Source organism: Oryctolagus cuniculus, chromosome 7, assembly GCF_964237555.1.
Source record: "Oryctolagus cuniculus chromosome 7, mOryCun1.1, whole genome shotgun sequence".
NCBI classification, from domain to species: domain Eukaryota; kingdom Metazoa; phylum Chordata; class Mammalia; order Lagomorpha; family Leporidae; genus Oryctolagus; species Oryctolagus cuniculus.
The window spans coordinates 122,489,592-122,561,443 of NC_091438.1; the positions used below are offsets into that span (position 1 = coordinate 122,489,592).

Here is a 71,852-nt window from a genome sequence, read left to right on the forward strand (position 1 = left end):
GTTCCCGACATCCACGTGGGGGACCTGGATTGAATTCTGGGCCTTGGCCTCATCCAACACCAGCCGTATCTGGCATTTGGGGAGTAAGCCAGAGGATGGAGCTCCCTCTTTTTCTGTCTATTTGTATCTCTGTACTTTTTTTTTTTTTTTTTTTTTTTTGACAGGCAGAGTGGACAGTGAGAGACAGAGAGAAAGGTCTTCCTTTGCCGTTGGTTCACCCTCCAATGGCCGCCGCGGCCGGCGCGCCGCGCTGATCCGATGGCAGGAGCCAGGTACTTCTCCTGGTCTCCCATGGGGTGCAGGGCCCAAGCACCTGGGCCATCCTCCACTGCACTCCCTGGCCACAGCAGAGAGCTGGCCTGGAAGAGGGGCAACCGGGACAGAATCCGGCGCCCCAACCGGGACTAGAACCCGGTGTGCCAGCGCCGCTAGGCGGAGGATTAGCCTGGTGAGCCGCGGCGCCGGCTGTACTTCATTTTTTAAAAAGTTACTTGGCAGAAGCAGAGATGAAGGAGGGAGAGGATGTTTTTAAAAATCCAGTCTGCTCTCGCTAATATCTTTAGTGAACCAAGAGAAGCTTTTACTTCTGTTACAGAAGAGGATGCCTTAACAGGTCAAGAAGAAGAAACTCTAGGGTGTTACATATTTGAGAGCACAAATGAAAAATTCGATTGAGGAGTTAGGAGCTAAAGCTGAGGAACTAACCAGAAAAATGACGCAAAGAGGCAGAGATGGACGATGTGCAAGCAAAGACACCGGAGGTCTGGATTCTGGAAGGTGAGGGTTCCAGAAAAAGAGCAAGTGGAGGCCAGGTCCACAGATGGAGGGCCTGGCTGTCTGCAGACACAGGCAAGCCGGGCCTCTAAGGCTTGGGAGCTGCCCGCCTGTTCGCTGATCCTGAAGAACTGTCCGGCAAAGTTTTAACAACTGGCTCTCCAAAAAGGGAGACTTATGCACACACGCGTTTATTACAGATTTGAAACAACAATCCTAAGATAACAAGATATACATTACTCTTTTATTGTATATTCTATATATCCAATTGATTCACAAACTTTCACTGTTGTTGTTTTTTTAAAGATTTATTTATTTTATTTGAAACTCAGAGTTACAGAGAGGGAGAGGCAAAGGCAGAGGGGGGGGGTCTTTCATCCTCTGGTTCACCCCCCAAATAGCTGCAAGGCAGGGCCAAGATCTTCACCTGGGCGTCCATGTGGGTGCAGGGGCCCAAGAACTTGGGCAAAATTGCGCTGTTTTTCTAGGTGCATTAGCAAGGAGCTGGATCAGAAGTGGAGCAGCTGGGACTGGAACTGGTGCTCAGATGGGATGCCGGCGCTGTAGGTGGTGGCTTTATACACCTTGCCACAGCACTGGCCCCTGCTGTTGTTTTTTAAATAGTTAATTTATTTGAAAGAGAGAGAGACAGAGATCTTCTATGTGTTGGTTCACTCCCTAAAAACCTGCAATAGCTGGGGCTGGGCCAGGCCTCTGGGAGCGGGGAACTCAGTCCTGGCCTCCTACATGGGTGGCAGGGCAGGGACCCAACCACCTGAGCCGTCGCCTGCCGCCTCCCTGGGTGTGCATCAGCAGGAAGCTGGAACTGGGAGCAGAGCCAGGGCTGGAGTGCGGGCACTCTGCTGTGGCCTGCAAGTGTCCCAAGTGGCATCTTAACCGCTGTGCCAAATATTTGCCTTCCCACTTTCACTGTTTTTTTTTTTTAACCCCAAACTCGTATCTGTAGCTGATGGTTGTGATTTAACCATATTTTGACAAATAGAATTGTATCCTAATCTGCTCCTTTTCCCTAAATCTGCTGTCATTAAATCTGATATATGATTTACATTAGAACTGCTTCCCAAACATCAAATTATAGTCATTAATAAACCTCTTTCAGCGTCAGCCCCACATATTCTGCAATTTCACCTGTTTGTCAAAGACGTGAGTGATTTTTTTGTGCATTTGATCATAGTCTTCAAATGCTTGAAAAACATTCTCTCAAACGTGTGCGTGCTATGATGTGGCAGCTGAGGCCTGACGTGAGAGGACGTGCACCGTTGACATTTTCCCCATCTCTCTCTAATGTCCGGGCTGCGCGCTCTTTCTGTAAAGGGCCAGATGCTAACCACTTAGGCTTTGAGAGCTTCCTGGGGTCTCGCAGGTTCCCATTTGTTCTATTTTTGTAACATTTTTAAAAACCAAAAATCACTCTTGGGTCAACATTCAAAAGTCTCCTGTTGGCCACCGTGTGCTGAGTCCTGGTCTAGCAATCAACAGAGCACTGACCTGAGCCTGGAGTGCTTGTAACTCCCCTCCCTGCTGTGCAGCTCGGAGCTGCGGCGTGATGTGCGGCAGGGGGACGGGCGGCAGTGCGTAGCACCTGCCCCAGGAAGACCTGGTTGGCCTGCGTTGCCGCAGGAGCTTATGCATTGTATTATGAGTGTGTGTTGATTACCTTTGTTTTTCCATGTAGCTTATTTAATTGTAAGTTTATATATAATAATTCTTAGTAGTGGCAATGTTGAACAACTGGTTTGAAGAATTCTTCCAAATATTAACAAATGGCTCTTGTGATCTGGTGTGAGTTGGCGTCAGCTGTTGGGTGAAAAAGGGCATGGCTTTGTGCTAAGTGACTTCAGAGAGCATCATTTCCAATAGAGGAGATGAATGGGAGGCAGCTACAAGGAAGGACTCCTACAGGAGAGACCTCTGGTCCCCAGGGCTCAGAAACTCTTATTTTGCTGTTGTACATAGAGTTGCCCTGAGTCAACACCGTGCTCCCACTCTCCCTTGTAGCTCCAGGCAACCGTATGAGTACCTTCTGGTGAACGTGCAATAAATGAAAGTGATGCTTGCAACTTGGCTGAGATGCCGGTAGGGGATTGGTATGCCTTCTCCCCTTTGGCCAGAACATGGGCATAAAAGTTGCTACCAGTGGCCACCCTGCACCATGGTGGATCCTTGGAAGTGGAACCAAACATGTTGGAGAAATTGGATGGAAGAGGCCTGGCTCCCTCTCCCGGGGAGAGTCTACCAGTCATTCCCTGACTACTCCTGCACTTCTTGCACAGGAAGAAGGGAACAGAATTCTTACTGTGTTTAAGCTGCCGCCTTTGTAGGTCACATCCTGAAGACCGAGTCATTTATTTGCCTGAAGAATGTGAGGGTTTGGACCTGCTAAATCTCAGAGCTCCTCTCTAAACCCTGGAGATCGTCTTCCTAACTGGAGTTGACCAATAATGGATTTGACTTTCTTTTGATGTAATGAGTTCCCCATTCCTGGAAGTGTTCAAGCAGAAGCTGGAGGTGACATCATGGTGATCTGTCAACAGCCTGTATAGACCCCCTAACTGTGGTTCACAGCGGGAGGAACTTCAGAACTCAGCCCTCAGTCTGCTCCAGTAAGTGATGGATGAATACATTACAAACAAGCAGATATCATCTGTGAGGAACAGCATGTGGAAAGAGCCCTGGCATTGCATTTGGACAGATCCATTTTTAAATCCCACCTTTCCACTCCCTACCTATGTCACCAGCGCTCTGTCTGCCCAGTGTATCTGCCTTTCTGGACTTGTATGTCTCATCCTGTCTTTCTGCACCTGTGTGTCTCACCCTGACCCATCCCCTTGGTTGCCATAGAACTGACATCTTCTTCAGAAACCCCAGCTTCTGCCTGTTGTTGATTGGCTGAGGAGTAGGGAGGGTACTTGTTGGTTGGCCAATCAGGGTCTTTCTCTTTGAACTTGGAATTGAGACTCAAAGATTCTTGTTAAATTTGGCTAATATTATGAATTGAGGGGTAAATTTGGGAGTCATGAGGATTGGGAAATAAAGAGAAAAATGAAGTAGATACTCAGAGAAAAGCAGGAAGACCAACAGGCTCCCTGGTTCCAGTCACATCCTGAGATCATCTGCCTTGGGACTTTGTGATCCCCTACATCCTTATAATCTATTTTCAGCTGACTCCAGTAGAATTTGGTACTTATAACAAAGAATGCCAGCTGACATGCAAATAACCAAGATCTCCAAAGGAGAGTGAGTGGAGAGAGAAGAGCAGGGGCCTAGGATGGAGGCTGGGGCCACCAGCATGGTCACCCCCACACAGGTAGGGGAAGGGTGGCTTGAAAGCAGACAGAGGAGGAACAGCCTAAAGAGTAGGAGCAAAACCAGGAGCGGTGGCTGCAGGCACAGCTGGGCAGGGAGTGATGGATGCTTGGGGACCTTGGGGAGGGCAGTGCTGGGAGGGTGCAGGTGGAGCCTGGTGGCGGGGGCGGGCGATCGGCACAGTGACTAAGGTGCCACTTGGGATGCCTGCATCCTGTATCAGAGTGCCTGGGCCGGAGTTCTGGCTCTGCTCCTGATTCCAGCTTCCCTCGACCATGCACCCAGGGAGGCGGCAGGTGATGGCTCAAGTAGTTGGGCTCCCGCCAGCCAACCATGTGGGAGATCTGGATTGAGTCCCTTGCTCCTGGCTTCTCCTGGCCCAGCCCAGGCCATTGAAGGCTTTCGGGGGGAGTGAACCAGCAGATGAGAGCTTTCCTCTGTCTCTCTCTCTCCATTGTCTCCAAAAAACAAAACAAAAGAAGTTTGCGGAGTGAGAACATGCTTGGCTGTGAAGAGGTGACTGGTGCTAGTTCAAGGGGGACCCGGTTGAGGGAGGCTCATTGCCTTTAGGGCTGGAGAGACTTGAAGGCGTTGTAGACTGGGGGACCTGTTCCCCATGCCAAGGCCAGCGCACCGATGGTGGGATCCCTGGGAGGGCGCAGGTTGGACTTGGACAGAAGCTGGAGGAGAGGTTTGTGATGTGCGAGGGGGAGTGAGAGGCGAGCAGGAGGGACTGTGAGGCTGCCGGGCTCCTGTGGGGCACAGCTGCGGCCGGGATGGCCAGCCCGGAAGCCCAGAGCAGGAGCAGGTCCTTGGTGGGGTGGTGCCGGGACTCGGGCGTGGGTCACAGGGGGTGAGGGGGGTGGGGGACAAGGAGAAGCAGAGGCGCTCTGGAAACCTGGGGTGCCGGGTGCGGCAGAAGTGCTCCTGGGGAGCGGCCCAGGAGGGGAAGGGCAGAGCTCCAGCGGGGTCTGAGGATCGCCTTGGTCAAGACAGCCAGACAGCCAAAGTCAGAACTGTCTGTGGACAAGGCCAGGCTCAGACCCGGGCTCGGTCGGGGGTTAATGGAGGGGCACAGTTTTGGATCTGAGCGAAGCTGAGCATCTCCCCTGGTGAATCACATTGATGACGCCTGCTAGACTGGGACCTCCAATCCAGGCCGCTCCACCTGGCAGCCTGGGAAGCGGTGCGGATTCCCGGCTAGGGCGAGAGTGAGGCGAGGCGTGCGCCGCCTTCCATCCCTGGACGAGGCCCCGTGCCCGTCATCTCCATAGTGACCACGAGAGGGCAGCAGAGCCTTGACTAACACAGACAATGTCAGCCAAACGCCCCAGCCCAGAGTGGCAGAAGCCGGGCCACGCCGGCTCCCAGATCTGGGGGCTGAGGAAGGACGTCTCACCTCTAGTTACAGGACCACTCGGTTTAGAAGGAGCTTCAGCGTCAGGTCCCTGACGCCGCCGACCCTCGCCTCCGCCCCGGTCCTGTCTCCCGGGCCAGAGCCACCCTCCTGGGGTTGGGGGCGGGGCTTCACTGCATCTGTGCCTGGTGACTGGCACAGAGCCCAGCGTGGAGTGCGGAGTGCGGGCTTAGGAAATGTTTGTTAGTTCTTGGAGGGTGGGGCAGTGCAGTGCGTGCACTGGCTTTGGAATCAGATCTGATTTAAAGTCTGGATCTTGCTGTGTCCACTTAAGCAAGCCACTTAGCCTCTCTGAGCCTCTTGCTCATTATTTGTAAGGGAAAATACTGGTACCTGACTTGCAGGGCTGCTGTCGGGATTGAGAGAAATGATGCAGGACGCGCCTGTGACCAGAGGCTACAATCACTTATAAAGGGAGCAGTTGGTGTGAGGCGGTTTCGAGAGATGATGGTGGGAGATGAAGAGGCGGCTGTCAGAGGAGGAGGCTGGAGGTCAGGGAGGAGCCTGGATGCCAGTGATGGACATGGTGACATAGGGTTTCTCCTGTCTGCAGTGTGGATCCCTGGGGAGCTCTGCTCAGATGGTCAGACAGAAACAAGCACAGGAAAGACTTTCTCCCAGCTCTTGGCAGCCCCGTGTACTGAGACTCCACATGTGCGCACACACACTTGAGAAATTATCCCGGGCCGGCACTGTGGCGTAGCGGGTAAAGCCGGTGCAGGCCACAAACAGCATGCCATATGGGTACCGATTCAGGTCCTGGCTGTGCCACTTCCGATCCAGCTCTCTGCTAGGGCCTGGGAAAGAAGCAGGAGATGGCCCAAGTGCTTGGGCCTCTGCACCCACATGGAAGACCTGGAGGAAACTCCTGGCTTCAGACTGGCGCAGCTCCGGCCATTGTGGCTAATTAGGGAGTGAACCAGTGGATGGAAGACCTCTCTCTCTCTCTCTCTCTCTCTCTCTCTTTCTCTCCAACTCTGCCTTTCAAATAAATCTTTTTTAAAAGAAATTATTTCACATTTCCAGACTTGCCAGGTGTAGAGAGCTCCCTTCCACTGCAGTCGCCTGCTGGAAGTCACCACGTTCCCCCTCTGCGTACACAGCGTTGCTGTTCCTGAGCTGCTCTGAGACAAAGCTGCACGCATGCGGCCCTCTGCCCTGAGCGCGTCCGTGCAGGCATTCAGAGAAGGCCGTTTCCCGGCGTGAGCACGGGGCTGGCACCACCTGCAGGACATGTAGCGCTGAGACAACATTCTGTGGCAGACAGAAGGCTGGCCTCCCCAGTGTAGCCTCATCCCAGACAGAGGTGTGTGTTCTAAGGCACTATCTTTGTGGTCATTTGTTCTAGCAGCAATAGAAACGCTTTCATGAATTCTGACTCAATTTCAGTTTTGTCCATTGACCCAGTAATGCCCTGTAGTGCATTTTCTCCCTCCAATTGTCATCCAGCCCAGCATCACGTGCGAGTATTGTGTTTCGTAGTCCTGTCTTTTCCATCTCCTGTAGCTGAAGCCTCCCTCAGCAGTTCCTTGTCTACGATGCTGATGCTCCAATCTGCATCGTGATTGTCATTGCTCTGATGGAAACTGGGCACCAGGAGACAAGTGACACCTGTTCCCTGCCCTTGAGGCCTACACAGCCCCCGAGAAGCTCCTGGGCCATGGGCGGACAGACAGGTACCCTTGTGCCTTCATCCCATGGACACGTATTGGAGTCGATATGGGCCAGGCAAGGGTACCAAGGTGGACAAGATGCCTCCCTTATGCAGCCTACAGACTCCAGGGGGGGACAGGACAACCAAGGGAGTGCTGCATCCCCAGCACCCGGAACCCAGCTGTCACACACTAGCCGCGCAGTGACTCGAGGCTGGCTGATGAACGACTGCACACCACAGGACATCCGTGCTTCCCTGGGGCTTCTTTAACAGGTGAAGCCACTGGGGCTCAGTGACGGGATGCAGCTCCTGCTCCCAACCGGGTGGTCTGGGGACCACTCTCCGCAACACACAGAAGCAGGCAGGCAAGCTGGTTTCCTGCCCGTAGGCAGCTGGGGCTTGGGGAGGAGCTGCCTACTCTCTGCTTCCTGCTCTGGGGCCCAGGGCCCTCTGACTGCCCTGTGGTTGTTTAGTCAGCGATAATATCGGATTTACTTTCATCTCCGAATTGCATCAGATGTCGCCAGTGACATTTCACTGACACACAGGCGGAGGCTGGCATTTGGAGACTGTCAGCATGTTACAGATGTAGAAGGGGACTGTGCCGGGCGTTTGGTTGATTGTTCATTAGATGCAGCGAGCCCGGGAAGGGGGAAGCCCTGCCAGAGCTCCCCGCCCCGCCCCGAGACTGACTTTCCTCTTGTGGTGTCTGTGAAGTTTGGGGAGCAAACGACAAAGGGCGTTGTTCTCCATCTGTGCGTCTCTTCCCTGTTCCAGTCATGCCTGACAACTCACACTGTCTTTCTCTTGCAACTGAAGGATGAAGGAAAGGGAAAAGAGGCAGATGGGGATGGCAATTCATGTTCATTCAACACCTGACGCTCTGGAGGGTGCTTAACCTCTCTGCCTCAGTTTTCTCATCTGTTAACTGGGGATAATAGCATGGACTAGTAGCATGGGGCTCTTGAAGGAATTAAAATATTCACAGTGCTTAGAAGAGTGCCTGGTGCATGGTAGGCACCATGCCCCTTTCTACACCTACCACCGATGCTGCTGTCACTGCACGCGGTGTGTGTGTGGGGGGCAGAAGATGCACTCCCTGTCCTCAGGTAACTGGCGGCCTACAGGGGAAATGGGCGGGTCTGTGACTCGCTCTTCAGGGTCTGGCACTAGACTATTTTTGGACTCTATAACTTTGAGTTTTGGAAGTTCCAGATGATATATTTTTAAAGTTCTCTTAGTTCTAAAGTTCTGTGATTCCAAGTGTCAAGGGTGATCTGAAGTGTCAGGCACCGGCTGGTTGTCCGTCACACCCATTGCCCTCTCCCGCTGGGCACACAGACTCTTTCGCAGTCTCCTGGACAGGAAAGTGGGGCTGAGCTGTGGTCAACGCAGGTGGGTGGAAGTGAGTGCAGGCCACCATCAGACCTGGCGCTGAGACACCCGGGGAATCCTCCATGCTCTTTCTCCATCTCTGGACAGATGACGAGCACACCAAAGACCTGTTGGCTGGCGGAGCCACGATATGGAAAGAGCCTGGGTCCCTGAATGAGCACGTGGAAGGATGTCTGAGCAGGAACGGGAGCAGGAACTACATTTCCATTGCGTTAAGCCGTTACAATCCCAGGGTGTATCTATTTCTGCACTGGAAAAAATTCTCATGCCTTCAGATTCTCTTTAGGAGTTGCGAGGAATCAGAGGTCATGGAAGTTTGAACAGTAGCAAGGCAGATGGGAACCTTTGCCAGCAGACTCTCTCCCATCATCTCCCCACTATCTTCCACCCGCAATAGACCACTTCCATGGTCTCCCTCAGCCCCCAACTGGGCATGATGTCCCCAACGTGCAGGTCCAGCCTGCCCCTTCCTGAGTCGAACTCAGCTTTCAGTCGGTGGGGCATGAGCCGCCTGCCGCGGTCACGCGCCTGTGACCGGGGTCCCCGCCTCTCCTGGAGCCCCAGCTGCAGATGATACTGCCTGTGACTTTGGGGCTGGCTGCCCACACCGCCCCTCGCCCTGCTCCGCAGGAGTGAGCTGGGCCCGGCTGGCTCCCCTGGCCTCCCCCTCTCTCCCTCGTGGCCTGCTCCTGCACTACACTGCCCCTCTCCCCAAACCCCTCCCCCTGAGAATGCCTGCCAGGACAGTCTGCTCCTTGGCAGAGGAAACCTTCCCTGCTCCATGGCATTTATTAAGCACTTAGTGTGTGCCTGGCTCTGTAGACGCTTTGCACATCAATCTTTCTCTATTCCCGCTTTAGAGATGAGGAAGCTGATGACCTCAGAGGTCAAATGCCTTACTGAAGGTCACGCCCCCAAGCTCCCTTTGTTCTGGAAGAGGGGGTCCATTTCAGGGCACTCACTGATTTGGTGTCTCCCACTAGAGAAGTGGGCTGCCCACGGATTTACTGTATGATAAAGCCAGAATGGGCCACTAATTTGGAAATAATTGTTCAGCTGGGAACGGGGAAGAGGGAAAAGAGAAATTGCAAGCGACGACAAGGCAGAAAATCAGAGGTGGTTTGAATTAAGAGCCGTTACCCACCGCTGGCTGACCTGCTCCTCCACCTGCCCGTCTTCCAGTTCTCTCCGTTTGTGCCCCGCTCTGGTTTTCTGTAGCACTGGTCACAGGTCGCTGGTGATGAGAAGCTGAGAGAATCGCAGTGACTGGGGTCTCCCAGCTGGCACTGGTCTGGGAGGCGGTGCCCGCTGCCTGGTGCGGGAGTGACTTTGATGTCCACTGTTCTCCTTTGTCTTTTGGGGCTCGGCCTTAACTTTTACCCATTCACTTGTTGAAGGCACTGGGGACCAGGGAGCTTGCCAGTGGGAGGGGGGTGGGGGGAGGGAGAGGGACGGAGGGCATCAGAGACGACCGATTGTCTCTCGGTGCTCTAGAGACACTCTCTTCTCCCTGCCTCCCTGCCTCTGGAGTTCAGAGGTTGCTCATTTTCCTTCTGGTCTGTGAATCTCAGTGCCCTGGGAAAGGCCTTGTGCTGGACCGTAGGAATTACTGCTGTAGTTCTGTGCCACGCTAGGATGCTTGGTGACTGTGTTGGGTTAAAGTTGAATGGACATGAATTGGGTTAAAGCTGAATGCAAGGGGCTGAGTGGCCACTGTGAGTGTGAGAGAGACTCTGTCTCAGATTCAACAGGAGGGGTGGCCCAGGGGAGGGTGAGTGGTGCTGGATTCATATCCTGGTTTCTGCCACTTATCAGCTGTGCAATCTGGCTAAGTTGCTCAATCTCCCTGGACCTCAGCTTCCTTTTAGGGGTGCTGTGAGGTTTACATGACATACATCATGCTAAGCTCCCAACACAAGCAATTGCCTCCCTTTTTCTCCACTGGGGCACATCATATCATTTCTCCAAGCCTCAATTTCTTGATACATAAAATGGGGGAGAAAGTGAACTGCCTCTTGTGCCAACCTCACAAGGTCAGAGTGAAGGTGAAATGATACAAAGAGTATCACTGGGTGTTCAACCTAGCAGTTAAGATGCTGGTTAGGATGCCTGTATCTGAGAGCCGAGGGTTGACACCCAGCTCTGGTTCCCGATTCCAGCTTCCTGCTGATGTAAACCCTGGGCGGCAACTCATCAGGTGGTTGGGTCTCTGCCACCCATGTGGGAGACCTAGACTGAGTTCCTGGCTCCTAGCTTTTATGGGTATAACACTGGCTGTCGCAGGTGTTTGGGGATCACGGAGCTCCGGGATGGTTCTACTCTTGTTTGACTGTGTCCCCAAAAACCTCGGGTTTGTATTCTGAACATGGTGTAATTACTCTGGGGTAAAGTGGGCTTCTGGAATAATGTTATGTTTTGTGTTTTGGTCTGGATGGTAGGCGGTGGGCCTTGTGAAAACTCAGCAGAAAACACATGGAAGTTGAACAACGTGTTCCCGAATGAACAGTGGTCATTGAAGAAATCAAAAGAGAAATCAAAAAATTTCTGGAAATGAATGTCAATGATAATACAACATATTATAACTTATGGGATACAGCCAAAGCAGTGTTAAGAGAAAAGGCTATGGCTGGTTATAGCAGGATTTGGCTGTTGGTGCCTACACCAAGAAATTGTAAAGGCACCAAACAAATGAGCTAAGACCTAGAAAAACAATAGCAAATCAAACTCAAAACTTGTAGGAGAAAAAATAATTAAAATTAGAGATGAAATAAAATTGAAACCAAAAGAATAATACAAAAGATCAGTAAAATGAAGAGCTGGTTTTTAAAAAATAAACAAATTAGCCTAACTAATCAAAAAAAAAGAGGGAGAAGACCTAAATCAATAAAATTAGAGGTGAAAAATGAAATGTGACAACAGATACCACAGAAATAAAAAGGATCATCAGAAATTACTACAAAGAGCTGTATGGTAATAAATTGGGAAACTGAGAAGAAAGGTAGATTCCTGGACACATACAACCTACCTAAATTGAGCCATGAAGACATCGAAAACCTGAATAGACCAGTAACCAAGCCAGAAATTGAATTAGTAATAAAGACCATCCAACAAAGAAAAGCCTAGGACTGGATGGCTTCAGACATTTAAAGAAGAACTGAATTATACCAAACATTTAAAGAAGAACTAACTCCATTTTTCTCAAGATATTCAAAACAATTGAAAGAGAGGGAATCCTACCAAACTCCTTTTATAAAGCCAGCATCACCTTAATTCCTAAACCTGAAAAAAATACAACAGAGAAAGGGAACTACAGACCAATTTCCCTGATGAACACAGACACAAAAATCCTCAGCAAAATACCAGCCAGTTGAATCCAATAATACATCAGGAAGATCATTCACCCAGACCAAGTGGGATTTATCCCTATATGCAAGGATGGCTCAACATTCACAAATTAATCAATGTAATACAAAATATTAACAAACTAAAGAACACAAACTATATGATTATCTCAATAGATGCAGATGAATCATTTGACAAAATACAACATCCTTTCATGATGAAAACTTTGAGCAAATTGGGTATAGATGGAACATTCCTCAACACAATCAAGGCAATTTATGACAAACCCACAGCCAGCATCCTATTGAATGGGGAAAAGTTAGAAGCATTCCCACTGAGATCTGGTACCAGACAAGGCTGTCTACTCTCAATTCAATATAGTCCTGGAAATTTTAGCCAGAGCCATTAGGCAAGAAAAGGAAACCGAAGGGATACGAATTGGAAAGGAGGAAGTCAAATTATCCCTATTGCAGATGGCATGTTTCTATATATAGGGGATACAAAAGATTCCACTAAGGGACTATTGGAACTCATAGAAGAGTTTGGTAAATGGCAGGATATAAAATCAACACACAAAAATCAATAGCCTTTGTATACACAGACAATGCCATCGCTGAGGAAGAACTTCTAAGATCAATCCCACTCCACAATAGCTACAAAAAAATCAGATACCTTGGAATAAACTTAACCAAGGACATCAAAGATCTCTACAATGAGAATTATAAAACATTAAAGAAAGAAATGGAAGAAGACACAAAAAAAGGAAAAAATCTCCCATGTTCAGGTATTGGAAGAATCAATATCATCAAAATGTCCATACTACTAAAAGCAATTTACAGATTCAATGTGATACCAAATAAAATATCAAGGACATTCTTATCAGATGTAGAAAAAACAATGCTGAAATTCATATGGAAACACAAGAGACCCTGAATAGCTAAAGCAGTCTTATACACCAAAAACAAAGCCAGAGGCATCACAATACCAGATTTCAAGACATAATAGGGCAGTTATAATCAAAACAGACTGGTATTGGTAAAACAAAACAAAACAAAGCAAAAAAAACAGATGATTGACCAATGGAACAGAATAGGAACTCCAGAAATCAACTCACATGTCTACAACTTATCTTTGACAAAGGCACTTAAATCAATTTCTGGAGCAAGGACAGTCTCTTCAACAAATGGTGCTGGAAAAACTGGATCTCCACATGCGCAAGTATGAAGCAAGATCCCTACCTTACACCTTACACAAAAACCCACTCAAAATGGATCAAAGACCTAAATCTGTGACCTAATAATACCTAATAATAATCTGACACCATCAGATTATTGGAGAACATTGGGGGAAGCCTGTAAGACATTGACATAGGCAAAGAGTTCTTAGAAAAGACCCCACAGGCATGGGCAATCAAAGCCAAAATTAACAGATGGGATTACATCAAACTGAGAGGCTTCTGTACTGCAAAGGAAATATTCAGGAAAGTGAAGAGGCAACTGACAGAATGGAAGGCTTTATTTGCAAACTGATCAAGGATTAATAACCAGAATATATAAAGAGATCAAGAAGCTCAACAACAACAAAATAAACAACCCAGTTAAGAAATGGGCAAAGGGGGCCGGCGCTGTGGCACAGTGGGTTAAAGCCCTGGCCTGAAGTGCTGGCATCACATATGGGCGCTGGTTCAGACCCGGCTGCTCCACTTCCTGTCCAGCTCTCTGCTATGACCCAGGAAAGCAGTACAACATGAACCAAGTCCTTGGGCCCCTGCACCCATGTGGGAGACCAGGAAGAAGCTCCTGGCTCCTGGCTTCAGATCAGCACAGCTCTGGCCATTGTGGCCATCTGGGGAGTGAATCATCAGACGGAGGACCTCTCTCTTTCTCTCTCTCTGCCTCTCCTCTCTCTGTGTAACTCTGACTTTCAAATAAATAAATAAATCTTTAAAAAAAAAAAGAAATGGGCAAAGAACTTAAACAGATATTTTTCAAAAGAGGAAATCCAAATGGCCAACAAACACTTGAAAAAATGTTCAGGATAACTAGCCATCAGGGAAATGCAAATCAAAACTATGTGAAGTTTCACCTCATCCTCATTAAAATGACTCTCATACAGAAATCAACAAGCAACAAATGCTGGCGAGAATGTGGGGAAAAGCTAACCAAATCCACTGTTGGTGGGAATGTAAACTGGTGCAGCCACTGTGGAAGACAGTATTGAGTTACCTCAGAAATCTGAATATAGACCTACCATATGACCCAGCCATCCCACTCCTGGATATTTACCCAAGGGAAATGAAATCAGCATATGAAAGAGTTATCTGTACCCCATGTTTATTGCAGCTCAATTCGTAATAGCTAAGATATGGAATCAACCCAGATGTCCATCAGCTGAAGACTTGATAAAGAAATTATGGGATATGTATACCATGGAATACTACACAGTGGTTAAAAAATGAAATCCTGTCATTTGCAACAAAATGGATGAATCTGGAAAACATCATACTTACTGAAATAAGCCAGTCCCAAAAGGACAAAACGCATATGTTCTCCCTGACCTGTGACAACTAATGGAACACCTTACAAGGTAATCTATAGGGCCGGCGCCATGGCTCACTAGGCTAATCCTCCGCCTTGCGGCGCCGGCACACCGGGTTCTAGTCCCGGTCAGGGTGCCGGATTCTGTCCCAGTTGCCCCTCTTCCAGGCCAGCTCTCTGCTGTGGCCTGGGAGTGCAGTGGAGGATGGCCCAAGTCCTTGGGCCCTGCACTCCATGGGAGACCAGGATAAGTACCTGACTCCTGTCTTCAGATCAGTGCGGTGCACTGGGGCTGCGGCAGCCATTGGATGGTGAACCAACGGCAAAGGAAGACCTTTCTCTCTGTCTCTCTCTCTCACTGTCTACTCTGCCTGTAAAAAAAAAAAAAAAAAAAAAAAGGTAATCTATAGAAGTGAAATTGATACTTTTTTGTTGTTGTTGTTTTGATAGGCAGAGTTAGACAGTGAGAGAGAAAGAGACAGAGAGAGAAAGGTCTTTCTTTGGTTCACCCCCAAATGGCCACTATGGCTGGTGCGTTGTGCCGATCCGAAGCCAGAAGCCAGGTGCTTCCTCCTGGTCTCCCACGCAGGTGCAGGGTCCAAGCACTTGGGCCATCCTTCACTGCTTTCCTGGGGCCACAGCAGAGGCTGGGCTGGAAGAGGAGCAACTGGGACAGAATCCGGCACCCCAACTGGGACTAGAACCCAGGGTGCTGGCTCCACAGGCAGAGGATTAGCCAAGTGAGCCACGGCACCGGCTGAAATTGATACTTTGAGATGCGATGACTTTGAGCAGCCCTTGTCTCGACTGTTGAGGAACAGTTTTTTTTCCATATTATTTGATGAACTATTTACTTAGTATAGACTTAACAACATTAATTGAAAATAAATCTTAGTAAAAAATAAGAATGGGAATGGGAGAGGGAAGAGGAAGAAGGGTGAGAGTGCAGGTGGGAGGGTGGGTATGGTGGGAAGAATTACTGTGTTCCTAAAGTTGTATTTATGAAATGCATAAAGTTTGTATACCTTAAATAAAAGGTTTCTGGGAAAAAAAAGAAAATTCAGCAGACTGTACATGCGTAATTAGCACACTTTCTGTATGCACTTTGTATACCAACATTGAAAATACTGTTGGTGCTGGCTGCATTTTTAATAATATTAATAATCTTAAAATTTTAAGGTGGATTAAGGGTATTTGTTTAAAACTGAGAATGAGTCCTTACTTTTTAGAGATACATGTTGAAATATTTATGGATGAAATGAATAGAAGTTGATTTAAAAAACATACCAGGGGCTGGCATCATGGCACAGCAGGTTAAGCCACAGCAAGCAATGCTGGCATTCTATATAAGCACAGGTTTGAGTCATGGCTGCAGCACTTCTGATTAAGCTCCCTGCTAATGTATCTGGGAAATCAACAGAAGATGATCCAAGTGCTTGGGCCCCTGCACCCATGTAGGAGATCCAGAGGGAGTTCCAGGCTCCTGCCTTCAACCTGGCCCGCCCTGGTCATTTCAGCCATTTGGGGAGTGAACCAATTGATAGAAGATATCTCTCCCACCCTCCACTCCATCCTTCTCTCTCTGTAACATTCCTTTCAAATAAGTGAATGAACCTTAAAAAAGTAAAAGCCCCACAACATCTCAGGAGTTGGGTGGTGGGGTGGGTAGGAATGCAGATTAATCAAGATGGCACAGTAGTTAAGATGCTGGGATGCCTGCATTCCATACTGGAATGCCTGAGTTTGAGTCTCATCTCTGCTTCTGATCCAGTTTCTTGCTAATGGCTCAAGTACTTGGGTCCCTGCCATTCATGTGGGAGAACTAGATGGAGTTTCTGACTCCTGGCTTTGGCCTCGCCCAGCCCTTGCTGTTGTGGACATTTAGGAAGTGATATAGTGGATGGAATATCTGTCTGTCTCTCTGCCTTCTGAATAAATAATAGAAATAAATAATAAAAATTGAAAAGACTGGCTAGGGGTTGGTAGCCAATGAGGCTGGGAGATGGTTATGTGCAGGATCATCATTTGCTCTATTTTTGTATGTTTTTGAAAATGTCCATAAGAAAAACTTTAAAATATTGAGAAGTTTGTTTACATTGTGACTAAGTGGAATCCATCACAGGTACAGAATGCTGGCTCAATGTTAGGAAATCAACTGTGAGTCATCACATCAATAGGCTAAAGAAGAAAAATTATGATCTCATCTGTAGATATGGAAAAGCATTTGACAAAATCTAACACCCATTTATGATATTAAAGAAAACTCCCAGAAAACTAGGAATAGAATGCAGCTTTCTCAGCTTGTTAAAGAACATCTGCAAAGAGTTGTTGCCACATCTCTGCCTTGCCACCAATGGCCGGCTACAAGCTGACGCTGATATAGCGTGGCAAGAGCACCTGGAACCTGGAGAACTGCTTCAGTGGCTGGTACGACACCGACCTGAGCCGTGCTGGCCACAAGGAGGCCAGGCGCTGCAGGCAGGCCCTGCGAGACAGTGGCTATGAACTTGACATCTGCTTTGCCTCGGTGCAGAAAAGAACCATCCAGACCCTCTGGACGGTGATGGATGCCACTGCCACTGACCAGATGTGGCTGCGGTTGTGAGGACTTGTAGCCTCAGTGAGCAGCACTATGAGGGCCTGACTGGCCTCAATAAAGCAGAAACTGCCGGCTACCAAGGTGAGGCCCAGGGGAAGATCTGGGGGTGCTCCTTTGATGTCTCTCCACCCACCTCGGAGCCTGACCACCACTTCTGCAGGAACATCAGTGAGGATCACAGGTATGCAGACCTCACTGTGCATCAGCTGCCCTCCTGTGAGAGTCTGATGGACACTGTAGCCAGAGCCCTGCCTTTCTGGAATGAAAAATCCTGTCCCCAGATCAAGGAGGAGAAATGGGTACTGGTTGCAGCCATGGCAACAGCCTCTGGGGCATTGCCAAGCATCTAGAGGGTCTCTGAAGAGGCTACTGTGGAGCTGAACCTCCATTGGTATTCCCATTGCCCATGAATTGGATGAGAACTTGGAGCCCAACAAGCCCATGCAGTTCCTGGGGGATGAAGAGACCATGCATAAAGCCATGGAAGCTGTGCCTGCCCAGGTCAAGGTCAAGAAATGCAGGGGAGCAGGCAGAGCACTATCCCCAGGACCACCCTTCCCACCTGCTCATTCCTCTGCACCTGACCCCTGCGCATGTCACACTGATCACATCTGTAGGCACCTTAGGTTGTAGCTGCAGGTGGGCACTGGTGGCTCCTGCATTCTTTTTAGCCATTTTGCCTCCTGCACCACTCCCTTCACAGAATCTACTTAGGACAGCAACCCTGGGGTACTGGCTCTCAGTCCAAGCAGAGGGAAGGGTCCTCTTCCAATAGAGTTGAGAGATCTAAATGCCCATGTGTGATAGTGCCCTATATACTAACGGCCTGCTAAAATAGGGAAAGGGAGGAACCATGCTAAGTCCTGACCAATAAGGAGAGTCTGCTGTGTTCCCAGGAGCCTGTCCTGTGTGCTTCTGCAGTCAGTTCACTGTGGGCGGGAGGTGTGGGTGTGTGTGTGTGGGGGGGTGTCTAGTCATTCCGGTGGCAGGTGAATGTAACCTGCATGGTGGCTTACACAAACCACCACCATTTATATACATATAAATGAATCATATATATATAATATATAAATATGTATTTATATATATATATAAAAACTGATAGTAAACAATAGCCCTTCTGGGGTGCTTAGTGGCAGTTCAAAGTCCCTCCTGTGGTCACCAGAAAATTACCCATTTATCACATCAATAAGGGGTAAGCCTGGCCTCTAAGGGGGAGGAGTGCCTCTTGGTATGTGTCTTAAGAGCCTTTCCCTGCCTTGTTTTGTAGCAGTGAAATGCCTCTTTGATCCAAGTTTGTCTTTTGCTGTCTGATTCTGAATCATATTTTCCAGTTGCTTGGCCCTGCCACGGGGGCCCAGTATTCATTTTGAGCATAACTGAACCAAATCTTTTTTCCAGATCAGAGTAATAAAGGAGTGCAATAATAATAATAATAAAAAGATCATCTACAAAAAACTGCAAGTACATCATAGTTAAGGATGAGACACTAGAAGCTTTTCTGTTAAAATGAGCAACAAGGCAAGTGTGTCCCCCTCTCACCCTGTTTTCAGTGCTGTAGTGGAAATCCAAACAAGACAAGAAAAGGTATAAGATTCGGAAGGAAGAAATAAAATAGTATTCACAGATGACATGATTACCTATGCAATAAATCTGAAAGAACTGACAAAAGAAAAAAAAAACAAGCCTTCCTAGAACTAGTAAACAATTATGGAAAAGTTGCAGGATATAAAATTAATATAAAAAACAGTCACTTTCCCATATACCAGCAATTAACAACTAGGATTTGAAATAATGAAACACACTATCATTACATTAGCACCCACCAAGAAGCAATACTTAGGTATAGATGTAGCACATGTGTAGAAGATACATGTGTAGAAGATACATGTGAGAAAACTGCAGCATCTGATGAAAAAAATTAAAAAAATAAATGCAGAGATTTCCCATGTTCATGGACAAGAAGACTCTATATATTTGTCAGTTCTTCCTTATTTGATCTATAAATTCAATACAATCCAAACTGCTTATTTTGTAGACCCTGAGACTAAGATTTCTATAAATAGGCAAATGACCCAACATAGCTGGCACTAAGAGAATTATCACTACCTAAATTTATTATTTATTATAAAGCTATAAAAATTAATACAGTGTAGGGGCCGACACTGTGGTGCAGTGGGTTAATGCCCTGGCCTGAAGTGACAGCATCCCATATGGGTGCCAGTTCTAGTCCCAGCTGCTCCTCTTCTGATCCAGCTCTCCGTTATGGCCTGGGAAAGCAGTAGAAGATGGCCCAAGTGCTTGGGCCCCTGCACCCATGTGGGAGACTGGAAGAAGCTCTTGGCTCCTGGCTTCAGATAGGCGCAGCTCCGGCTGTTGCGGCCATTTGGGGAATGAACCAGCAGATGGAAGACTTCTCTCTCTCTCTCTGCCTCTCCTTCTCTCTGTGTAACTCTGACTTTCAAATAAATAAATAAATCTTTAAAAAAACACAGTGTGGCATGGTGAAAGAATAAAAAAGTAGATTAATGAGACAGAAATAATGAGGCCTATAAATAGATCCACATCAATGTAGTCAATTAATCTTTGACAATGGAGCAAGGGCAGTGCAATGGAGAAGAGTGTTTCTTCAAAAAATGATCGTGGAACAACTGGACATCCACATGCAAAAAAAAAAAAATGGATCTGATACAGACCTTGAAAATTCCACAAAAATTAACTTAAAATGGGTCATAAACCTAAATGCAAAATACAAAATGATAAAACACCTAAAAGATAGCATGGGGAGAAATTCTAGATGATCCTGAGTATGGCAATGACTTTTAAAAAACTTATTTATCTTTATTTCTTTGAACGACAGAACAATAGAAACACACACACACACACACACACACACATACATCATCCATCTGATGGTTCACTCACCAAATGCCCACAACAGCCACAGCTGGGCCAGACTGAAGTCAGAAGCCAGGAACTCAATCTAGAGCTCCACCAAGCAGCACTTGGTTATTTCTTGCTGCCTCTCAGGGTGCACATTAGTAGCAAGCTGGAATCAGGAGCAGAGCCTGGCCTCAAATTCAGGCATCTGCTGCTGGGATGTGTGTCCAAGAGGCACCCTAACTGCTGTGCCAAACACCCCACCCTGCCAGTAACTTTGTATATACAACACTAAAACCATGATTTACGAAAGAGATCACTGAGAAGTTGGACTTTATTAAAATTAAGAACTTCTGCTCTGCAAAGGCAATGTTGAAGTGCGAGAAGACAGACCAAAGACTGGGAGAAAATATTTGCAAAAGACATATTTGATAAAGAACTGCTATCTGAAATACACAAAGAACTCTTAAAGCTTAACAATAAAAAAAATTGAAAAATCCAACTTAAAAATGAGCAAAAGACCTGAACATCCACCTCTACAAAGAAGGGATATAAATGTCAAATAAATATGTGAAAAGATGCTCACCATCACCTGCCATTAGGGAATTGGAAATTAAAACAGACAACAACACTACTTCATTTCTAACAGCTCTTAGAATGGCTAATCCAGAATACTAACAATGTCCATTGCTGGTGAAGATGTGGAGTAATAGGAACTCTCATTCATTGCTGGCAAGAATGGAAAATGGTACAGCCACTTTGGAAGACGGTTTGGCAGTGTCTTACAAAATTAAACATAGTCTTTCCATATGATCCAGCATTCATGGTATTTATCCAAATGAGTTAAAAACTTATGTTTACACATAAAACGGCACAAGGATATATCAGTTTTGTCCATAATTGCCAAAACTTGGATGCAATCAAGATGTCTTTCAGTACGTGAACGAATAAATAAATTTTGTACATCCAGAATATTACTCAGCACTAGAAAGAAGTGAGCTCTCAAGCCCTGGAAAGGCATGGAGGATACTTAAATGCTTGTTGTTAAGTGAAAGAAGCCAATTTGAAAAGGCTACACTCTGCATGATTCTAGCTATATGACGTTACAAGAAAGGCAAAAGTATGGAGACAGCAAAAAGTTGTGGTTTCTAGGGGCTGGCAGAGGGGCATGTGGGGCACAGAGGGTTTTTAGGGTAGTGTAATTATTCTGTATGAAATATTATGAAACACTTTCTGTGTGAAAATACTCTAATGGTGGATTCATGTCATTATACATTTGTCCAAACACCAAGAGTGAACCCTAAAGTAGGTTATAGACTTTGAGCAACAATGATGTGGCATTGCAGGTTCCCTGATTATGAAAAAGTACTGCTCCGGTGTGGCATGTTGACATGGAGAAGGCTGTGCGTGCGTGCAGGGAGCAGGAATTATGTGGGAGCTCTGCACTTCCTGCTCAATTTTTCTGTGAACCTTAAACTGATCAAGAAATAAAATCTACTGAAAGACGCTGATGGGTTTGAAGTCAGGTCCACCTTGGTGCAAGGCTGGGTTTCACCACTGACTCGTAGATTACTTTGGGCAAGTTTTGTACACTTTCTGAGCCTCAGTTTCCCCCAGCTGTAAAATAGACAATAGCGCCCACCTCTGAGAATCACAATCACTTAGAAAGATAGTGCGTGGGAAGCACTGAGCTGTTTGGGGCTCAGGAGTGTTCAGACACTTAGGTTAGGAGAGGCCTGTGCTGCAGTGGTGGGAAGCTTGTGCTCTGCACCTGTGCTATCTGAGGTCACTTAGGACCTGTTTGGGCTTTGCCACCTATGACCTCTGAGCAAGATGCCAACTCGACGTCTCGGTGCAACCTGTGACCGCACAGGCTGGGAATGTCAGGTCTTAGAGACCTGCAAGTCTGCCCACTCGAACGGGGCTCCTGTGCTTCCCTCATTATCCCTGGGGTCCTGGCTAAAAGAGAGTGGTAAGAAGGACAGGGTGAGGCAGAGGAAGGAGAAAAGCTAACACGACTGAGACCTATTGTGTTCTGTATTTATTCATTTATTTCACAAGAATTTAATTAGGCACCTATCATGTGCCTGGAGAACTGTAGTTGCCCACAAGACAGAGAAGGGGCCTCATGGAGCTCCCATTCTTGCAGGAAGACTGATGCAGATGGGGCTTTCACCCTGGAGAAGAGGGGGATTTTGAGCCGCAAAGGCCTGGACCACCTCCTCCAGGTGGGTGGTCAGGGGAGGCTTCCCTGAGAAGGTGACATCTGAGATCTGTGGGCGACAAGGGCAAACTCATCCCAGATGCTGGCCTGGGACCTGGTTGTTTTGTCTCATACATCGTCCCCCTTTTGTAAATGAGAAATCGAAGGCTGAGCGGCCTGGCCACTTGCTTGAGGAAGTGGTAGAGGCCATGAGCCCTGGTTGTCAGATACGAAGTGTCCTTTGGGGCAATGTTTTTGTTTAGAAAATAAAGGTAAAGCTCAGCATTTTATTTTATTTTTTAAATATTTTTATTTATTATTTGAGAGGTAGAGTTACAGACAGTGAAAGAGAGAGAGACAGAGAGAGATCTTCCATCCAATGGTTCATTCCCCAAATGGCCGCAATGGCCAGAGCTGCGCCAATCCGAAGCCAGGAGCCAGGAGCTTCCTCCAGATCTCCCATGCAGTGCAGGGACCCAAGCACTTAGGCCATCTTCTACTGCTTTCCCAGGCCACAGCAGAGAGCTGGATTGGAAGAGGAGCAGCCGGAACTGAACTGGTGCTCATATAGGATGCCGGCGCCACAGGCGGAGGATTAACCTACTGCGCCACAGAGCTGGCCCATGCTCAGCATTTTATCTCACAGAAATTAAAGCATGGGGCGGATGCAGTAGTTAAGCTGCCACTTGGGATCCCTGTACCCCATTTCAGAGTGCCTGGGTTTGAGTCCCAGCTTTGCTTCTGATCCAGCTTCCTGCTGATGTGCACCTTGGGAGGCAGCAGATGATGGCTCAAGTACTTGGATCCCTGCCATGCATGTGGGAGACGTGGATGGACTTCTGGGCTGCTGGCTTTTGCCTGGCCCAGTCCTTGGTGTTGGCATTTGGGGAAAAAACCCAGCGGATTGAGGGGCCGGCACTGTGGCATAATGGGTAAAGCCACCACCTGCAGTGCTGGTATCCCATATAGGTGCAGGTTCAAGTCCCCGCTGCTCCACTTCCGATCCAGCTTTCCACTATGGCTGGGAAAGAAGTGGAAGATAGCCCAAGTTCTTGGGCCCCTGCACCCATGTGGTCTCCATGTGGGAGACCCAGAAGAAGCTCCTGGCTCCTGGCTTCAGATTGGCGCAGCTCTGACTGTTGTTGCCAGTTGGGGAGTGAGCCAGTGGATGGTTGATTTCTCTCTCTCTCTCTCTCTCTCTCTCTCTCTCTGCCTCTCCTCTCTCTGTGTAACTCTGACTTTCAAACAAATAAATAAATCTTTAAAAAAAACCCCAGCAGATTGAAGATTTCTCTGTTTCTCTCTGTATTTCTCTGCTTTTCATACAAAAGTAAATTAATTTTTAAAAGCCTTTTAAAAAAGAAAATAAAAGGAATTGGCAGTCTTAAAGACATTTTTTCCACTAAGCAGGTACTTGGAGAAGATTTGCTCTTGCCACACCATTGTCTGGGCCAGCGCCACAGTCTGGAGGCCTTTCCTGCTCCCTCATGTCCATCTCCCCCCATTCCTTGGCCCTGGGTCGACTTCACCCCCCAGAAACCCTGGGAAGCAGGCTCCAGTCCCAGCAATTTCCAAAAATGCCTTCCAGTGAGGGCAAGTGTTTTGACCAGATTCACCCAGCAGGAAAGGGGAGTCCAAGCCAGGAGCTGGACTCAAACCCAGGCTGCCCCCTGACCTGGGAGCAGGGCCCCCTCCCCTCTCCCCTCTCCCCGGTGGGCACCCACCCCAGCTGCCGTCTCATTCGCCCCGTGCCCAGTCGGCAGCTGTGCAGCGCCTTCTGTGGCTTTGGATTCCGCCCCCTCCTCTCCAGCTCCCCAGGCTTCCTTCTGGGAAGAAAGTGGTTTTTTCTTCGCAGCAATGACTCTGTTCTTGTGGCCATAGATTACTCCTGACACCTAATTACTGTATATCATTGTGCCGTAAAATGATGATTGGAGGTGTCACTGCCCCAAATTTGCGCTTGTAAAATACGTGCTCTTTTTGTTTTTCCTCCTCTGCATTTGTCTGGGAGAAAAGACAGGCAAATTTATTCCAACTTTTCAGAGGAACTTTAAAGCACGGAACCGAAGAGTTTGAGAGGTGGGTGGTTTTAAAAATACCTGCAGAGGGAGGAGGCCTCAGCCCAGCTGACTGTGTGCGGCCCCGGGGGCCTGCATTTCTCTGCCTTTGCCTGCCTGTTACCCCCAACCCCAATCGGGCCTCCCCAAGGAAGCACTGGAATGTGCTAGAAACAGTTCCCATCCTAATGTGACCAGACTAGGGTTCAAATCTCACCCCTGCTGCTGGCCAGCCCTGTGACCCCGGGTGAGCTAGGCACCTCCAGAGTCTTGGTTCCAGCACATCCAAGACGGGGAAGAGGAAGTCTCACCCGGACCTCACCCGGCCACCCCCTACTCAGGGGCCTGGCACAAAAGAGGGGCTCAGAGCTGTGTGCCGCTTCCCGGTGCTCCGGGAGTCCTCCTGCCTGCTCTCCACAGCTCTCCACAGAGCCTGCAAGCTGGACCGCCACCTCCGCTCACACGTCCCCGCTGCCCGCAGCCGAGCAGGCAGCAGCAGTAGGAGACAGCCCGACAGCACTGGCTATCTGAGCAGAGTGGGACCCGGATCCCTTTAGCCTCCCTTGGGGCCTCAGCAAGGACACAGGGAATGAGCAGTCTTCCCTGGCACTGGGAGGGCCCTCCAGCTGGTTTTCTTTGCTTTTCTTTTTTTTGACAGGCAGAGTGGACAGTGAGAGAGAGAGACCAAAAGAAAGGTCTTCCTTTTCCGTTGGTTCACCCCCCCCCCCAATGACCGCTGTGTCCGGCACGCCGGGCCGGCACACTGCACTGATCCGAAGCCAGGAGCCAGGTGCTTCTCCTGGTCTCCCATGTGGGTGCAGGGCCCAAGCACTTGGGCCATCCTCCACTGCACTCCCGGGCCACAGCAGAGAGCTGGACAGGAAGAGGGGCAACCGAGACAGAATCCGGTGCCCCGACCGGGACTAGAACCCGGTGTGCTGGCGCCACAAGGCGGAGGATTAGCCTAGTGAGTCGTGGCACCGGCCATCCAGCTGGTTTTCCAGCCTCCTGTGCTCACCTATCTGAGGCCTCCTGTCCCGGCTCTCACAACACAGATTTTTCCCTCTCGGCCTGGGGAGCCGTTCTGTGAACCAAGACAACTTCTGCAAATACAAACCAACTTGCAAGTGATTGCTGCCTTAAGGGGATTTAGGACTTTCACGTCACTCCAGGTCAGGGGTGGAGCAAGCAGCTGCCACTGAGGGAGGGGGCCTTCACCCCCTCTCACCTGTGCCAGCCACTGGCTTGGCTCCCAAGGCTCAACTCTGAGGCCACCCCCTGCACGTGCCTGCTTCCCCCAGCCTGTAGCACTTTCTCCTGCTCTGGGTTCCTCTACGCTGCAATCCTGCCAGAGCCCGCCCACCTGCCGTCCCCCACAACCCCTGCAGCAGGGCCACCTCTGGCCTGGGCCCCTGACTCGAGCACCCTGAATCTTCTCAGGTTTGCTCAGCATCTGCCCCTCCAAGCTGGACGAGCTGCCCCCTGCTGTACCCTGGCTGTTTGGTGCAGGGCCTGGCACACAGCAGGTTTCAGGGAACCATCCCAGTAACACTTAGCTAGCACTGACTATGTGCCGGGCACCATTCTCAACACTCTACTTATATCAGCTCAAAGGCGCCTCCGGACAACCCTTACGTGTGCTTGCTGTCATCCTGGTCTAGCCTGTGAATGACAGCAGTGGCCCTGCCTCCAGAGTTGCGTCCTAGCTCCACCACCTTTTTCCTGGGTGACACTGTTTAAGTGACAATCTATCTGTGACTGTTAAACCGGGGTAACTGCACCTACCTCTCAGGCTACCAAAAGTGTAGGGGTGCTAGGAATGACCCCCGTTTAACAGTGGCACAACTTGAGACACAGAATTGTTGGTAATTTGGGGAAAGACACAGTGCCAGAGCTCAAACTCAGGCAGTCGGGCTGCAGAGTCCACGCCCTTAACCACGACCCCACGGCTCCAGAAGTCCTGTCCGCGGACACTTGTCGCGAAGAGAGGTGTTTGGACTGCTCCTGCGGCCCCGGATGCGGCTCGAGCTCATCTTCTCGCCGGGAGCGCAGCGCGGCGGCCCCTACCCGCAGACTTGCCCTAGTGCCACGGGTGTCACCCGGGCGGAGGAGGCGCGGACCGCAGCCGGCCCGCGCGCCACGTCGCCCTTCCGCCGCGGGGGGTCGGCCGAGAGCGGCTGCGAAACGCGGAACGCAGCCCGGTTGCCGGCGTGGGAAGGACCCTTGGAGGTCACGCGCCCCAAGAATGGACTGCGGCCCCCAGACGCGGGAGGTCTCTCCCAAGGCCATCCGGACCTGCTTGTCAACGGCGCGAAACTCCAACTCCCTGCCGTGTCCCTGGCTCTACCCCCAAACCCAAAAGGCCAGTCCTAGGGGCTTTGGAAAGCATGCGCTGTGGGCCCCTGGAAGGTTCCACAGGAAGCGCGGGTCCGAGTCTTGGTGTGCCACTGTCATGCCGTATGACCTCGGGAAGGTGCTCACCCGCACTTGCCTCAGAGCCTGTCCAAGGAGGGGCCCCGAGCCGCCGACACAGCCTGTGGTCGTGGAGAGGGCGCCTTCCAGACCAGTCTGCCTGGGCCACCGGCCGGCCACACTTGGAACCCGGGTCTTGGGCGGCGCGGGACTCCTGTCCCTAGCACCGCTCCCGGAGGCTGGGAGCCGAGCGCCCGGCAGGGGGCGCTGCCGCACCGTGAGCGGCTCTCCCGCGTGTCCTCCCAAGGACAGTGTGGTCACGGCGGCGGCGCGAGGCAGTGGCTGGCTGAGGTCGGCCGCGCCCACGTTTCGGCTGCGGGGCTGAGATCGGCGACGCGGTCTGGCGCGTCGAGGGGACAGGGTGAGCCGTCCAGCGCCCCCGCTGACCTTGAGCCAGTTTCTGACTCTCGCTGTGTAGAGGAGTGTGGGGGACGGGGTGGGGGTGGGGTCCACAGAACCTGTGCTGGGGGTCCAGGCTTTCTTGTGTGACCTTGAGAGGTCCCTGTCCCTGTCTGGGCCCCCGTTTCCTGCGTCTGCAATGGGGAGTTCCTGGAGCGAGCGGATGAGATATTGCGTTTGGAAATGCTTTGGGAAATCTGAGGCCCAGGCCGGATGCAAATTGAAAGGCTTTTATTGAAAAACAGCCATGCCCTGCCTCACCCGATCCATCTTCCCGGTTCTTACACGGTGGGGGGGCAACCATTTTAGTCGTTTTCACCTGTATTTTCTGGCGTTTACTCAAGTATTTCAAAATCATATGCTTATACGGCTATTTCTTAATTTACTCATGTTAGACATTATCTATTATTTTCCTGTTGGAATAAATACGGAATTAACTGTCCTCCAGCGACATGGCCTGCCCAGTGTACCCGAAGCACTACTTGTAGGGAACAAAGTGGTCAGTGTTGCTATTAAGCAAATGTAGCTCAGTTCCCCCTCGGCTCGGTCACAACTGTGAGTCACCTCTCCTCCCGTCCTCCCCCTCGCGCCCACAAAGTCTCCTTCATGTTCCCGGTTCTGTCTCCAGCTCTGGCCCTTCAGGTCTATGCTGCCCACTGCCTGCAGGGGTCCTCTTTCCCAAGGCCATCTCCCCCTGCCCCTGTTTCTCAGTTCTCTGTATTGGAAACTCAGATGCTTCCTAAGACATTGGGCACGGGTGAGGGATTTTCAGGTCTGTGGACTTGTCTCCATTTTGCCCTTGAACTTGATCAATAATTGAGCTAAGCGTAGAATTCTGGGGTGGAACTCCTCCTTTGGGACTGCATGCTCTGCTCCTCTGTCTTCTGCACCTGCAGTCACTGCGGAGAAGTGTCTTCCTTCTGAATCCTGTTCTTGTTCTGTGTATCTTTTCTCTCTGGATAGTTTTGCAGATCTTCCCTTTAGCCTCAGAATACTGGAATTTCACGATGCAAATGACATGCTGGTGGCTTTGGTCATCATTGTGGGGCCCTGGGTGGCCCTTTCCAATATGGAGACATGTCTTTAAGTTCTGGGAGGTTTTATTTTTTCTTTAAAAATCATCTTCTCTTGGGGTCCAGCATTGTGCCTAGTGGGTAAAGCCACCACCTATGATGCCAGCATCCCATATGGGCATTGGTTTGTGTGTCCTGGCTGCTCCACTTCAGATCCAGCTTCCTGTTAATTCACCTGGGAAAGCAGTGGAAGATGGCCCAAGTGCTCGGGCCCCTGCACCCACGTGGGAGACCTGGATGAAGCTCCTGGCTTCGGACTGGCCCAGCGCTGGCCATTGTGACCATTTGGGGAGTGAACCAGTGGGTAGAAGAGTTCCGTCTTGTGTACTCTCCCTCTGCCTTCTAGATTTGTGTGATTTCCTCCCAATGCATTACAATTGCTTGTCTGTAAGTCGTCTGAACACTTTTTTTTATAGTAATCTGCCTTCATTGAATCTTTCAACTTAGTTTTCATAAAAACAATTCCCTTTTCACAATCATATTTTATTGCTTTATTAATATTAAATTGAATCACATAATTATAAAAGCTAGTACAACTGGCATAAACAGGTTTGGGAATAAGCAATTGTTTCTGGGAAAGCAGAGAGATTAGCTGCAGGAGATGCACGGGGCCTGCCAGGGCACAGGTTAGCTGATTTCCAGCCCACAAAGGCCCTTCCGAGAGCGCTCATGCAGTGGTGGTGGGTGCTGAAAGCTTAGGTTGTACTGTGACTTCTGCCCTCTGCAGAATTCACCCCTCATCCCCCTTCAGTCTTACAGAAATGTGTTGAGCTCTTCCACTTATTAATGATGAATCCTTGAGCTTCTTTTTTCCTTACTATCTTTTTTGGGGGAGAAGGTGTAGGGAAGGAGAGGAGAGAAACATTGAAATTCAAACTGACTTTTTTTTTTTTTAAGAATTATTTACTTATTTGAGAGGCAGAGCTACAGAGAGAGGGAGAGACAGAGAGAGGTCCTCCATTTGCTAGTTCACTCCCCACATGGCTGCAATGGCTGGAGCTGAGCTGATCCGAAGCCAGGAGCCAGGAGCCTCCTTGGGGTCTCCCCGCAAGTGCAGGGGCCCAAGCACTTGTGTGGTCTTCCACTGTTTTCCCAGGCCATTAGCAGAGATCCAGATCAGAAGAGGAGCAACTGGGACACAAAGCAGTGCTCATACGGGATGCTGGCACTGCAGGTGGAGGCTTAACCCACTACTCTACAACACTGGCCCCTCAAGCTGCCGTCTTTAAATCTGGACAGTTCTCTCTTGTTTAAGGCTCCCAACATCCAGTGAGAGGCAGGGCCCATTATTGTCTCTACCAGGATCACACAGCTGCGAGTGACAGGAGCAAGTTTCAAACTCGGGTCAGTTGGAGGCTGTAGTGAACCTTGTCCAGATTGCTCTCCCAGGAGCCACCACCACTGGCTGCTCTGGGAATACTGGCTGCTGGTTGCCAGCTGGGAATTGCCTTGGCCTGCAGGAACCACCTCACCCTTGCAGACCCCTCCACTGGGGATGGCTGTGGCCAATGACTGGCTGATGCAGGGAGATAAAAGCCCGGCCCTCGTCCTTCAGTTTGAGGAAGTCCTGAGGGCTTAGCTCCAGAGTTCCTCGTGGGCTCAGCTGAGCTGCCGATTGCAGCCCACTGAGGTTACACCTAGGTGCAGGTGACTCCGGAGGGCGCTCTCCAGTGAGCCTCACACAGCGCGTACACCAGGCAGAGGAGCCGGTGCCCACACTCTTTGCTACCTCTTCAGGTAGCAGCGACCCTGAGTTCTCAGGCTCTCTTAGGGCAAGGGGAGGAACAGTGGGCTGTCGCGAGGGAGCTGCAGAACTCGGGATGCACCTGGGCATCCCTGTGGGAGGGTCAGGACTGGCAGGAATGGCAGTTTCACTGGTATAGTGGGGGCGTGTGAGGCGTGTGGTGGGTGCTGAAGCCGAGCAGACAGGCAGTACCTGTAGGCACATCCAGGGACAGGAGGGATTTGCCGTCAGCAGGAGTCAGCACAGGGGTTGACAGATCTGAGGAGCAAGGTGAACCTGACTTCAGGGGCTGGCTGGGGTCCGAGAGGGCAGGGAGGAGGCTGTGACAGTGGCCCATGTGGCAGGGCGTGAGGCCTGGGCAGGGGCAGTGGGGATGCAGACTGACAGCCCACCACCCAGCACCCCAATCCCTGCCACCCCAGGCTTTTTCCTGTGCTTTCTGGTGTGACACATAATGCACTTGTTATGTCTATTGTCTGCCTCCCTCCATGACAACGAAAGCCCCACAAGGCATGGATTGTGTCCTTTCTGTATCTCTGATGTGTTCTCAACAACAGAAGAGCCTTGCCTTGGACGGTGCTCAATAGATAATAACAATAATGATAATAATATCCATCTTCTTGTGAGGTATGGAAGACTGGGTCTAGGCACCAGGGTTGCTCACTTGGCTTCTGTCTGGGTGGTGGGGGCTCCCTAACATAGGATGGGGGGAGGGGCCCTGGTTTGGGTGAGCAGAGGGACCTGGATGGGAGGTGGCAGGGTAGGGGAAGTCCTAAGGGCTAAAGTTTAGCAGTTCTCAGTCCCCATAGATTTGAATTTTTGCTGGGAGCCATGGATTTTTCCAAAGGATGACCAGAGGTCATGGGGTGAAAAACAGTTCCTTGTGTGTGTTTTTTTTTTAAAGATTTTATTTATTTTATTTGAGAGGTAGAGTTACAGACAGTGAGAAAGGCCTTCCTTCCGTTAGTTCACTCCCCAAATGGCTGCAATGACTGGAACTGCGCCAATCTGAAGCTAGGAACCAGGTGCTTCTTCCTGGTCTCCCACTGTGGGTGCAGGGGCCCAAGGACTTGGGCCATCCTCTACTGCTCTCCCAGGCCATAGCAGAGAGCTGGATTGGAAGAGGAGCAACCGGGACTAGAATTGGCATCCATATGGGATGCTGGCACCACAGGCAGAGGATTAACCAAGTGAGCCATGGCACCGGCCCCAGTTCCTTGTTTTAAAATGCTGCTTATCTGTCGCCCCCTTGCCCAGTCCTTCTCAGCTGAAAGCCTTGAGCTCCTAACCTCTGCTGGAAGCTCCTCGGGTGTCAGACAGGAAGACTTGATGGCGTCTCCCCAAGACCAGGCAGGTAAGGAGAGGGGAGTTGTGCTCGGCACTGGGCCGGTGCTCAGGGAGTGTCTATGGTTAGTGATCATGTGGTGGAATGGCCCCAGGTAGGAGGCTCCAGGTTTGAGTTTCCTATTTAATAAATAACAGCCCAGGAATAATGAGTGTAATGTTCTTGACAGTTTAAAAGCCATGTTTGCTTGCAGGTTGCTGTGCCATGCACGCGTGACCACTGGCTGCTGCTTACAGGTGGGGAGCTGAAGACTCAGAGAGATGCAGAACTCACCCAGGGGCCGCCTGGCCAGGGGACGCAGGGCTGGGCTCAGCTCCATTTCCTGCTTTCTCTGCTGGCTCGCCCATGGGTGAGCCCTGTGTTTGGTGCACAGCACCCGTGCTCTGAGCTTCAGTTTCTCTTTCAGGTGTGGTGAACCTGTTTAATCTGAGATGCACTCCTGGCCCCCTGGCAGGTCTCCTCTCTTCTCTGATGGTTTCCAAGACACCGAAAGCTGCCTCGCATTTGAGTCACCGTGGAACCGGGAAAGCTGTCTGTTGCAGACGCAGGACTGGTGTGTGTACAGGAAGCCCGGGGGAGGATCAGCCGCTGTCTGGGCAGAGTGCTGGAGCCGATCTGCTTAGTTGTGACTTTTTAAAAAATGACCCGAGGCGGTTTTTCCAAGACACACGGATTTCTGCATGGCTGTTGAGCGAGGGTGCGTGGCGTCTCCGAGCCAGCACAAGTCAAGTCAGCTCATCCCTGCTCTTCCCAGGCTGCCCCTCTAGTTTTCTCTCCAGGCCTCAGCAGCCTCCACTGGAATGGCCGCACCCACCTCCTGCTGCTTTGCTGCCTTTGTGTTGCTGTTTGGAAAGATCTTTGTTTTGCCTTTGTTCTTTACAAAAAACGTTAATTATGGAGAATTCAAACAAATACCAAACAAGAGAGAAAATAACATAATGGACCCAGCCTCAGCGGTGGTCAACCCATGACCAACCTTGTTCCATCTGCTCCACCCATTTTTTTTTTAAAGATTTATTTTATTTATTTGAAAGGCAGAGTTACAGAGAGAGGTAGAGAGAGATAGAGGGAGAGAGGTCTTCCGTCTGCTGGTTCACTCCCCAAATGGCTACAATGGCCAGATCTAGACCAATTCTAAGCCAGGAAACTGGAGCTTCTTCCGGATCTCCCTGGTGGGTGCAGGGGCCCAAAGGACTTGGGCCATCTTCTACTGCTTTCCCAGATGCATTAGCAGGGAGTGGGATCAGAAGAGAAGCAGCTGGGACTAGAACTGGTACCCATATGGGATGCTGGTGCCGCAGGCAGGGGCTTTAACCCCCTGTGCCACAGTGCTGGGCTCTCTCACTCATTCTTTCCACCCTTCTCTGTCTCTAGATTATTTGGAAGGAAAACCTAGGCAACATTTCTTCACGTCTATAAAGATGCATTAAGATATATAATATAATGTCCTTGCTATACCTTAAAAAAACAGTAAAATATGCAGTTTGTGTTTGAATTTCTTAGGTTAATTCATAATTTTTCCTTCTTTCACAATTTATATGACTGAGGATCTTCATGAATTCTGGATGTTGCACTTGGCTGATAGTATCTTTTAATCTGTGGATTCTCTTTCTTTTTTCCCCAACTATATATTTGTTGAAGAAGCTGGACTGCTCATCCTTATTCCCACATCTGGACATTGCTAAATGAGTCCCATGATGACATGGGATGTGTTCATCTGTCCCCAGTATTTCCTTGTATCAGTAGTTAAATCTAGAAACTTCATCAGATTCAGATTTTTTTTTAAACAGATTTATTTATTTATTTGAAAGCCAGAGCTACAAAGAGGGAGAGAGAGAGAGAGAGAGAGAGGTCTTCCATCTGCTGATTCACTCCCCAAAAGGCTAGAGCTGGACCATTCAGGAGCTAGGAACTTCTTCTGGGTCTCCCACATGGGTGCAGGGGCCCAAGGAGTTGGGCCATCCTCTACTGCCTTCCCAGGCCATAGCAGAGAGCTGGATAAGAAGTGGAGCAGCTGGAACTCAAATCGGCACCCATATGGGATGCTGATACTGCAGACAGTAGCTTTACCAGCTACGCCACAGTGCCAGTCCAATATTTGATTTTTCTAAAATTCATTTTTCATTTTATTCTCTGTATAAAAATATTTACTTACCTACTTTCATTTTGTTTGAAAGACTTATTCACTCCTCAAATGATCTCAATAGCCAGAGCTGGGCCAGGCTAAAGCCAGGAGCCAGGAGCTCAATCTGGGTCTCCCACATGGGTGGCAGGGACCCCAAGTGAGACCTCACCACTGCCTTCTGGGGACGCATTAGCAGGAAGCTAGGATTGGAAGTGGGGTCAGGACTTGAACCAGACACTTCGATATAGGATGTGGGTGTCCTAAGCAGAGTCTTAACCACTGTTCCAAGTGCCCGGATTCCGAATCTGCTTTTTTGGCAAGAAATGCTTCAATGGTGATGGCATGAACTTTTACAGACAGGTGCAGACCATCTGGTTGTCATCTCGGTTTTTGCTGTTAGCAGTCGCTGATGCTCACCGATGGGATCTGTCATTTCTTCCGAGTTTGCACAAGAGTGACGTTCTAAAGCTATCATTTTTTTTCTTAGTTAGCTAGACTGTGATAAAGAGTAACATCTCAGAAACTGTTTGGTAACACTGAGTAGCTCAGTCTGAGCTCAGATATTTGGTTCGTTCAGGAAAGGCGGGGGAAACACTGCTTCTTTCCATTTGTTTTCAGTCTCTAAAATATTGAACTGGTTCCTTAACCGAATAATTTTTTTAAAGATTTTTTTTTTATTTATTTGAAAGAGAGTTACAGAGAGACATAGAGACAGAGACAGAGAGAGAGAGAGAGAGAGAGAGAGAGAATCTTTCATCTACTGGTTTACTCTCCAAATGATCACAAGGGCCAAAGCTGAGCTGACCCGAAGCCAGGAGCCAGGAGCTTCTTGCGGGTCTCCCATGTGGGTGTGGGGGCCCAAGGCCTTGGGCCATCTTCTGCTGCCTTCCCAGGCACATTAGCAGGGAGCTGGATTGGAAGTGAAGCAGCCGGAACTTGAACTAGTGCCCATATGGTATGCAGACAGGGACTTTAATCAGCTGTGCCATAGGGTCAGCCCCCCAAAGGTTATTTTGTATAAGTTTGAACTTATGGAGCTTAAATAAGTGATTTTTTCCATCCATTTCGCTTTTTATCCTTATTGATGCTCAAATTATCCCATTTTTGGCTAATGGAAACCTCCTCAGCTTGTCTTCTGAGTGCTTTTGGTTATCATTCCAGTAGTATCTGTTCCCCTACTTAGAATGACAAGATGTTCCATTCTGTGCACTTCCTGTACTAGACCTGCAGACAGCCACTCCAGAGAGCCCTTGTTTCTCGTAAGTGGAAAATGGTCTTTAGAGGCTACAATCTGGGTCAAGTGTTAGGGGTTATGTTACCTTTTAAATATTATCCTTGATACATATACAAAAGCAAATGTGTCATATATGTAATCAGGAAGCACAATAACAAAATGGCTGCCACATGCCACCATCTGCCATGAGCACTGGAACTATCAACGACAATTCATTTCCATATGTGTTCCTCCTTTTTCTAAATCCCCGGTCTCCACTCAAGAGGGTGGATCGTATATTTATCGTTCTCTTGTTTTTTATATAAAAAAGTTTTCTCAATATGCATTTTTTTTTAAAAAAAGGACCTATCTTTATTTGAAAGGCAGAGTAACAGACAGAGGGACAAATCCCCTATCCACTAGTTCACTCCATAGTGGCTATGTCAACCAGGACCAGGCCAAGCCAGAGTCAAGAGACAAGAACTCCATCTGGGTCTTCGACATGGGCAGCAGGGAACTAAGCAGTTCAGCCATCTTATGCTGCCTTCCAAGGTGCATTGGCAGGAAACTGGATCAGAAGTGGGACAGCTGGGACTGGAACCGGTATTCCAACATGAGATGCGAGTAACACAAGCAGCGGTTTAGCCCACTGTGCCATGACACGTGCTCCGATCAATATGTGTGTATCCTTAAGTATACTTGTTTGGTTTAGTTTGCTTTTGATTTTTATAAAAACTATATTGTATATTGTCTTCTCTGGCCTGTCTTGGTTTTTAGTCAATGTATATTTTTTTATTTTTTATTTTTATTTGACAGGCAGAGTTACAGACAGTGAGAGAAAGAGACAAAGAGAAAGGTCTTCCTTCCGTTGGTTCACTCCCCAAATGGCCGCTACAGATGGCACTGCGCCGATCCAAATCCAGGAGCCAGGTACTTCCTCCTGGTCTCCCATGTGGGTACAGGGGCCCAAGGACTTGGGCCATCCTCCACTGCCTTCCCGGGCCACAGCAGAGAGCTGGAGAGGAAGAGGAGCAACCGGGACTAGAACCTGGCATCCATATGGGATGCCGGGCCGCAGGTGGAGGATTAACAAAGTGAGTATTTATCCTGTTGCTTTTTAGCTGCAGTTCATTTATTTTTAATGCTGTGTAATAGTAGTTCTCCCCCTCCCTCATATCTGCAGTTTTGTTTTCCTTAGTTTCAGTTACCTTTAATCAACTGTGGACTGCAAATATTAAATGGAAAATTTCAAAAATAAAAAATTCATAAGCTTTAAATTGCACACTGATCTGAGTAGCATAATGACACCTCACCATCCTGTTCCATCCCACCCAGAACACGACTCCTCATCCCTTTGTCTGTGTATTTACAATGCATACCCTACTCAGCCCATAATCACTCAGCAACTGTTTTGGTTATCAGCTCGACTGCCATGGTATTTCAGTGCTTTCATGCAGGTCAGCCCGTATCTACTTAATAATGGACCCAAGGCACAAGAGTAGTGATGTTGGCAATTCAGATATTGCCAAAGAGAAGCCAAAAAGTGTTTCCTTCAAGTGACTAGCTCAGAGTTCTCAACTTAAGGAAAAAAAATCATATGCTGAGTTCACTCAGATCTACAGAAAGAACAAATATATCCACACAATTCTGAAGAAGAGAAAAGAGATTTGTGCTAGTTTTGTTGTTGCACCTCATACTGCAAAAGCTGTAGCCACAGTGCATGAACAGTGTTTGGTAACATGGGAAAGGCATCAAATTTACGTAGGTAGGTATATAAAAAAATACCATAAATATAGGGGTCAGTTCTGTCTGTGGGGTCAGACATCCATGCAGGGGTCTTGGAATACATCTCCCATAAGTCAGAGGGCTACTGCATACCATTATGGGACGACAGCATACGTTATTTGTCCATTTACCGGCTTGTGAATGTTTGAGTTGTCTCCAGTTTTTGATGTTGGCTAGGTTTCTGTTACAGGAATGTTTTGCTGAGATGGTCCATTACAGACCTCCTGCTCCCATCCCCAGCACACATGGCCGGAGTTTATCTAGGCAGTGGTTAGCAAACATTTTAGTCTCAGGTTCCCAAAGAGCTTTTCTTTATGTGTAGTTATTTTTTTTAATTTATCAGTGGTTATTCACTATATAATAGAGGTTAAAAGACAAAAAAATTGTTTATTATTTTAAATGACATTGATTATGTTAACATAAATCACAGTTTTAATGAAAATAGCTATTTTAAGACAAAATAAATGAGAAGGGTAGCACTATGTACATTTTTTCAAATCTCTTTTATATCTAGCTTAACAGAAGACAACTGAATTCTCATATCTGCTTCTGTCCAACCTGTTGCAGTATCATGTCATGCATCCTCTGAAAATCTCCACCACGCACTTGTGGGACAAGAAAAGTGAAAATGTCAAATGACGTCTTTTGACTTCATGGATTATCTGAAAAAGCCTCTGGTCCCTGGACTACAGTTTAATAGCTGCTCTGGAGAAAGTTGGTCTAAGAGTGAGATTGCTGGGTTGTAAGGTTGCTGAGAACATATGCAAATTGTTACCAGTTAAGACAACGGCGAATTGTCTACCAAACTGGCTGTAGCATTCAAGGCTCTTTACTTCAAAGTCTGAATCAATCAGTGGAGTTCCTCTACATCCTTGCTAGTATGGTATATTCCGGGCAAATGGAAATGCGTGCTGTTCCCTCATAGGCTCTGAAATTTTCTCATCTCTAAAGTTCTTGCCCATAATATCCTGCCATGAATGCTCTGTTTCGCATCTGTTGGAATCCATCATCTCTCGTGAAATAGCCTGAGTACTGCCTTTGCAAGAAGCCTCCCCACAGCTTTCCCTGCTCTGAACCCTCCCCACCAGGGTTTCCCCCTCTCTCGTCCCTTTATCTCTTACTGTCTTGGCTCCAGTTATGAGTGAATGAGTTCTTAACTGACTGGAGAGGCTTGAAGTCAAAGACCATGCATTCCCTCTTTTGTGTTCTCCACAAACTCTCATATTAGGGCTGGAATAGAGTAGGTGCTAAAATTCTATTTGTGAATGTCTCTGTTTCACCTGTGTGGAAACTTAGGCTCAGCCACATTAAGAGGTCAGGGGACTTCCTGTATAGTTGCGGAATCAGGATCGTATACAACCATAGAACAATGCAAGGTGCTCTCTGGTAAAGGATTTTATGGCACATCTATCACAGGAGAGACTAGGGAGAAAGGGCTGGGGGAGTTCAGAAGAGGCAGGGCACTTAGGAAGGCAGAAAGGGCTCCCTGGAGGCAGCAGGAATTAGAGAGCTTTGGAGGATGGGATTGAGTGAAGTGGAGGCATATTGGTCTTGTTGCCATAGCTGGGGGTGATGTGGGCATGGAACCCAAAGGTGGAGGCTTCGGGCAGGATCCTAAGGCACAGAAGTGGTGTGAAAGCAAGGGGCTGGCCTTGCAGGAATGGAGACCTGGGAACAGTGGAAGATGAAGGCACAGGGCTGGGGCTTGTGCTGCAGCCCCAGTGCCAGCTGTAGAGTTGGGCCCACTCAGAGGACCTGGTGGAGTCTGGACCTGATGGAGTCTGGGGGTTTCTTGCTTGTTCTTGAGAGGAGAGATGAACTAAGTGTTCCTTTCTGGACCTGGGGCTTTCTGGAAATTGCAAAGGTGGTCAAGGTCAGCCTGTGGGGTGTGGCCTTTTTTCCCCCCTGCAGTAGCCTGGACTCTCTCTATTTATTAGCTTGTTTAAATGCTAGCAAATGCAGAGAGAGAGAGAGAGAGAGAGAGAGAGAGAGAGAGAGAGAGAGTGGGGGAGGGGGGAGACAGTGAATGCTGGCATCTGCATTTAGCTCACTCCCCAAATGCCTGCAACAACCAGGGCTGGGCCAGACCAAAATCAGGGGTCTGGAACTCAATCCTGGTGTTCCAGTGGGTGGCAGGAAGTAATTGAGCCATCACCTGCTGCCTTCTAGGGTGTGCATTAGCAGGAAGCTGGAATCAGGAATGGAGCTGCACTCAAATTGAGGCATTCCCGTAGGGGATATGGGCTTCCCAGGTGGTGTCTGAAGCCCTGCCACTGAACACCACACTGTCCCTCCCCGTGCCCTGCCCAGTCCCCTGGGGTTTTTCTTGATCCCTGGATCTTTGGAAGCTGCATGTGCAGTCCAGAGCAGCCACAGTGCTCAAAGCTTCTCACCTTCACCCTGCGTCTCCTCCTCCCAGGCTCAGAGCAGCTGTGTTGTAAATCTGGGACTTTCATTACTCATGGCTGGGGGACCTGCTTGGGTTCTGACCAGAGGGCTCCAGCTCACGCAGGTGAGGAGCCCTCCCCATGGGCCAGCTCCTTCTCAGTGCTGGGTTTGGGGCCAAAGTCTCTGCTAAAAATCAGTGTGACTGAGCCGCCCATTTTCCAGTTATTGTCCTGGACACTTTCTTCCCTCAGGGACTTGAGGAATAGAGGTGAAAGCAGAGGAGGTTTGGGCACAATGACATCGGTTGGCACCTGGGCTCACTCTGTTTTCTTCTCTTTTTTATTTATTTGTTTTTTAAGGAATACAAATTTCCTAAGCACAACTTTAGGAATACAGTGATTCTTCCCACCAAACTCACCCTCCCACCTACACTCCCACCCCTCCTCCTTCTCCCTCTCCCCTTCCCAGTCCCATTCTCCATTAAGATTTATTTTCAATTAACTTTGTACACAGAAGACCAACTTTATACTAAGTAAATATTTAAACAATTTGCACACACACACACAAACTGAAAACTAGTTTTTTTTAAAAAAGATTTTATTTATTTATTTGAGAGGTAGAGTTACAGACAGTGAGAGGGAGAGACAGAGAGACAGAGAGAAAGGTCTTCTTTCCATTGGTTCACTCCCCAAATGGCTGCAAGGGTCAGAGCTGTGCTGATCCAAAGCCAGGAGCCAGGAGCTTCTTCCCAGCCTCCCACATGGGTGTAGGGGCCCAAGCTTTTGGGCCATCTTCCACTGCTTTCCCAGGCCACAGCTGAAAGCTGGATTGGAAGAGGAGCATCCGGTACTCAAATTGGTGCCCATATGGGATGCTGGCGCCGCAGGAGGAGGACTAACCTACTGTGCTACGGCACTGGCCCCATTATAGCTAGTTTATATAATTAATTCTCATAATACAACTCATTGAGGACAGAGGTACTGCATGGGGAGTTAGTGCACAGTGACTCCTGTTGTTAATTTAACAATTAACACTCTTATGTGTGACGACAGTGACCACCCGAGGTTCTTGCCATGAGCTGCCTAGGCTATGGAAGACTTTTGAATCCACAAACTCCATCAGTATTTAGACAAGGCCATAAGCAAAGTGGAAGTTCTCTCCTCCCTTTAGAGAAAAGTACTTGCTTCTTTGCTGGCCACTTCTTTCTGCTGGGGTCTCACCAATAAAGATCCATCATGTAGGACACTTTTTGCCACAGTGTCTTGGCTTCCTATGCCTGAAATGCTCTCAGGGGCTTTTCAGCCAGACCAGGAAGCCCTTACTATGTTTTCTAACAGTGTTCCCTGACCCACAAGGAGAAGCATGTTCAATCCTTACCCAGGTGGGCCCCGCATCTCACGGAGCCCTGAGGAGAGATGTTCTGACATCATCATGGTCATGACCAACATCATCACCATCATCATCCTCAAGCAACTTCCATTTGTGGACAAACCTGTGTGAACCAGGTCCTGTGTTAGGCACTTTGTGTGCAGTAGTTAATCGGATCCTTGAGTAATGTTTTGGAGCAGCTATTAGCACGGAGAAGGACAGGTGATAAAACGGAGGCTCAGAGAGCGGGAATGCCTTTGTCAGTCACACAGCTGCTGACTCATGAAGCAGAAGCCAGAGCTCAGTGCCCCCAGCTCTTGGTGGAGGACCCTTGGTGGCCGGGTAGTCACCTTCCCATGACTAATGTGGCCTTGGGATTTTTGAGAGAAGCAGAGCAAGTGTAGATCCAGTGCACTGGATCTGACTGTGTAGGCTTGGCTGGCAAACGCTCTGCCACTAGATGAGCTGTCTGCCCTCCATTCATGGCACCATTTCCTGCCTTGTGTGGGCCCCTGGGGCCTGCTGTGTGCTCACGCAGGAAGGGAGCAGGAGCAGTCCGTGGGGCCTGTGTGATCAGGGCTTACCACCTAGGCTTCCTGCATCTTGTCACATGAAATAATATCTGAACCATCTCTGCCTCTTTCTTAGGACTTCTAGGGAAAAGAAACAGTACTAAGTAATAGCAACTCCCATCTAGGTAATGACTCTATGTCAGGTACTATGCTAGCTCTTTGCATTATCTCATTTAATCTTCACAAGAACCCTGTGGACCAGCTGTTGTTACCCCCATTACAGATGCAGAAACTGATGCTTGGGGTGGCTGCACGACTTACCAAGACCACTGAACTAGGGAGTTGTAGAGCTAAGGTTTGAATCCAAGTCTCTTTGGGCTTCTAGAAGTTGTTGTTTTCCATTTGTTTATTTGAAAGTTTTACATTTATTTATTTGAAAGACAGAGTGACAGAGAAAGGTAGAGACACAGAGAAAAATTTTCCATCCACTGGTTCACTCCCCAAAGGATGCAACAGTCAGGACTGGGCCAGGAGGAAGCCTGGAGCCAGGAACTCCATCTGGGTCTTTCATGTGGGTGGCAGGGGCACAAGCACTTGGGCCATCTTCTGCTGCTTTCCCAGGCGCGTTAGCAGGAAACTGGATTGCAAGCACACAACTGTGACTCAAAACAGCACTCTTATATGGGATGGCAGCATTGCGACCTCTGACTTAACCTGCTGTGCCACAACACTGGCCACAGGGATTTTGAGTCTTGTACTGGTAATTGTTGCAGTGTGTGACGGTGGGAGTTATGATTTCACATGAATATGGGCTCTGGGCAATTATCCAGGCTGTTTGTGGGATAACAGTCAGAGTGGGTCAGACCAGCTGGTGATGTTTTCTTCTCCAAAAGACATGACAGATAGAGGAAATAAAAGTTGGTTCTCAAGAGGAATGGTGGGATGGTGGGTGGTAACTGAGGTGGATACCTGCTCCATGCCAGGCATGCTGGTCTCTGAACCAATCTCTGAGGCCCCGGCAATGGAGCAGACCTAGTTTCACCCTCATGGAGCTCAATTAAGGAGACAGACATCCTGAAAGTCACAGTCACAAGTCACATGCTATGTTCCATGAAGAGGTGGAGGTTTACTCCTAAGAAATCTTGTGTTATGAAAAATATAATTACAGAAACAGTTGTTCCAACAAGGAAAAAGAGGTTGGGGCTAGAGAGTTTCAGACTCACCATAACGAAGTTATTTTTCCTTCAGGAAAGTCAATACTAAAAGTGCTTTTACAGCTCTAAGTGTATGGCTGTAAAAACCTTAGCATCACAGAGAAAACCCAGCATTAGGCTCACTCACAATTTTACTCAAGAGCAGAGCCTTTTCCTCCTGTCATCCCAGTACTGTCACCAGCCCAGACAGCTCTCACCCTCCAGTCACCTTGCCATCCACTACTGGAGTAACGGAATGCCAAGTCCCTCCAAGGGAGCATCCTAAAGGCATCAGGGTACCCCCTTGCCCAGTCCCCTCCGTCCCTCTGCTGGCTCCTCTGCAGCAGATTCCTTCTCTCCACTGTGTTTCCACTTCCCGTGATCTGCTCAGTATCAATTGTTCTCTCTAATTAAAGGATCATATTATATTTAATTTGCATTTTAAAATACCACCACAGGGGAAATTCTTACAGGATGTGAGAATAGTAATGGGGCTATGTAGAGGCAGGGCTGTGTTACAGTTAAGGGTGGGGTCTCTGGAGTCAGCCTGCCCTGGTTGGGATCCTATCTTTGCTACTTATTTGTTGTGTGACCTTGAGCAAGTGACTTGATCCTCTGTGCTTCATCTCTGAAATGGGAATACAGGTTTGCCAGGCTTAGCAGAGATAACGATCGTGACGTCTTAGTACAGACCTTGGTACATAGTCAGTACTTACTAAATATTGGGTACTATGTGGTGCAGAGTGGGGAGGAGTCCACTCAGCCTAGAGGGTGGGTGTGGGGGAAAGGGAATTACTTCTCTGAAAAGGAAGAGAGAGTAGATCTAGATGTTACAGGTGTGGAATTGGGCAGGAGGATGAGGCAGAGGGAACTGAGAGACACAGCAAAGCTCTCCAGAGTTCTGCACAAGAGTTTGGAACGACCAAGGTCCTGCTTTCCACTTAACACCAGCTTCTGTAACAGGGAAACTCTGAAAGGTCATGGGCTTGGCATCGGAATACCTGAGTTCAATACCAGGCTCTGGCTCCTGACTCCAACTTACTGCTAATGCAGACTGTGGGAGGCAGTGGTGACGAATCATTGCTGACTCCCACCACCCACTAAGGAGACCTGGTTGGAGTTTCTGGCTTTGGCATGGCCCATCCCTGGCTTCTTGCAGGTACTTGGGAAGTTTGAACCAGAATATGGGAGCTCTGTCTGTCTCACTGTTTCTCTAATTCTCAAAGCAGGCAAACAAATGAACTTTGGAGAGAGCTGGCTGGGATTATCCTAGAGTGGTCATCTTTGGCCGTGAACTCTGTTTTCTCTCTCACTTGCTTGCTCATTCCAATGAGGTAGAACCACAGCTGGAGCCAGATGCATGCTCACATTCACACACCCTGGCAGCACAGAGATAGGAATGTCCAATCATGGCATAGAGCAGTATGAGCCAGGAGGAGACCTGTGGAATCCTGATTGGGAGGCCTGAAGCAAGGTGTTTCTCCTTTTGGGGACTTCAACTTCCTGAGGTGTCAAATGGAGATGCTGGGATTTGTAGAATTCTGTGGAGGTTGGAGATATCATTGACTTAGTTCATGGGACAGAGGAACTGTCCAGTGAATGGCAGCAGATATTAATACTTGGGTGCACTAGCTGGAGCTCCTCAAGGGTAGGGACCGTGTTTTTCTGCAACGTAATAGCTCTTGTTCACTGAGCACTTCACTTCCTATGAATTTCAAGGGGTTAACACTTCATTGACCTGATAGGTTTGCCTGTGGATTAAATGAGAAAAGTTGGTTCCATTGTACAGATGTGGAAACTGAGTTTCAACTGGATTAACTCTTTGTTTCAGCTTTGTATTTGTCCCTGCACAGTGCCTCACACAGTTCAGGCACTTTTAAAAACAATATGTATTCTATTTATATGAAAGGCAAAATGACAGAGAGAGAAAGAGATCTTCATCTGCTGGTTCACTCTCCAAATGGCCACAATGGTTAGGGCTGGGCCAAGTCAAAGCCATGAACCAGGACCTCCATCCAGGTCTCTCACACTGGCAGCAGGGGCCCAAGCACTTGGGTTGTCTTCTGCTGCCTTCTCAGGTGCGTTAGCAGGGAGCTGGATGGACGCCGAGCAGCTGGAATTTGAATCAGTGCTCAGATATGGGAAGCTAAGCCACAGCTTAACCCGCTGCCCCACAACGCCAGCCACTGGCTGAAATGGCAGTGCCTGGCACGGTGGTGACTTGGCCCTGCTCACAGGGCACGCAGGCGCACTGGCTTCTCTGTCGCTCCCCGCCCCCTCCCTTTTCTGGCTTCCCTGGAAGGAAGGGAGACTGTGAACCTTGCTGAGGATCTCAAAAGTCCGGGAGCCAACTGCAGACTGAGGGAAGCCCATCAGACGCTGCGCTTGCTTCCAAGGAAGCAAGGAGCGATCTGCAAGGGCCTGAGTCAGACTGACAGGTCGTCTGGGGCGGGTGTGGGCAGCGCCCCTGCTGCTCTGCGGGCCGCTCTCTGTCGGCACAGGCTCGCTGCTCTTTTATCTCTTCTGGTCTTGCCTCTTAGTGCTTCCTCCCCCTTGGATCTCTGAAATCCATGGAGCCACACTTGCTTCTTTTCCAGATGGGGCCGCCAAGGGAAAAAACCTGTGGCAGTGCACTTGGCCGGTTGTGGGAAGGAGTGCCGGCTGTTACAGACAGCAGCGCTCGTCGCATCCTGTGAACTGCTGTGGGGCGTCCCAGTGGCCCATCTTTGAAATGGAGACATTATCACTCCACCTGCAGAGTAGACAGGAGGATTAACTGAGGAGATAGGGCCGCCGACGAGGGTGCGTGCGGATGCGCTGTGCACTGGTGCTTCTTTTTCCAAAGCTGGAGAGCCCAGAGGACAGCTCGGGTCTCGGGAACTGAACTGCAGAATCCAGCTCAAAGAAATGGTGGATGGACCCAAAGCAGTGACTTGCACATGGTTTCTGATGCTGTGTACCGTGTACCAGGGAGGTGGGAAGAGGCCCGAGTGGGAGATGGGAACCTGGGGTCATGTCCCAGCTGAGTCCCAACCCATCGGCCCTTTCACCTCTCTGCACCTCGGCTTCCCCATCCTGTTCTGACTCTGAATTTCCAAGTTTGTTCTAATTATGTGTTTCAGGGAGGGCCAGCCGGGACCTGGGCGGGATGGGATGAATGGATATTCTTAAGGAGAAGTGCGGATAATCTGTGATGGAGAACCGAATCTTCCAGAAGAGTGGCCGGACAAATGGCTGAGCTGTATCTTCCAGCAGATTCAGTTAAAAGCTGGCCACCAAGACTGAAATATGAACAAATGAGAGGCTGAAAAGATCTCTCTCCTCCTCCTCCTTTTCCTTCTCCTTCTACTTCTTCTCCTTCTTTTCCTTCGTTTTTTTTTTTTTTTTTTGACAGGCAGAGTGGACAATGAGAGAGAGAGAGACAGAGAGAAAGGTCTTCCTTTACCGTTGGTTCACCCTCCAATGGCCTCTGTGGCTGGCGCACAATGCTAATCCGAAGTCAGGAGCCAGATGCTTCTCCTGGTCTCCCATGCGCGTGCAGGGCCCAAGGACTTGGGCCATCCTCCACTGCATTCCCTGGCCACAGCAGAGAGCTGGCCTGGAAGAGGAGCAGCTGGGACAGAAACCGGTGCCCCGACTGGGGCTAGGACCTGGGGTGCCAGCATGGCAGGCGGAGGATTAGCCTATTGAGCCATGGCACTGGCCTCCTTCGTCTTCTTTTAAAAAGAATTATCTTATTTATTTGAAAGGCAGAGTTACAGACAGAGAGAGGTAGAGCCAGAGAGAGAGAGAGTGGTCTTCCATTCCGCTGGTTCACTCCCCAAATGGCTGCAATGGCCAAAGCTGGGCTGATCTGAAACCAGGAGCCAGGAGCTTCTTCTGGGTCTCCCATGCAGGTGCAGGGGCCCAAGGACTTGGGCCATCTTCTACTGCTTTCCCAGGCCATAGCAGAGAGCTGGATTGGAAGTGGAGCAGCCAAGACTAGAACCAGTGTCCATATGACACTGCAGGCTGGGGCTTTAACCCACTGTGCCACAGCACGGGCCTCAAAAACATATCTTCTTAAAGAAGGGTTTTCTAGCTAAATAGGGAAGCAGAGGACTTCCAGGAGTTCTTTCTTGTCCACCGTCTTCCAGGCAACCAAGGCCGTGGGACAGAGCGAGGGAGTCCAGCCTGGGAAGCCTTGAGTCAGTGGCTGCAGCATTATGAGCCCTGGTGTCTTCGTCTTGAAGGTGAGGATGATGCCCCCTGCCTAGGGCAGGCACTGTAGGGATTGCACGAGGCACTGAGGGGGCTGGGGTGGCTCCCATAGCGCGTGGTCTCTAGACTGGAGGGTTGAGTTCTGCTTCTGGTCCTGCTGGGGTGTGGTTTGTTGAGAGGGCCAGTGAGGTAATTGAAGGGATTACTGAGATGGAGTCAGGATTCTCATTTTAGAGCAAGGGTGTGGCCAAGGTGATAAGCTTCCATTCTGCTCATGGAGTCAGTGTTCACTGAGCATCTCTCAGGTTCCTAGTGTTCTGTAGGTGGCTGGGTGACACTGGCCCCTCCCACAACTTGTAAAGCACCTCCATAGCCACGGCTCCTCCCTACTGCAGTTCAGCCCCATCCACAGCTGCCCAGGTAAATGCCAGGATGCAGCCCAACCCTCCCATCCCCTATCCAGACCAGCACATCCCTCCATTCTTCCAACACCACGCACACTGTCCCTCTCCGCACAGTTGTGTTGGAGATCCCATATCAGCTTCCTTCCTCCCTTTCCAATCCGGGCCCCAAATGGCAGCCAGAGTGGCCTTTCCACTGGACATAGGCCTTGTGTGGCCCAGGAGGGGCCCTGTGACCTGTCCCTGCCCTTGAACCTCACTGTGCATCACACCTTCAGACCACGCCCTACCTGGCAGTGCAGGTGTGACTGCTGCAAGCCTCCCGGGCTTTGCCGGGTGACTTCTCTCTGCTGAAAATTATCCTTGCTGCCAGCACCTCCCTTTTGGGCGTCTCCTCTGTGAAGATGCTCCTGAGTTTCTCTCCGTATAGCTGGCTCCTTTTTTCAGAGAAAGGAAGTGACCACCGAAGGTGACAAATGAGAGGTGACTTGGGCACTTGGTATTAGTCTGCTCAGGCTGCCAGGACAGAATACCGCAGACGTGGGTGGCTTCAACCACAGAAATTTCATTTTCTCAGTTTTGGAGGCTGCAAGTCCAAGGTCGAGGTGCTGTCAGGCTTGTTTCTTATGGGCATTGTCCTCCTGGCTTACGGGCAGCCACCTGCTCACTGTGGCTCCACATGGTCTTTTGTGGTGTCTTGTTCTTTATTTTTTCTTTTAAGACTCATTTTATTTATTTTAAAGGCAGAGTGGCAGAGAGTGAGGGAAAGAGAGAATGAGAGAGAAGGAGGGAGAGAGGAAGGGACAGAGAGAGAGAGAAGGGGAGAGAGAGAGAGAGAGAGAGAGAGAGAGAGAGAGAGAGAAATCTCCCATCTGCTAATTCACTCCCCAAAAGGCTTCAATGGCCAGGGCTAGGCCAGGCTGAAACCAGAAGACTGGAATCATCTGGATCCCCCATGTGGGCAGCTGGGGCCCAACCATTTGATCCTAGGCTGCATTAGCAAGAAGCTGGATTGGAAGTGAAGCAGCCAGGCCTTGAACTGGCTTTGTGATATGGATGCCCATGTCACAGGCAGTGGCTTAACCTGTTGTGCCACGACACAGGCCTCTATTCTCTTCCTATGAGGACACCATTCCTGTTGGACAAAGTTCTCACCCTTATGGAATCCTTTAACCTTAATTACCTCCATAAAGGTCCTGTCTCCACATAAAGTCACATCGAGGATTAGCATGGGGAGACACAAGGAACTGTTACATCTTCTTGCTGGAGATTCAAGGCCAGCACATGGAAGATGATTCAGGGTCAGAGAAGGTCAGGTGTCCTATGGAGCTAAGGGGGGAGGGTACAAGGAGGAGCACGGTGGTGAGGAGAGGGCTTGAGTGGCTTAGGGTGGAGGTGAGTAGGGCAGAGCAGCCTCTGCAGGATGTGTGGCTGGGTGTGTTTGTGCATCCTGGACTGCGGAAGGGGTGGCTAAGGAGGACAATGGCAGGCTCAGCTGACCTTGATGTTGGGAGAGGATAGAACACATGTCTCCTTGCCTGCAGAACAGGTGGTCACCAAGGCTGCCATCTATGTGACGCTCATGCCATCCTTCAAGGTAGGCACCCCCAGTTGCCCAAAGTGAACATCCAGCAAGCGTCAGGAGCAGGGCTTGCACTCTGGTCCTGATGCCCAGGCCCAGAGGCCTTTTCTTGCTTCAGGATCAGGGCTAGGGCAAGGCCAGTGAGATGCTGGGAGGCACTTGCAGGGTTCTGAGGGCGAGGGCCTCCTTGAATTTTGCCCTTTAGGCATTTTTTTTTTTGTCTCATTCTAGTCCTGACTCTGTCTGGCCTCCTCCATGGTGACCCCTCTCTTCCCTTTTGCCCTCTACAGAACCTCAGCCAGGCTTGGCTAGACTCCTAACCAAGTGGGAGGCATTAAGTTAATGGCCCTACAGGTGAAATCAATCCAGTGAAATGATTGCCTCTGTGTCCTCTGCCCACTTTTGAAACCAGCCATGCAGCATGATCCATTCTCATTCATCTCATTGTTTCATTGCCCCCTAGGTCCCCTTTCAGCCCCTGGGGTGCCTGGCATAGGGCCAGGGTGGAGCAGCTGGAAAACCCTTTTCTCCTCCTTCTGCCCTGGGGCCCAAGGTAGCTGTTGTCAGGGGCCAGGGAGGGTGTAAGACTCACAGGTGGACCTGGAGTCCAAGTCCTCGCTCTGCCAGCCTCTGATATGTGTGGCCTGGGCAATTCACTAGACCTCTGTGAAGGAGACGAAAGAAGTTTTGCTCTTTCAATTTCCAGGCCACAATGAGAGGTTGACATGAAAATCCTTTAAAACCCGAACAGGAGTGGGACAAAGTGACAAATAATAATCATTAGCAGTTTTAAGGTGATGTGTTTATTTGAGAAGAGAGAGAGAGAGAGGGAGAGAGAGAGAGAGAGAATTGTCCATCTGCCAAATGCCTGCAATGGCTGGAGCTGGGCTGGGGCCAAAGCTGGGAACCTAGAACTCAACCCATGTCTCCCACATGGGTGGCAGGAACCCAATTAGTTAGTCATCACCTGCTGCTTCCCGGGGTCTGCATTAGCAGGGAGCCAGAATCAGGAGCCAGAGCTGTGTATCAAACTCGGGTACGCTGATTTAGAACATGGGCACCCTAACCTGTGTCTTAACTGCTAGCACTTTTGTAGTACTGACATGTGTGTCTATGCTCATGGAACCCTCTGAGGCATGTGCTAACACTACCAGCCGCAGCGGCAGCATCGGCACTACCCACATTTGAAAGATGAAGAAACCAAGGTATTAGCATAAATAGAGTGAATTTAGACCTGGCATTTCTGCTCTATATCTGCTTTGAACCACAGTACTGCTTTTTACTTTTGGGTCTTTTTCTCTTTTTATCGTTAAGATTTACTTATTTCATTTGTGTTACAGAGAGTGAGGGAGAGACAGAGAGAGAGAGGTATCTTCTGTCCCTTTGTTCACTCCCTAGATGGCCACATCGGTCAGGGCTGTGCCAGGCCAAAACCAGGAGCCAGGAGATTCTTCCGGGTCTCCCACGCGAGTGGGCCATCTTCCACTGTTTTCCCAGGCCATTAGCAGGGAGCTGGATTGGAAGTAGAGCAGCCAAAACATGAACTGATTCCCATGTAGGATGCTGGCACTGCAGGTGGCAGCTTTTTACTTGCTATTCTACAATGCTGGCCCCTCCTACTTATTTTTAAATGTTAGTTAAGAATTACCAAAGGATTACCGAGTGCCGGACACTATATATAGTTTCCTTTGATCATCCTGACATGATGGAAATTTTCACCCAATTTACAGATGGAAAAATTGTGACTTAAAGAGGGGCATGGGGCTGGCATTGTGGCACATAGGTTAATCCTCTGCCTGAGGCACCGGCATCCCATATGGGTGCCAGTCGAGTCCCAGCTGCTCCACTTACAATCCAGCTCTCTTCTGTACCTGGGAAAGCAGTAGAAGATGGCCCAAGTCCTTGGGCCCCTGGACCCGCGTGGAAGACCCAGAAGAAGCTTCTGGCTCCTATCTTCAGATTGGTATAACTCCAGGCATTGCGGCCATTTGAGGAGTGAACCAGCGGATGGCACACCTTTCTCTATGTCTCTCCCTCTCTCTCTAACTCTACCTTAAATAAACAAATAAATAAATCTTAAAAAAAGGAGGGGCATAAGAATAGTAAGTGAAGAGGCATTTTCAAGCCTAGGTCTGTGCCGTTCTAAAATAACAACAGTAGTGACGGTAATGATAGTTCTCATACTAGTAACAATTACCAGCTCTACTGTACCCTCAGGATCGAGACAACCTTCATTTTCTTCTCGCCCTTGCCTCTGGTTTGTATTTGACCTTCCATGAGTCCCTCTCTTCAGATCTCATGTTGTAGATTCTGCTGTCAGGTTCCTCCAGCCCTGGTGGGTGGTAATTCACCAGGGCTGGCAGTTTGAGGGCAGCTAAGTTCCTTAGATGGAGGCATTTGTTACCTATACATTGGAAATATTTATGTGTCTCAACTTAATTAGTGAACAAGTATAATTTTTTAAAAAATCAGTCCTGAAAGGGACTTGCTACTGGAAACCATTGTTTCAACACACCACCATTTATTCCTGGCTCTTGCTTCCTGCTGGAGTGGCGGCCACTTGTTCTGGTGACAGATGCCTTTTGGCTGGGGATTTGGAGGATGAGGAACTACATGAGGTAGGGGTGAGGGCTGGAACCAGCCTACTCTCAGTTGGCCTCTGAGGAGATATCCTGAAGATATCTGATATCCTGAGATGGGTAGCTGTCCACCAACTCAGAAAGCAAGGCTAACCCCTCAGTCCTGATGCTGACTTTGATTTAGAACCAAAGTTCAGAGAGATACAGTGACTTGCCCAACATCACTCTGCGAGATGTTAGCAAACAGATGTAGAATCCATATCTCCTCATTCTTTCCATAGTAGCATGTGTTTTCTCAACCAATGATGATGTCATCTTGCCTGGCTTTGGTCTCTCTGCCCACACAAGCCTTGTCACAAGCCTTGCCCCTGCCCCTAGATATTTTGGGTTCCCATTAGGCACTATCGCCCTCCAGCCTGGACAGATGCCAGGATGTGCTGGGGCTGGTTCTGTGGCTCAGGTAGGATAAGAGGAGTTTGAGCACAGTGGCTTTGGTATTGGTCATGTGACTTCCTTGTGTATGATTAGTGGATATGTCTGCCGACTAGCATATCTGACCGCAGATGATTCATTTCTAAAATGGAGTACTCCTCTCTTCTCTTCCATTTCTTTTATAATAGCACTGTGTGGATCAATCGCATGAAGAAATTGTGAATTAGAGAATGATACAAAAAGTGACTAATAGTAAGGGCCAGCATTCATCAAACTTCCTATGTGGGTGTTAGTAGAAGTAGTTAATGTTTGCTGCTGCAGCACACAACCTCAGTCCTGGTGGAATAAATAACAAAGGTCCATTTCTCTTCCACCATAGTAAAAAGTTGGCCAGGTGGCTCTAGGGAGTGGCTCCTTTCTATCCTTCGGCCTCACTGCCAGGGTGAGTGAAAGCATGGGCAGTCATGTGGGAGGCCAGTGTTGGAAGGGGCATGCCTCATTTCTGCCTACATTCCATTGACCAGAATTCGAATTCATGGTATCTCAAGAAGGCTGAGCAAAGAAGGAGTTGAGCTCTGTGCTCAGGAGGAGAATAAACCTATTTGATAGAACAGAACATTTTATCAGCTACAATGTACCAAGTACCTTGTTAATTCTCATAACAATCCTCTAAATGGTTTTATTATCCATCTTTTTCCAGATAGGAAAATAAAGGCTCAGAGAGGTCTGATGACTTGGAGAAGATGCCACATTAATGGGAGGGTGGTGATCTGAATTCTTTCTGCACACTCCCTGCCATTTTTCTCTTTCAGGAAGAGCTTCCAGATGCAGATTAAATGTAATCCATTTTATTTATTGAGTGGCTACTATGTGGTAAGCACTGTGCTATCCATCATACAATATCTTTGTTTTAAACTTTTATTTAATGAATATAAATTTCCAAAGTACAGCTTATGGAGTACAATGGCTCCCCCCATAACGTCCCTCCCACCCACAACTCTCCCCTTTCCCACTCGCTCTCCCCTTCCATTCACATCAAGATTCATTTTCAATTCTCTTTATATACAGAAGATCAGTTTAGTATATATTAAGTAAAGATTTCAACAGTTTGCACCCACATTGAAACACAAAGTGAAAAATACTGTTTGAGTACTAGTTATAGCATTAAATCGCACTGTACAGCACATTAAGGACAGAGATCCTACATGAGGAGTAAGTGCACAGTGACTCCTGTTGTTGACTTAAAAAATTGATACTCTTGTTTATGGCATCAGTAATCACCCTAGGCTCTTGTCATGAGTTGCCAAAGCTATGGAAGCCTTTTGAGTTCACCGACTCTGATCATATTTAGACAAGGTCATAGTCAAAGTGGAAGTTCTCTCCTCCCTTCAGAGAAAGGTACCTCCTTCTTTGAAGACCTGTTCTTTCCACTGGGATCTCACTTGCGGAGATCTTTCATTTAGGTCATTTTTTTTTCCAGAGTGTCTTGGCTTTCCATGCCTGAAATACTCTCATGGACTTTTTAGCTGGATCCACATGCCTTCAGGGCTGATTCTGAGGCCAGAGTGCTGTTTAGGACCATACAATGTCTTAACCATTCCTTTTCACCTCCCCCATGCCAAAGCTGCCCTTTACTTTTCTTCAGCAATTCTATTTGGTCTTTCAGGTTCAGCTTCAGCCTCTTCCCTGTCTCCCATCCTCCCCCTCAGGGAATCGATCTTTTCTGAACCTCTCCTGTGCTAGCCCCAATTCCAGGAAACAGTGGAAAGGACAGAATGGCACACAGAGTGGATCCTTTTCCCTCATTCCTTCCTTCCCTTCCTCTTTCTCTTTTTTTCTCTCCCAGGATTTGATACCTAAAGTTTATAGCTTAGAAAAAAACCCAAAGTCTCCACACTTTGAAGAAACTGATCAGTGTGGTTGCTTTCCCACAGTACTGGCAAAGAGGCTCCTGGTCTTAAGCAAAAACAGTCCCCAGAAGAGGAGAGTCAGGAGAGGGAAAGCTGTTACCTCTCATCCCATTCCCTTCAGGAGGCGAGGTAGGGAACTCCAAGGAAAGAAAGACTGACACTTTTCCTTCCTATACTTGTAGTTCCTGTCTTTTCATAATGGGGGAGAGCATGGGGGAGAGATGGTTGTTTGGGCAGAGAAAAGAGGCAAGGACAGAACCCCGCCCCCCACTCAGGTCTCAGATGTGCTCACAGGCCTCTGGTTGGGGCCAGCAGACATCGGATGAGATTAGAGACCTTATGCAATGAGAGGCATCAGGGGTTTGGATTGTGAGACTGCGTGTGTGTGTATGTGGGGGGGTTGTCAGGAAATGATGAGGCAAATCCCAATGGGGATCACCATGCATAAGGAACGGCCCTCAGCAGAGCTTACAGGGGCCTCCCCTGCACCTTTAAAGAACTCACCACCAATAAGCCAGCTCAGTGGTTAGGACACAAGTAGGAAAGAACTGTCTCACCAGGAGCAGTCAAACTAGGAGTCTACTACTTCCTGCCTCTCTCCTTGTACCCCAACACCAGAGCAGTGGAAGAAGGAGGAGAGAAGTGAACTCTGACATTCCTCTAGAGCCAGAAGTAGGTTAGGGATATGAGGACAGGGGGTACAGAATAATAGGGGTGGGGTAGGAAGGGCTTTGAATAGGAATAAAAGAATAGGAATAAAAAAAACCCACAAGTAAATGGACTGAGTCCTAAGGAACTCAAATGAGACTGCTCTAATCACTGAAAGTGACTGAAAAGTTATGGCCTCAGCCTACCACCCAGCAGGAAAAGGTGTGAGGGGCTGTTCAACAGAGCACAGTTGGTAGCAGTTACTGGAAAAATAAAACTATTCCAGGTTTATAGCCCAGTGAGCTGAAACTCTGCATTAAATCAGTTTCACACTCATCCATTTAGCTAGTATTTGCTGAGCTTCTAGTCTTTGCCAGACGGTGCTCTTGGCACTGGTGATTCCAAGGAGCTTACCCTAGTGGGGAGACAGACAGCTAAAAAAGTACTGTTCAGTGTAACAAATGCTATGGGATAGGATGAGTACAATGGGGCATGGAGGAGAGAGGGATTTAGTCATGGTTGTGGTGTCCGGGGAGGGCTGGAAAGATTTTCTGGGGTCTTGAAGAATGAATGGGGGTTGATGAGGCCGTGGCATTAGGGAAGGATGTCCACGTACAAAGGCACAGCAGCATGAAAAAACAGGGCACACTAGAGAAACCGCGAGTAGTTTGTTTCAGTAATACACAAGAGATGTTCATTTTGCATCTTATTTTTCATTTTATTTCCTTTGCCCAACTGGACTATAAACTCCTTTCAGGAAGGACAATGTCAAGTCTCATTTCTACTTCTTCACTATGACTAGCATCAGGTGTACAAAGATAATACTGTGGTGTTTTTGCTGGAGGTAATTCTGCAGAAGTTTCATGATTCTCAGGGCTTAGGGAATCATGCAGAGGGAAGGAGATGGAGTGGTGTGTGGCTTAGACCAAGTCAGCCTCCTGTCTAGGCCTTGGTGTTCTCCTCTGTATGTAAGACAAGTGACCATATGGTCTCTAGAGTTAGTTTGAAAATAACTTGGATTGAGAATTTGGGAGACAAAAGCATTGCCTTGAAAGTCAGGAGACTTGGCACCTAGTACCAGCTCTGTCATTGACATTGTGATCTGCTCCTCCTCCTGCAGTCCTCAGTTTCCCTGTGCCTATCTATAAACCTCAGAAGCAGCATGCTATACTTCCAGAAGCTCTTTCAGTGCCCACATTCTAAGCCTTCCATGCTGAATTCAGTTGACTTTGTCCTGGCCTGGTGTCCTTGCTCAGGAAGGCCTCACTTTCCCCAATATCCTTCAGACACACTTTCAAACTCTATGGGGGTAGGGAACAGAGATTAGGGCCAAGAGAGGGTATTTGAGTGAGGCAATGAATATTTATAACAGACGCTCCCACCAGAGGACACATTAAGTCTCGCAGCATAACAAAACTGAATTACCATGAAATAAACTTTCTTAATTAAACCAATTAAATTTCTTCCCAGTATGTAATTTAGAAACTCTGATAAACCCTGGTTGAAAAGGTTTGTTTTAGCCTTAAGCTGGCTGAGAAAGCAGCAACATCTGGTTGTTGGTGGAAAGGGCTGTTTAGGCTCCAGGCCATGGGGGCAGCACCACAGAGCTATCCGTGGTGCTGAAACAGCCTCTGACTCATGGCCCGGATAAAGGACACAGGCAGGAAAGGGCCGAGTGGTGCTTAGGAGAGGTGCTGTGTGAGGACAGCACCTTCTGCTCTAGGCATGATGCACTTTTCAATTTCCTATCCTTGACAGCAGCCACTCAGAAGTTAACCAAGTGTACTCCCGCCCCAGATCTACTAAAGTTTAAAAAGTTGTCACAATTTTTTTTAAAAGATGTGTTTTGTTTATTTATTTGAAGGACAGAGTGATACACAGAGAGGGAGAGACAGAGAGACATCTTCTATCCACAGGTCCATTCCCCAAATGACTGCAACAGCTGGTGCTGGGCCAGATTGAAGCCAGGAGCCTAGAGCTTAATCCAGGTAGTTCATGTGGATACAGGGGCCAAACACTCAGGCCCTCTTCTGCTGCTTTCCTAGGCACATTAGCAGGGAGATGGATTGGAAGTAGAGTAGCTGGGACATGAACCAGAGACCATATGGGATGCTGGTTGCAGGCAGTGGCTTAATCCCCTACACCACAGTGCTGGCCCCTACAAATTTTCCTATTTTATAGAATCCAAGACTCTTATAATTGGAAGGAAAGGCTGGTTGAACTACCTCGTTATACATGTAAGAAAATTCAATTTCAGAGAGTTCAAATGACTTGACCGAAGGTCACCTAACTTATAAGTGACAGAACTGAAATTCAAGTCTTAATCTCTGACTGTAAATTCAGTGCTCTTTTAACTGAGATGTTCCAGTAGTCAGGGAGGCCTTTGAGGGTAAGGTCAAGTCTGGTTCACCTTCATTGTCATCTAGAACCTGCCTACTGCCTGGAAAACTTTTTTGAAGAAACGAACACATGCATGCTTTTTCTATTCCTTCATAGACAAATAAATCCAATAGCAGCCATTCCAGAATACCAATGAGACTAACACAATCCTTTCCATTTGCAAGATTATTATAATTTGCCAAGTACCTTTTGCCTATTGTCCAGTTTTGATTCTCACAATAATTTTAGAAGCAGGTTATGTAAGTCTGACCCTATGCCAAAGGAAACTGAAGCTCATGTGTCTTGTGGCTTATGGGAGGCTGCACAGAAAATCAATGAAGAAGTTATGAGAAGGATCCAACTCTCCCAGTTCTTATCCATGAACCTAAGGTTGGAGTTAGAATGTAAGGAGATAGAAACACATGACTCATGCTCTCAAGCTAAATCCAATTGTGGAGATAAGCTACATGCTCCAATATGTGGAAAAAGGCATAAGTACTCAGGAAGCAGTTAATAGAATGAGGTGGTGTGGAGAGCTGGTAAGTGGCATAGAAAGTGACTGCTGTGGCATTGTAGGAGAGGAAGTGGTCTCAAAACCTTTGGGGGAATAGAGAAGTCTTTGGGGAGCAGGAGGGAGCTGACCTGGCATTAGAGGGTGAGGGAGATTTTGATAAGTAGAGGAAGCACCATTCTCTTTAAATTGAACAGTTTTTTTTTTTGACAGGCAGAGTTAGACAGTGAGAGAGAGAGAGACAGGAAGAGAGGTCACTCCCCAAATGGCTGACATGGCTGGCGCGCTGCGCCGATCTGAAGCCAGGAGCCAGGTGCTTCCTCCTGGTCTCCCATGCAGGTGCAGGGCCCAAGCACTTGGACCATCCTCCAATGTCTTCCTGGGCCACAGCAGAGAGCTGGACTGGAAGAGGAGCAACCGGGACAGAATCTGGCGCCCCGACCGGGACTAGAACCCAGGGTGCCGGCACCGCAGGTGGAGGATTAGCCAAGTGAGCTGCAGTGCCGGCCACCTCTACCGCTTCATTTGAGAGAGAGGGAAACTGAAATCCAGAAAAGTGAAGATGAATGTCCACTATCACAATGACATTGATAAGAGGCTTTTGTGTGTAGACACAGGGATGGTAAGATTGAGTCCTTGCCTTCAAAGGCTTCCCAGACTTGTAGAAGGTGGGACATGGACATAAGTAGGTACAGCAAAGTACAACAGAGGTGATGACCGTGTCTGTATGAGACCCAGAGCATTTACAATGCAAGAGGTATCCATTTACAGAGTAGCACACTCACCAGCGCCGCAGCTGAATAGGCTAATCCTCTGCCTTGTGACACCAGCACACTGGGTTCTAGTCCTGGTCGGGGTGCCGGATTCTGTCCCGGTTGCTCCTCTTCCAGTCCAGCTCTCTGCTGTGGCCCGGGTGTGCAGTGGAGGATGGCCCAAGTGCTTGGGCCCTGCACTTGCATGGGAGACCAGGAAAAGCACTTGGCTCCTGCCATCGGATCAGCGCGATGCGCCGGCTGCAGCGCGCCAGCCGCGGCGCGCCAGCCGCGGCGGCCATTGGAGGGTGAACCAACGGCAAAGGAAGACCTTTCTCTCTGTCTCTCTCTCTCTCTCACTGTCCACTCTGCCTGTCAAAAATTAAAAAAAAAAAAAAAAAAGAGTAGCACACTCAAAGTTCAAAAGACTTGAACTGGTCAAGGTCAGGCACCAAAAATTAAAACCTGTCTCCTAACTTCTGAAACCACTGACTAGAAGGAATGTGTGCTTGAAAAGTGGCTTCAGCTGGGACACTGCAGAGAGGCAGACACTGAATCTGGAATCCGAAGGGCTGAGTTCCAATTCTGACTCTGTGTTTTTTTGGCTATATGGCACAGGACTTGCTGATCTTATTTATGGAGGGTCAGTCCTTCACTATAAAACGGGAGGGAGCATCTTTTGTTTTTTTTTTAAAGGTGGCAAGAATGAGCAGAGGAAACATTTTAGGGAAAGTGCTTTAGTATAAGGTAATAAAGTGATATGTGCATTCATTGTTATTGCATCCAGTGCCACACACACACACACACACACACATACACACACAGACATTTCTCTGGGACCTGCTTCTTGGTCTATGAAATGGGATAATCCCTGTCCCATTTACCTCACAGGAATTGTTCAAAATGAAAAGAGATGCGTGATTCTACGATGGCAGATGTAAACAAGCTAAATTGTATTGTATTTCTGAATGGGAAGCTGGGCATTGTTATTCTGAACTCACACTTATACTTTGAATCCATGTTTAAAGAGAACTCACAGCGGCAATCTCATCCACTGCCCTCAGTGGCTGTGTGAGAGACGGTTGGACCCATCAAGGGTGATTGGCCTCATCTACAGATGAAAAAACTGGGACTCAGCCCCGAAGCTGAGTCTCAAACACCTCCCCTTTTCTTTCTGGCCACCCCACTTACCTAGTGCCCAGAACTCTGTCTTCATGCAAGTAAGTTTGGGGGGCAGTACCAGTCTTCATCTCCCATTCAGTACTTAGCCTTGGCAGTGCTTGGTAAAATGTCTTCCAGAGATGGATTGGAGGTCTCGCTTGCATGCACTCTTTCTTCAAAATCACCCATTGAACCACCTGTACCTTTTTCTTTGTTCAAAGGATTCCAGATGGGAGGCTGGCACAGCTGGCATACCCCTTAAGCATGCTTTCAGCTGCTCAGGCTGTCTCAGCCCAAATATGCTCTCTTTTGTTTCTGATCTCAGTAGAGAAGTGTCCTCTCCATAATACAGACCATGGTCTAGGAGTAGTTGTCCACTTCTCTGTTCATGGCCCTTCCTTGTTAAAACCCCTGCAGCAGATGGATTAAGCTAGTTCTTCATGTGTGCTCTATTTCCCATAAATATCCTAAGGAAGGGAGAAGAGAGGAGAATTGTTCTGACTTGGGAGTTGGGGCATAATTGAATTGTTTCCTGGGAGGGGTTATTGTAAAGAATCTCTTCCACTCTGTGGCCATGGAAGCCTGGGAGCTTGTTAAGCGAGGACCTCTGGTGGGGCCTGGATACACTGAATCCAGGAGATAGGGCTTGGCTGAGTCGTCTCTCGGCAGGACAAATCTGGATGAGAATTGCACAGATCCAATTAGAAGGGGAAGGGATTATCAGGACCAGTGCTGGCCCAGGCACAGCAAATGCTGGCTTGCCTCCTAGGGAGCAATTATTGGCAGATGATTATCCTTCAAGAGCAGCCCAGGTGCCCTGTCTTTTAAGATGCTCCCTGATGCCCAGTCTGGGATGGTAGAATTCCTCTTTGGGGTCCCCAAAGCCAGAGGCTTCTCTCTGTCTCCCCCCGATCACACTGTCATTATTGCCTGTGTCAGTGACTGTGTCCCTCCATTCTACTGTGAGCTCCCCTGATGCCGGTTGTCCAGCTCACAGCATAGGGCTTGGCACACAGAAGGTTTAGCAGTGGTTAGGAGCATGGGCTCTGGAGCTAGACTGCCTGTGTTTGAGTCCCAGCTCCTCCATGCACTAGCCTGAAGCTCCAGGGCCAGTCAGTTCACCTCTCCGGGTCTTAATTTCCTTATCTGAGACTCATAATAGTAATTACCTCCTAGGTTTCTTACAAAGGATAAAAATGTAAAACAGTGCCTAGCACAGAGTAAGCACTATATAAGGGATGCATGTTATCACTTTATTTTAATTGACACATAATTGTAAATATTTATGGGATACAGTGAAATATTTCAATACATGTGTGTATGACTGTACGATAATGTGTCAAAATCAGGTGATGGTAATTAGCATACCCTTCACCTCAAACATTTATCATTTCTCGGTGGTAAGGAGATGCAAAATCTTCAAGTTATTTTGAAATGTACATAAATTACTGTTAACTATATTTCCTCTACTGTACTAAGAGTTGCATATTATTGTTTGACCTAAGTCTGTGTTCTGGTCTTTACTTTATTTAAGGCAGATCCACCTGTACTAAGAGGCATGACTCAATATCCTCTACCCCCAGCCTACTTGTGAAAACGAGTCCCAAGGATCTGGGGCCAGAGAGCAGGGTGGGCTAAAGATTATAAGGAAGAAGCTATAATTGCTTTGCAGAATTTGACCCTTAATGAGGTCTCTGTGTTCTGTGTCATGAAATGCAATTAGACTGACTCCTCCTTTGCCTACTGCTAATCTGCTCATGTGACACCCCTCACCTGGGTTCAGCAGATGCTGGGAGACATTAGTGTCTCTACAGCAACAGGAAAATCCTGCAAAGGCTAATCTGAGCCAGCTGTGGCTGCTCTGCGTGGAATGGCCTGGGCGGGAGGGGGTATTGAAGGAGGGCAGCAAATGGAGAAGGATGAGTAGAAAGGACCAAAATGTTTCCTACTGTGGAGGATATGGGTAGATAGTCCTTGGGTATATATAAAGAGCACGGGGTCGCTAGTATGGGTGTTTTAGAAATAAACCAAAACACACACACCCTTAATCAATCTGGTGAGGGAGGAACCTTGGAGTGGCCTCTGGAGTCAGGAGGCTTGGTTCTGTTACTTGGGCGTCAGTTCTTCCCTTGTGGAAAATGCAAGGCTTAAAATGAATGTTCTCAAACAGAACTAGCATCAGTGTTCTTAACTAAAGCAGATTTCCTGGCTTTACCTCAGAGCTTTCCTTAATTGGGCCCGGAGTGGAGCGCAGAAATTTGTGCTTCTAACAAGCAACAAGGTGCTGGTGATGCACAGCCTTTACCCTGGTGCCCACGTTGCTTCTTCCTGTGCTTAATGCATTATGGGTCTCTCATTTCCTCAAGATTAAGTTACAAACATGGCCATCCTGGGCCCCTGCTTCAACCCTTCCATGACCCTTGCTGGTTTTTTTTTTTTAAGATTTATTTATTTGAATGGCAGGATTACAGAGAGAGAGAGACACAGAGAAAGAGAAATCTCCTATCCATTGGTTCACTCCCCAAATAGCTGCAACAGCCAGGGGTATGCCGGGCCAAAGCTAGGAGCCAGGAGCTTCTTCTGGGTCTCCCACATGGGTGCAGGGGCCCTAGCACTTGGGCCACCTTCCACTGCTTTCCCAGGCACATTAACAGGGAGTGTGACTGAGAGTAGAGCAGCCCCAACTTGAACCAGCACCTCTATAGGATGCAAGTGTCACTGGCAATGGCTTAATCCACTACACCACCACACTGGCCCCACCCTTTCTGTTTTTAAGACAAAGTCCTGCCTTCTCAGCCTGGTTTGGGCACTGGCTCTCTCACTCCACACCCCACAGACACGGGCCATGTGCAGCATGTCTGTTTCCCTCTGCTGCACCTCTGCTCTAGCTGCCCTCCCTTTCTGGGGCATCTTCCCCTTTTCTTTCTTTAAAGCCTTGCTCAGTCCAGACACAGGGATTCTCTTCTGCAACTACAGAAACACCAACACTTGATACCACTCACTGATCATGGGTAGGTTCCCTTGTATGGTTATTTATTTGTGTCTCAGTTTTTTTCCTGTGTCTCCCCTGACCCTCACTGGTCTGTAAGCTCCCAGGGAGCAGCGCCCATCCACATCTCCCTGCCCCTGCTTTCACTTGGCGAACGCTGTAGGCACTCAGTAAATGTCTGGAGATCAGAGATACTTCAGAGTGATAGCCTCTCTTTTTTAGTGCTGAATTTGCTGGTTGGGCAGCCCCTCCTGGGGTGAACCAAGTTGTTTGCGTGCTTCCTAATGAAATACACCATTGCAGCCAATCACAGGATAAAGGGAAGTTTCATGACTGTCAATCTTTTCACTCATCATCCTGAAATCATCAGCCATTAATAAGAGCCATGAACTATTAGATACAGTGTTAAAACGGGAAACAAGTCACAGCTCTGATGTAAACTTTAAGGGAAAGTGTACTTTTGCACATGTGTGTCTGTGGCAGACACGATGCAGTTAAGGCGGTATCTGTGAGAAGTGAGTATATCAAGCACTTCAGGGCTCTAAAGTCCCACCCAGGAATCTTTCAGCCTCCCCTTCTGCCTGCTGCAACCTGGACCACGAGGTTGTCATTAATTCTGCATGCTAACAGCATTGTCATCTAAATAAATAATTACTATGTTCAATTAAGGATCCCAGGACTTCTGGGACCCAAGCTGACCTAGACACTGAAAGTCCCTACATCCCCAAGAGGCCACAGGGGCAGCTGCAGCTCTGTCTGTGGCTGACCCAGCCAGACCCCTCTCAGGTTAGTGGGGCTTTCCAGAACCTGAATTGGCTTCCTCCCTCATTGCCAATTACCGTGATGCGGGGAAAGTTGCTTGACTTGGGAGTCAGGTAGCTTTGTATCTAATCCCAAATTCATCTCTTGCCTGCCAGACTGGTACTTCTGGAACTTGAATGCCTCTCTGAAGCACATCAGGGTCTTGCTAAAGTGCACATTCTGATTCCCAGGTCTGGGGTGGGGCCTGGGACTCTGCATTTGTGATGGACTCCCATGGTGCCAATGCCGCTGATTCCTAGACTACACTGAGGAGTGAAGGTGATGATGAAGACAGGCTGTGTGATCTCTGAGGACCGTCCAGCTCTGGTGTTCTGTGATTCTGCAGTAAGTGACAACCGTAACTTGGATCCAATGTTTGTAGTAGTGCTGTTCAGAATAGCCAAGATATAGAAGCAACCCAATGCCCATCAGACAGGTGAATGGCTGAACAAACTTGTGTATTCACACAATGGGAAACTACCCATCAGTAAAACAGAATAAACTACCGACATGACAAGTCTAGCCGTGTGAGTGGATCCAAGTATATGATGCTGTGTGAAAGGAGCAAGACATGACTCCAGGATGCATTATTCCATGTACACGGAATTCTAGAAAAGGAAAAACTGTAATGACAGAAGTCGGATCAGTGGTTGCTAGGGGCTACGATCAGGGCAAGTGTGCTGACTGAAGGGCACAAAGGAAAGATTTGGGAGTGTTGGAAATGTTCTTTATTATGATCGCAGTGGCAACCACATGAATATATCCATTGGACAAACTCATTGAGATATATACTTGAAATTGATAAATGTTATAGTATATAAATTACCATAAAGAAAGCTGACCTAAGCCCCCAAAAAACAAAGAAACCATACATACATATGAGGCATTTCAGAGATTGTTGTTTTTCTTTGCACTAATGCTTTGAGGTAGGACTGTCCCCAGATGAGAAGATGAGCTCAGAGGAAAACTGGTAGCCTTTGGGGAAGGGGTTTTGAACTACTATCTGATGATGTAGGACTTGGCCTACTTCTGAGTGGCTCTCACAGTTTCTGTGTCCCTCAGCCCCTCCTTGCAACCCCAGTGAGTTCTAAAAGATATCCCAAGGTCCTCTCTACCAGGGACTTTCATTTTATGGAGCAGGGTTTTTTATACCCCTTTGTTGAGCATAGACTCCACCCTGGCTAGAACATGCCCCTAATGTGACTTCAGGAGCCTGGTGGTTGTAATAAGTCATCAATGCACACCTTATTTTATATCTTTTTTTTTAAGACAGAGTTACGGAGAGAGGTAGAGACAGAGAGAGAGGTCTTCCATTTGCTGGTTCACACCCCAGATGGCCACAATGGCCGGAGCTGAGCCGATCCGAAGCCAGCAGCCAGGAGCTTCCTCCAGGTCTGTCATGCAGGTGCAGAGGCCCAAGGACTTGGGCCATCTTCTACTGCTTTCCCAGGCCACAGCAGAGAGCTGGATTGGAAGAGGAGCAGCCAGGACTGGAACTGGTGCCCATATGGGATGCTGGGGCTTCAGGCCAGGGCTTTAACCAGCTGTGCCACAGTGCTGGCCCCCACTTTATTTTATATAATTTTAAATTAAAAAGTAGAAGGTTCTGCTGGGAGCACACAGCACGGCATTTGTGGGAGTGGGGGTAGGGGTCCCAAGGGGAAGGTGAAGCTTCCTGGGTAGGAGTCAGGGACTGCACAGCCCCACTGGCCCTTCACTGTGTGTTCCCCGGAGGCTGGGGTTGTTATCATCGCCATTTTGCAGATTAAGAACCTGAGGGTCATAGGGGTTGAGCAACTTCTCTGAAGTCATAGAGTTCAGTGTGGCAGAGGCCAGGCTTGAAACCTATTCTTATGTCTCTCAACCCCATGCTTTCCTCCTTTTCCCATAAGCAAGGAGAAGACAGAGCCCTGTATTTGAATACAGCAGCACATGACCATAAAAGAACACTGGAAACCAAGTTATAATTCTGTGAATTCCACAGAGAGGCTCTCAGTAAAAGGAATTCAGCCCAGAAATGAGCCATGGAGGGCAGAAGCAATCAGGAAAGACTTCCTGGAAGAGGCAAGTCTTGTGTTAGATAGCCTTGGAGGTTGGGTATAGCTGAATCCAGCAGAGGCAGCGGAATTGTGTTTGTGTCTCCATCCCAGCCCCCTAGGAAGACGTGGCTATGAACCTTGGGGAGAAGACTTGGTAGGTGCTAAACTTAGACCTAGCCAGGTTGCCTGGAAAATCTCTGGACTGTTCTCCTTCCGGTTCTACCCAGGGGACATATTTGGGAAGGGAAGACAACATGAAAGAGAATCCACTACAGATGGGCAGAAGAGTATGGGGGGGGGTGTCCTTCGGGGGCCTTCCAAATGGCTACACCCTGGGCATCATCAGTGGTGGCCAGCAGATCTCCCCACTGCCAGGGCAGGCACCAGAGTTTGGGGCCCCATGGCTCCAAGTATAGCCCAAGAGCTGCTGCGTATCACCCAGCCACCCTCGACACCAACATCACCCTTACGGAGGACCATGCCATTTTTCTGGGCACCCAGGAGGCCTGTGGCTCCAGCAGCTGGCTCAGGATTAATAATTGAGGCTCTCTCCTGAGTCCTGGGCCCGTCAGGGACCAGTCCTCCTGCTGCCTGCTGTTATTGTGCTCTGATCAATTAGTGGAGAAGAAATGAGGTCAGAGAGAGCAGGTGTGGGCTCGGCTTTGTTTCCAGGGAAGGCTGAGCTGGCTTGGGCTGGGCTGCGGGGGCAATGAGGGAGAGACCCTTCTCAGGGCTTTAGGCCATGGGCAGTAGAGAGCAGAATGAACCACAACAAGCATAGGGCTTGCCTCTTGGAGGGCTTGGCCTCTCTGTTGCCAAGAGATAAAAACAGCATTTGGAAAACGTTTGTGCTCTGGGCTGCACAGGGCACTGAGATGGGCCCATTAGCCACTTAATGTCCTAGATAATGACCCTCGGCTTCCGAGAATGTCAGCTGGAAACCCAGACTCTACCAATGGCGTGGAAACAGGCCAGCATCCTTAGCCTCATGTTTAAAGCCCTCCCCAGCCAGCCAGCCAACCTTGCCCACTTCATCTATGGCCTAGGGCTCAGCTCTCTTATTTCCCTTCCTCTGTTTCAGATGTTGTCATGCCTGACCCACTCTGTTCTGTCTCTGCCAGGTGAAACCTTCTTCATCCTTTGTGTACCATGTCCTGTGCCAGATTCTTCATGAATCCACTCTTCCAGCCCCTATAGAAACCATTGTCGGCGTCTTCCCTCCAGGATAGCACAATGTTTTGCCTTAAATTAAGGGCTCTGAGCTTGTTCTCATGTTCTTTTCCTTCCTGAGAGTGCTGGAATCATGGAAGGCATGACTTGTTGTGCTCTGTGTACCTGACCTGGCCTGGACTTGCGGAAGACTGTGACTTGTCCAGCATGCTCTCTGGTGCACAGGAGGTTCAGTGACTGCTAAATCTAAGGCCCACATGCTCACACGCAGTCTGTTTCTCTATATTACTCTGAACACCTCATGAGCGTGCAACTTCTTTCACCTATCTAACCCTTCATACTTGCTGTTTCCTTTGGCGTAAGTGCCCTTCCCTGTTTTTTCTGTTTGGCGAGATCCCGCTGTAAGTCAGGCTAACCTGTGTTTTCCTTGAATCTTTCGCATTTTTCTTCGACAGTGTGGTCCACACTGTGCTGTGAATAAGGTAGGCTTTTTGCTCTCAAAGGACTCAAAACTTGGCAGGCAGACAGATGGATGTAGTACTGTGTTCACATCTAGGGCTAATTCCCAGGCTCCAGACTTTGGTGTTATAAAAATTAAAATCATGTGAAAGAGTAGGTAATGAAAGTTTCCTTTCTCTAAAACCAGAACGGCTGCTGTCTTGTTCAACTCCAGGGGACACCATTACCATTCGACTTTCAGTGTGTGCACTTGCATAGTGCACAAGCTTTACAACCGTATCCAGCAGCCCAGATACAACATTTCAATTGCAGTTCTATTCCTCACAGATAACAATTGTTTCACATGTTTTGTATCATTTCAGTTGTTCTACACCTATCAAACATTTGTGCATAAGTGTCTTTAACAAATGGGATTATGTAATATACAATATTCTGCATCTTGATTTCTTAGTACTCTTGGAAACCATTTCCATTCAGAACATCGGAATCTACCCCTTTACATTTTTACTGTATTATTGTTAACCTCAGCGTAATCTCCACTATATGTGCATGCTATACTTCAGTCACTATCTTCTATAGATGAAATTCAGGTTGTTTCCATTTTTCAAACACTAAACATTCTCATAGATACATATTTGGACACTTGTAGGTAAATTTGTGGGACAAATTCTTAGAAGTTGAATTTATGAGTCAAACAGAAAGTATATGTATTTCACATTGTGACAGGAATTACCAAGTTTCCTCCAACCACTGAGTTGAGTCTTGTTAGAAGAGTAAGAGTGGTGAAGGGAAGACATGGACAGAGGGACCAGCATGATTAGAGGTTTGATAAAATGCAGCCTGAGATTCCTAACAAAACAACCTGAATTCTGCTAAAATTTTGGCAAGAACAAACATCTAATTTACAGTAAAGCTTGGGTGGAAGAATGGTAAAACCATTTATGCTTTATGAGATAATGCTCCCAAGAAACCAGCGGTTTACAAAAGGATAACTCATTTCATTTTATTTTTTAAAGATTTATTTATTTATTTGAAAGGCAGAGTTACAGAGAGGCAGAGGCAGGGAGAGATATCTTCCATCCGCTAGTTCACTCCCCAAGCAGCTGCAACATCTGGAGCTGGGCTAATCCGAAGCCAGGAGCCTGGAGCTTCCTCCAGGTCTCCCACCTGGGAGCAGGAGCCTAAGGACTTGGGCCATCTTCTACTGCTTTACCAGGCCATAGCAGAGAGCTAGATCAGAAGTGGAGCAGCCAGGATTCAAACTGGTGCCCATATGGGATACCGGCACTGCAGATGGTGGCTTTACTCACTACACCACAGTGCCAGCCCCAGGATAACCCATTTTAAGAAAGGCTAAGACAGCATTGAAAATGAAGCTGGAAGTGGCAGGCAATCCACATCAATTTGTGAGGAAAAAAATTCATCTTGTTCATGCCCTAATGGAAGAGGACCAATGATTAACAAAAGAAACAATAGTCATACCATATATAGCTCTACTGATTCAGTGTATACAATTCTGGCTGAAAAATTAAAGTGGAGTAAACTTTCTGGTGCTGAAAGTATTGTACCCAGATTAACATCAGAGCTTTTACATATTTTTAAATTTATTATTATTATTTTTAATTTGAAAGCTGGAGAGACAGAGAGAGACACAGAGCAGTTTTCATCTACTGGTTCAATACCTCAAGTACAACAACCAGGAGCCTGGAGCTCAATCTTGGTCTTCCTCATGGAGGGTAGGGATCCAACTGTTTGAGCCATCTTCTGCTGCCTCCCAGGGTGCACATTAGCAGGAAGCTTGGAAGCTGAACCGGGAGTTGAAGCCAGGCACTCCGATATGCTGTGCAGGCATCCCAAGCTGCATCTTACTCACCGTGCCAAATGCAAACCCCTAGACCAGAGCTCTCAGTGGGAATTTTATACAAGTAGGATCAAGATACTGAAGACTTTATTCAAAGAATTATAGGAAGACGTGAGATATGTCTTCAGGATCATACTGGTAAATGGCTCCAAAGGTGGAAATGGTCAAGCTCAAGGAAAAGCAGACTGATCAAGAGCAAAATGATGGCATCAGTGATTTGGGATGCCGAAGGCATTTTGCTTCTTGATTTTCTGATGAGCCAGAGAACAGTAACATGTGCCTACAATGAGAGTGTTTTGATAAAATTAATCAAAGCTTTAGCAGAAACATTCCTATTTCAAAACTTCACTAGAGAGCCCTTCTCCACCATGGCAATGCTCCTGCTCATTCCTCTCACTGGACAAGGACAGGAGTCTCAACGGGACATCATTCGAGATCCACCTTACAATCCCGATTTGGCTCCTGATGCCTTCTTTTGTTTCCCAATCTTACAGATCTTTAAAAGGCACCCATATTTCTTCAGAGTAAAAGAGTGCATTGCTGTGATTACATTTCAGGACCCTCAGTTCTTCAGGGATGGGTCACATGAGTGGTAACATCACTTCCGAAAATGTCTTGAACTTGATGGAGTTTATGCTGGGGAATAAAGCTTATGTTTTTAATTTTATTCTTTAATTACATTTCCCACAAACTTTTTTTAAATAAAAGATTTACTTATTTATTTGAAAGGCAAATTTATAGAGAGGCAGAGGCAGAGAGAGCAGAGAGGACTTCCATCCTCTGGTTCACTCTCCAGATGGCTGCAACAGCCAGAGCTGAGCCAATCTGAAGCCAGGAGCCAAGAGCTTCCTCTGGGTCTCTCATGTGGGTGCAGGGGCCCAAGGACTTGGGCCATCCCCTACTGCTTTCCCAGGCCACAGCAGAGAGCTGGATCGGAAGTGGAGCAGCCAGGACTGGAACTGGCTCCCATATGAGATGACAGCACCACAGATGGTGGCTTTACCCACTATGCCACAGTGCTGGCCCCACCCTCATAAACTTTTTGAAGTTCCCTAATGCTATGTGAGTGGACTGTAAAGTACAAATGGTTGCATGGGCGTGACAAGGCCAACCTCTGTGGGGCAATGGCCAAGTTGCTCTGGGCGTTGTGAGCTGGTTTAAATCACAGAGGTTGCCGAACTATGACTTGTTGGCCAAATCTGGGTGACTGCCTGTTTTTAAAGCTGAATTTTGTTGAAACATGGCTACACCCACCTGTCTACTTACTGCCTGTTGCTGCTGTTGCAGGGGCACAACTGAGTGGCTGCAACAGAACCCATACAGACATGAGACCTGCAAAATTTGCTTCCTGGCCATTTACAGAAGTTTGCTGATATAAGAAGTTATTTTAGCTTGAAGACAGTAGCAGACCTTGGAGGATTCAAAGAGAAAAGGGACATGGTTTGGCATTTTGAAAAGATCACTCTGTCACTGTGCAGAGAGAACTGGGGTGGAGGAAAGGCTGAAAGCCCAAGGAAGAGGCTGGTGCGGTGACCCAGGTAACAGTACGGGGTCTGGAATAAGACACAGTGGGAATATGGAAAAGGAGGTAGGTTTGATAGCTACTTAGAGAGCTTGGACAGTGGCTGAGTACATGGGAAAGGCAGAGAAATCAGGATATTTGGAAAGGTGCTGTATGTGGGGCTGGCGTGTGGTAACAGGTGATTGAGGAACGTTAGGCCTTCCATCGCTGCTCTGGTCTATGGTCCTTGGTTTGAAGGACAACCTGCTTTAATCCTCAAGCTGGCAACAGGAAAAAGAGACGTGGAGATATTGTCTGAGACTGTGCTTGCTTTTATCTTCTCTTATAGCACTAATTTGACTTTGATTTCATAGCTAACCCATCTCCTTCCTCTTCTGCCCATTTAAAAGTTTGTCATCTAGAGGACTCAAGTGGTCCATGAGGTGGCAGGGAACTTGGGCTCATGGGCCAGATCAGGCTGTTTTCTTGTGTTTACCCAGCTTCATATTGATAATTTCTTGGTCACTTCCCACTCTCTGAGTTGTCAGGGGTATCCTGTTCAGAAGGGTGAAGGATAAAGAGATAGAAACAATGGTTCACTAGAGTTTAGGATAGTGACAGCACATCTTATAGGGGCATTGAAATCAGTCTTCCTGGAGGTCAGTGACCCTGTCAAAGCATCATTCTTGTCTCGGTCATAAAGAATGTGTTCCAATGGCAACACAAGGTAGGCCATGGTTGCTCAGACAAAGGCAGAAAGTAAAAAACAAGTTTAGTTCAAGAGACCTATTACGGTAACTGCTCAGGCTTTTAGAATAGAGCAGTCTGGTACATGCACTGGAAAGTTTAAGACTGACATGTCTACAGTGGAGCAAAGGAGAGAGGAGGAGGCACAGAAAACAGAGAGAATAAGGAGAAATTGGTTAAAAATGAAGGTGGAAAAGAGGAAATGGAGCTAGTTCCTATGCATAAGGGTGCAGGTGAGCTATTGGCTGTGCCAGGAACACCACACCCATGCCTCATTGTGCCTTTTAGTAACTCTGAGGTGCAGATAGTGTAGTTATCACTTCTGCAGGTGGAAACCAAGGCTCAGGAAACTTGAGCGAATTGTGCAAAATTCCCTAGAGAACAAGTGGAAGAAGTGGGGTTGAACCCAGGACTAACTGGTTTCCAAACCTGGGCTCTTCCACACTTTACAAGGCTGAGAGTGGGTATTGGGTAGACCAGGGCAAAGGCAAGAGAAGTTCAGGAAAGCAACAGGGCTGGAGGAAGCTCACAAAATCCATGGTGCTTGCCAAGCTCAGCCACTCATGCCTGAGCAGCTGGCTGATTTTTCATAAAATAAAAGAAGTCCCTGAATTGAGAAATATGTGTGTCTGCTAGATTGGATTGTGCAGTGAACAGTAGCCAGAGCGAGCAGCAATCCATCACGGCCTGGCGTGGGCGGGTGCTGCCAGCCGGAGCCCTGGTGGAACTGTCATGAAGGTGACCTTGGGGAAAAAGCCAGGGTCCAATTTCCAGCTGCCTTCTGGGAGTCTGGGCATAGGGTGGAGGGGAGTGGGGTGACAAGTTCCCTCCTCCCTGCTGGTAAGTCACTTTCTTTCCAGCTTTTCAGATTCTGCACCAATGCTGGCACTGGCAGCAGCTGCCGGGTAACAGGAGCTGAGGATGGGTTAAGCCTGGAGAGAAGGGTTGAGCCAGCAGGACCCAAAATCTTGGACTCAGTTTCTTGCTCCTTGTGACTCCAGACTCAACTGTTGTCCAGGAGTGGAGTCAATCCAACAGAAACAGGCCTTGGAGGTGATCCCCTCATCCAGGGAAGGCCAGTGGTTTAAGGGGTTGGGCCTTAGTCAGTCAGATCTGAATTCAAGTGCTGTCTTGGGTAGTCTATTTACTATCTGTGTGACTTGGGAAAGTTATTTAAACTCTGAGCCTCAGTTTCTTCATCTGTGATATGGAAACTCTTAGTGTATTTAGGTGAAATACATGAGATAGTGTAGGTAAAATCAGTAGTTAAATGCCTGATGCACAGTAGGTACTTTGATAAAATGGTAGACATTGTAACTGTATCTTTTTTTCTTTGGGGTTACCCTCTTGGATGTGAATTACTTTGTCTATTTCACAGAGAAACAAGTACACTCCTCTCTGTACTTTTTGGGTTTGGAAGAGATAGAGAACAAAAGGTTTGTTTTCTAAAATTCAGATGTTGACATTGATGGTGCCCTATAACACTGTTGGGCTTTTTGAGCTCCTGAGTTCCTGGCTATCTCAGACTAGATGTTCTCTGTGTTCCAGGTACAGCATTAAGCTCCTTGAAAGCATTCTCCTTGGCTAGGGTATCACTAACTGCTTTAACACGCAGACCCATAACAGGTTAGCCACTACGAGAGGTCAGTTCTTTCTCTGGTGAAGTCCAGAATGGGGATTTGCACTGATGGGTTGGTCTCCACGTGGTGAATCAGATTCAGGCTCCCTACAAATCGTGTCTGTATCAGGTTCAACATGTGCTTCAGAGGCCTGCTTGCAAGGAGAAGAGCATAGACCTGTTCATGACGGTCAGGAAGAGGCTTGTGTCACTATGCTCACATCTCCTTGGCTACGAGTCAGTCTCAAACTCCTCCTAATGTCGGGAGGCGGAGAAGTGTAGCCTAGGTAGGAGCCAGGGGAAGAGCTAG

General features: G+C 48.3%; 1 pseudogene; it reads left to right on the forward strand.

The window, feature by feature from the left end:
* Window positions 1–16,799: 16,799 nt before the first annotated feature.
* LOC100352680 (phosphoglycerate mutase 1-like) lies at window positions 16,800–17,678 on the forward strand (annotated as a pseudogene).
* Window positions 17,679–71,852: the final 54,174 nt, after the last annotated feature.